Source organism: Vigna umbellata, chromosome 5, assembly GCF_029865625.1.
Source record: "Vigna umbellata cultivar VRB3 chromosome 5, Vumbellata_1.0, whole genome shotgun sequence".
Classification (NCBI taxonomy): Eukaryota; Viridiplantae; Streptophyta; class Magnoliopsida; order Fabales; family Fabaceae; genus Vigna; species Vigna umbellata.
The window spans coordinates 55052376-55124464 of record NC_142169.1 but is presented as its reverse complement, the minus strand read 5'-3'; the positions used below and the strand labels follow the sequence as shown (position 1 = coordinate 55124464).

Sequence of the window (72089 nt, the reverse complement as noted above, 5' to 3'; positions counted from 1 at the left end):
TAAAACACCCTTAACTGTAGGTTCCTCTTTAAACTCAATACTCCAAGAAATTGTATACCAATACTCCTCAATTTAGACCACCAATTGATATATTTTCCTCCCCTTTTTACCAATAACATCATCAACAATGTTTTACAATTCAACCATTTTCATTTCAGCATACATACACTTGCATAACATTCATATATTCATACAATCTCAAGGCACATCATTAATCACAAAAAATATTATTTTTATCAATTCAACACATACAAGCTATCACATAATTGCATGCACACCAAAACAACAGATTTAAAATCTTCCTAATACATATATGAAAACGAATTTGCTTCCCTTACCTTATATTGATGATACCAAACTCTAAGAAGACCCCAATTACTTCTCACACAAGAAATTTTTAGAAACACCTACGAAACACCAAATTGAAAAAGGAAAAAGTCCTTAGAACCTTAGAATTACCAAGAAGCTCAAAGAACATCACAAGACACACATGCAATGAAAACTTCCATGCATTGACGCGATTATAGAGCGGAAAGCAAAAAGGAACTGAAATTTACTTGCTCTATTCCAAAAATTGATCGGATAGAAATGTAGACCTCGTCACCGTGGTTGATTAGACACTTCCTGATTGTCAAAGAGATGACTCAGGACTTAGAACTCTTAGAAAGAAGGTAGATAACTCTAGAAAAGTATTTTCTAAAAAGATGGTACATTTTAAAATAATGAAACTCGTTTATAATAAAAATATTTATAAATAAATTATTTAATATTAAAATAATCGAGTCTCACTGTTTTTAAACTATCACCACCTTTAAAATACCAATTTATGGGGTTTTACAATAACAAAAGACATTATTATCTTAAATGGTCTCAGACACTAAATAGAATATATCTCATATTAAAAAAATAAGACCTAAATTAAATAAATAGCTTATAAAAAAATAGGAGTTATATATCTTGCGAAGTTTGTTAAGAACAATATAAATATATGAATTCTTTCGAAAATTTGTCTTTCTTTTATGGCTTCGTAATATATACATACCATAGTAAGATACTTCAACTAAAAAAACTCTTTCTTTATGGAAATTGTTTTACGTGGGATAATTTCTTGAAAATTATATAGATTTTTTATTTAATTGCTCATATATGAAAAAAAAAATGCTTTCACTTTCCAAATGACAAGTATTTAACATTGTAAACGTCTAAAGTGAAATATGCTTTAACATAAGAATCAAACACTGGTGAGAGCAGTGTAAAAGTTAATGATTTTATATATAACTAATCTGAGGTTTTTGTTTTGTTTTTTTTTCTCTTAAATTTATGTGAAGAAAATTAATATAATTATTATTATATTTATAAGTAATTTATTTATATAATTATATTTAAGTGTTATAATTATGTATAATTATAAATATAATATTTAGATAAAGGGTTTGATAATAAGATAAAATAAATTAATCATTTGTATTTTTCTTTTTTTTTATATAACAAATTAATTAAAAATAAATACTATTATTTTAATATTGATTTTTGTATGTTAAAGTAATAGATTTTAGAAAGTATAACTAGGGATGGTAATGGATCGGGTCGGACAAGGATATTGTTTATTTGTTATCTGACCTACAAAAACAAAATCTACTTGTTACTTGGCTGCTATTCGGACGAATACTTGTTTAAGAAATACTTGCAAATAATTTAAAAATATATTTTTATAAATTTTTAAAATAAAATTACAAAAATATATAAAAATATAATATAAATTAAAATTTAATTTTATTTAAATTTAACTTAATAAAACTTAAATAATTTTAATTTTAATTAAATTTAAATTAATCAAATATAAATTAAATTTTTATTTTTATTTTTTGCAGGTAACAAATATTTGTAAGTAGAAATAATATAATACTCACACCCGATTCATTTATAAACAGATAATAAAATACCTGCTACCCATAACACGTGATTATTTTACCCGTAAAGCATTATAATGAAAAATAACTTGCACATAGGAATATGATATAAGATGCAAACATATTTTATCTCTGTTAAAAAGGTTAGAGTAACATGAAATTGAAGTTAAGAAATTTAAACAAAAATATGAGTAGATATTATTATTAATGTAGACATTCAGTTTATAATAACTAATTATTGATGCATAGGTACACGTTTCTTTGTTAAATGGTAATATTAAGATTAAAAAGTAATATTTGTATGAATTTGTTTGTATTAAATTATAGAATTAATATAATAATTGATTATCTATGTGTAATAAAATAATATAATTATATAATTTTGAATCAGAATTTTGAGTTATATTAAAGTGAAATGCGTATGTTGAAATATATATGGGAATATTGTGGAATATAATCTAGTAGAAAATAAAAACAAGACGAAATTGATGTTAAAGCTCGTAAATTGAATCATATCCGGAAATAAACATACAAATATATATTAAAAGATATTGGCTTATAGAATCAGAGTAGGGAAAGGCTTTTTCCTTATTTTCTTCCTCCATTTCAATAACATTACTTCTCCTTCATTTGGCGTTTTAGTATCTCCAAAAAGCACAATGTTAACTGTTTTTCTTCTCATAGATGTAAAGGACTCTCGACCATGTTGAAAACATAAACATGAAATTTCGACTTTATTTCGTGACTCAATGAGAAACCAAAGATAATATATAACGGAAAGTGAGTAAATAATCAAACAACATTTTTATATGGTTGTTCCTTAAATTTCCATGCCTCAAACACCAATTTGGGACAATTTCTAACAAAACTGTAAAATTTTCTAAAGCATAAAAACATCACAATTGGCAAACCATATTTGAAAAAAAAAAACTTCTAATGTTCAAGAGGCATTAACTTTGAAGAAAACCAAGAGACATCAGTGATTATATTTGCACAAATTCCATGTCACCTGAAAAATGAAAAACATAAAAAGCGTAAAGGAAAAACTAATTACAATTAAACACTAGTATTGAAGGACTTTGACACTACTTCTTTTGTTATTATACTTTGGTTCTACAACTAAAACATATTTAAGTAGGTAAAAAAGGGAAAGTTTAGGCTTTGGTTTTCAATTGAGTCTGACTATTTCTTTAATTTAGGTCTTTATTTTTTTTAATATTAGATACATTTTCATTATTTAGTGTTTGAGACCGTTCAAGATAATATTATGTTTTTACTATTGTAAAACTCGGAGAAACTGATATTTTAGAAGTGACGATAGTTTAAAAATAGTGAAATATTAAATGATTTCTTTATAAATAGTTTTGTTATAGATGAGTTTCATTTTAATGTATTTGATATTATACTAATAATCTATAATTGGCATTAACTTTGAAAATAATTTCTAATGTTCAAGAGACGTTAACTTTGAAGAAAACCAAGAAACACCTTTAGACATTGATTATATTTGCACAAATTCCATGCCACCTGAAAAATGAAAACATAAAAAGCGTAAACCAAAAACTAATTACAATTAAATACTGTATAGAAACACTAGTATAGTAGGGGTTTGACATCAATTTTTTTTTTGTTATATTTTGGTTTTATAACCCAAACATATTTAGGCAAGATAAAAAAGAAGGAGTTTAGGCTTTGGTTCTCAATCGAAACCTATAATTAAGAAATAGGCTTTGGTTGGTAAGACAACCGACACATACAAGTAAAAAAATAAAATAATAGTTTTTTGTCAAATGCGAACAAGAACGAGAACAAGGGCAAGAGCAATAGCAAGAGCGAGAGCAAGAACACGAGAGAGCAAGACCAACCGCTCAAACGTGAACTAAGAACCAAGATAACAATAATAATGTGGCATCCCAAACACAACAAATCAAGACCTACACAAACCTACAATGAACACCAAAATGTAGCGACAACACCAAAAAGAGAAGAAAAACAATGTTATGAGAAGGAAGAGAAAAAAAAGAGATAAAGAGATAATCGAGAAACAAGAAGGAAGATAAATGATAATGGACATAAAACAAATCTCAACAAAGGCTATAATGAAGGAAAACATGAAATTGCAATGATGTAAGAGAAGAATGCAGTGACATTGTGCAAAAGGACCTTCGCAAAAACTCACAAATTTATTCCATGTAGATGGCACTAGTAAAAGAAAGATTTTCTAACTCTCACAATACGCTTCGGATTTGGGAAAACTGAAGCATAAGAAAACGCAGTGGCATTTTTGTAGTTTCAACGAACTTATAGGCATCAGTTCCTACTCAATCGAGGCATAAACGAGTTATGAAGTAACCGAAGCGTAAAAACCTGCTTCAGTCCACCTTCTCTTCTTGCAAAATAAACTTTTGGCCTGACATCTTTTCTAGGATGAGATATAGCCTCAGTTAGTCAGACAACTGAGGCATAAAGCCCATTATAATCCCTCTAAGCTTTGCAAATTCACTAACATGGCAAGTCTAGAGGTCGTACTGCCTCGGTTAGTTAGAGAACCAAGGAATAAAGCCCATCAGAATCCTTCTGCAACTCTGTGAATTCACTAACATGGCAGGTTTGTAGGAGATACTGTCTCGATTAGTCAAGGAACCGAGGCATAATGTCCTACCAATTCTGAAACTGGACTTTTTAATGCTTTTTGTCAACTTCTTTTGCCTCGGCTCTGCTAGAACCAAGTCTACCTGAGGCTTATAGGTTGAATATATTTTTTTCATATTTTATTTTGAATTTTTTTTAATAGTTTAGGCATCGGTTGCTTAAATAATCGAGGCACTAAGGTGTATATTGCCTTGGTTATTTGCTTAATTAAGGTAGTATCTCTTTCGTCACTTAAAATCAGAAACGTAAGAGAAATAACCCTACTTCTTCTTCTCTCTCGCATGAACATAACAACGTTTTCCTCCTACTGCAAGTTGCTCCCTGCATACTCCGGTGCGGTGCCTCAATTGTCTTGTGCAAAGGTTGTCCATGTTGCCTCACTTTCTATCGCGCGAACAACTCTCCATTTTGCTGCCTTCACTTCTCTCATGCAAATGCCCCTATTTTACTCTCCAAGTGTTGCATCCACAACTGTCACCGCTAATAAGTGTGAAAAAGAGTTGTTTTTACACTTATAATTATCTCAATCTTATAGTTATTCATGTTATTACTCAGTGAAAAGTTGTAATAGAAAGTAGATTGTTATGTAAATTATTGTATAGGAAAGGGTCTATAATTTGGAGTCTGTCAACCAATTCTCCCATAGCGCAAGCTAAAATTCGCACAGCCAGATAAAGGAAATTCGCATAGCGCATCAGTACCTGTGCACTGAGCGAATAACATCAGTTGAAGTGCAACAATTAAAGGAAATTCGCACAGCACACACACATGTGTGCTGAGCGGATTAATTAAGTTAAGTGGCTTAAAAAGACGTGACAAAAAGGAATAAATCATCTTCTGACACAATAACAGAGCGAGAAAAATACTGGAGAACTCAGGAGACGCTCAAGAGACCTTTCCAAACATCATGACTTCACTTTCTGCAAGGAATTGTTGTAAAGAGTACGTTTGACATGTCTAGGATAGGCTAAATTTTCTGTTCATTGGAATTGGTTGTATGACGACACGTTAATGTAAATTTCCTGTGCGATATATGTTTATGTTCTTGTTCTTTTCTTGACTTGCTTTTGATTATACGAAAGTATAAATCTCTTTAAAGGTTCTTTTGTACTGGGAAGTATTTTTAGAACCAGAAATGTAAGAAAAGAAACTAAAAGTAACTACGCTAGGAATAGCTTCTGTGCTTTTGGTTAATCTAAACATTTGAACTTCATGCAAAATTATTTGTTGAATTAATTAAGGAATTAATAATTTAATAGATAATTTTAGAACTTGTTTTAAGGAATTAAACCAAGATACTCTTTTGTGAATGCTTGAACAGAGAATGTATGTGTCAAGGATTTTACTGTAATGTTAGTCGAAGACCAATTCCAGTAATCTTTTATCATATTTTTCAATCTTAATTTTTTTACGTTGTTAATTTTATACTAATTTCCAAATTGAAATCACAAATGTTATCATCAGTAATTGATCTTGATAAATAATTTTTAATTGAATAACATAACTTAAATTCCCTTTGGGAGAACGATACTCTTGACTTAATTCACTATATTACTTGAACAAAGTAGTTTAAACTGATTTGAATGTTGTTTAAAGGTTGCAAAGTAGTTTAAGAGAAAAACTATTTAAAAATTCAAGACAAATTAAAGATTTTACGTTAGATAAAAATAAAGAAGATGAACCGTATATGAGTAAAATGAATCATAAATATATTATGTTAAAATAATATTTTGGTTTCTTAAATGAATTTGTTCATAACTTTAATTACCCTATCTCTATCAATAATTTAATTATTTTTATATTTCAATAATACAAATGAAAACACAAGAAAGACAAAAAAAAAATAGATTTATACATTCCTTTTATGTAGTTCATAAATATATATAAGTTTAGAAAGTGTGGAATAGTGAAGATGGAGTTTGCATTGTGACGCATTAATCAATAAAAGAAAACATCTTCATGTTTTTTATATATTTTTCATATTAAATACTATCTTATATTTATCAAAACAAATAAAATATTATCTCATTAAATTTATGTTAATATAGTAGTATATTTATTTATTTCTTATATTTATTTTAAAAACTAATAACTTATATTTATTTTAAAAACTAATAACTTATGTTTATAAAACAAATAAAAAACATGCCCTTTTGCAATTTTCTTTTCTTTTTCAAAAGTATAAAAAAATATCATTTTATAAGTTATTTTGATATAATAATAAAATAGTATAATTTAAGTTTAATTCAATTTTATACAACAGTTAAAAAAGATTAAGGTTTATTATAAATTGATTCTATTTATAACAAAATCTTCAAAGTTTGAATATTTTGAATTGTTTTTTTCTATTCTAATATTTGTTTTTTTTTTTATAATTTTAACACATAAATTTGGAGTAGAAAGAAATAATTGTTAACTAAAGAAAACTACAAGAATTGTCTCTTCTATTTTTTTTAGTGTATAGAACATTTACTTTATTATTTTTTAGGTTTAATCCTTTCGGACATCCCTATTTATGTAGGGTTGTCTCAAATAGGTCCTCGTATTTATTTTTATCTCAAGTAGGTCCCTATTTTTGTAAAATTGAGTCAATTAGAACCCTGCCATTAATTTCAATAGACGGCGTTAAATTTATTGAGTCGTGGCATGCTGACGAAGCAAATTTTAATGACATGACACTGTGTGCTGGATTTTGTAATGACGTGTCACGTGTCACGTTTGGATCCTATGACCTCTCTCACTCTCTCGGGTGCCATGGAATCAGTAACCCCTTTATTTCTCTTCTTCCTCCTCCTTCGCTCCTCCCGCGCCGGATAATTTCTTCGTCGAACTCATAGTGGCCGGATAATAACAAGGGTGTTCTGTTTTTTGGATATAGGTTCACGTATTGCCCAGAGAAGTATTTGGAAAATCAACGTTTATATTTGCGGTGGCTGCCCAAAGAAGATTATCTTGTTGTTGGCATGGTTTGTTTTTTGGAACATGGACAAGTTGGGGCTGAAAAGGCCTTCGACGGGTCCTTTGGAGCTGAAGAACACAAAGGGAAAGACCCCGGTTTTGGATCTTGGTGCCTTGACGAAGATTAGATCCGGTGATATAAAAGTGGTGCCAAGAGTTAAGAGGTTCAATAGTGGACAAGTTGAGCTTGTCAATGGTGAAAAGCTCTATGTCGATGCAGTGGTGCTGGCAACCGGTTACTATAGTAACGTGCCTTATTGGTGAGAATATGTTCTAGATCTTTTTTAAAAAAAATGTTTTTTTTTTCATCACAGAAGATTGTCAGACCAGAAAGGCTTTTGGGGTATGCTGGACTTTATGCTGTGGGGTTCATGAAGAGAAGGCTCTCTGGTGCTTCTTCTGATGCTGTGAAAATCGCTCAAGATTGAAATCCCTAAATTGGAAGATTGAAATCCCTAATTTAAGGAATTAAGGAATTCAATGGAAATCCTCTCATTCCGTCCTTGCAGTCATAACCTTGGCTGCCCCGGTTCCGTCGTCTCCCAAACACTCGACACCGTAGAGAGAAAATCATGTCGGGTTATGAAATCAAGTCAGCTCCGGTCTGAGTTTTTAGGGAAGAAGGATGATGAGGAGGAGAACGATCCGCTTTTGGAAGAAAGGTAACAGGATCCAAACGGGACACTCCACACGTCAATAAAAATTCCACCACACTATGCCACATCATTAAAAATTGCATAGTCAGCAAGTCAAGTCACACAAATTTTAACGCCGTCCACTAAATTTAACGGCAAGGTTAAAATTGAGTCAAATTTACAAAAAAAGGGACCTAGTTGAAATAAATAAAAATACGAGGACCTATTTGAGACAACCCTACACAAATAGGGATGTCCGAAAGGATTAAACCTATTTTTTACTTAGAACTTATTTTTCTTCAAAAGCAGCTCATCTAGTTGGTATAATATATATTGTACACTAGTTTGTTGAGCTCAAAAATTAAGCCAATTATAAACTCTTAGCATAATAGTTGTAACATCTCATTTTAATAGTATAAAATTACTAAAATATTATACGTTACAGAACCACTTAGATTAAAACGAACTTACTAGAAGACAATAGATCTACCTCTATAGATCCATTTACCAACTCATTTGTTTCACTCTCCCCTCTCGCTGGAATAACTGAAAATATATTGTCTCCCTAAGCTCACACCATTAAGGTGATCATTGCAAAAGAAAAAACATACACAAAGACAAACAATACAAAAGCAAGGGTAAACTAATGATACAAAACATTTTCGTAATACATCAAAAACATATTAAACATTTTACTTAATGATACATATCTCACAGCAAATCAACCAAACACTTTATGCATGACAACTGTTTGACTTGACTATCTGGATTAGTATGAATATCGTGCTATGACAGTTCGTGCACTTGTTGTGGTGGTTGGCCCACCTCAAGGTACCACACAAAATTAGTCTGTTATCACTCGCCTTAGGCCAAGGTAAAGCCCCTAAACTAGGACCTCCTACTATTCTCACAACATGCCCCACCCCTCTCTACTTGAGAATGAATGACCATTAGAATATTAGGATGAACTCCAAGATTGAACTTTCCATATTCACACTTACCATACTTGAAACCACCATTGAGAAGTTCCTCCTTGGAACTCTCTTTACCAACCTTGAAAACCATTTGAAATCATACATATGTCCATACACTTTAACATTGAATACCAAGATATAACACCACGGATCATACATCAAAGTACCATAAACAATCCAACAATGCATCACGATTCAATTAAAACATTAGCATGAAAGTAAACAAGGTGATTCAAACTTTGAAACCAGAGAGGTCTACAACCTAGTTGTGAACGTTTCTACAACCTGTGGAACTGTCTCGAGAGAAACAAATTGAAAACTAGCAAGTTTAACAACTAAGTTGTGGCTTTTTCAACAACTTGTGGATTTACTTTAGGAAGTGTGAAATTGAAAACAAAGAAAAGCATTAGCAAGTTGTGGATTTTTCCATGAGTAGTGAAACTTTTCAGAGTAGTTACTAACCTCTCATAGATACACTTCAAATCTCAAATTGAATACTTTCCTCACACATTCTAATGTTCCTTAAGGCCTCCTATGCGCTGAGTAACATTGAAAAACACTTTCCTAACTCAAATTTTCTATCTCAAGCCAACTTAACTACTTTAAACCACTCAAACTTAATTTTATACCTTTCAACACAAATTTTCTACAACTAACAGCTTGAACAAGTCTTAATAGCTTGAGCAAGTCTTAATAGACTTAACAACGTCCCTGCATCATCCAATTCAACACATACCTATTGCTTTAGAGATTCACTACTCAAAACCCCCTTAATTGTAACTAAAATCATGCAACACAACCTTACCAACTCTCTACTACATTACACACTAGGTTTACTGGTTTGACAACTCGCATAAGTCCTAAATGACTTCAAAACAGTCCTTAAACTTTTGTTTTACCCAACCAACCTTGTACTAAAAAACTCACCTATCAAAACCCCCAATTTCACTCCAAGACAATTAGTAATTGAACTCAGATTCTTTCTCTCAACTCAACATCATAACTTAACCATCTAAAGATGTAAACTAGTCATAAAACACCCTCTAACACTTACCAAACTGTAGGTTTTGCTTTAAACTCAATTTAGACCACTAATTGATATAATTTTCCTCCCCTTTTTACCAATAACATCGTCAACACAATTTTACAATTCAACCATTTTCATTTCAACATACATACACTTGCATAACATTCATATATTCATACAATCTCAAGGCACATCATTAATCACACAAAATATTATTTTTATCAATTCAACACATACAAGCTATCTCATAATCGCATGCACACCAAAACAACATATTTAAGATCTTCCTAATACATATATGAAAACGAATTAGCTTCCCTTACCTTATACCGACGATACCAAGCTCTAAGAACACCCTGATTACTTCTCGCACAAGAAATTTTTACAAACACCTACGAATCACCAAATTGAAAAAGGAAAAAGTCCTTAGGATCATAAAATTACCAAGAAGCTCAAAGAACATCACATGACACACATGCAATGGAAACTTCCATGCATTGATGCAATTATAAAGGGAAAAGCAAAAAGGAGTTGAAACTTACTTGCTTTATTGCAGAAACTGATAGATAGCAATGTAGACCTCGTCGCCGTGGTCGATTAGGCACCTCCTGATCGTCAAATAGATGACTTAGGAGTTAGAACTCTTAGAAAGAAGGTAGATAACTCTAAAAAAGTATTTTCTAGAGTGATGATACATTTTAAAATAATAAAATTAGTTTATAACAAAACTATTTATAAATAAACCATTTAATATTAAAATAATCGAGTCTCACTATTTTTAAACTATCACCACCTCCAAAATACCAGTTTATGAGATTTTACAATAATAAAGACATAATATTATCTTGAATGGTTTCAGACACAAAATAATGAGAATATATCTCATATTAAAAAAAATAAGACCTAAATTAAAGAAATAGCTGATAAAAAAATAGGAGTTATATGTCTTGCGAAGCTTGTTAAGAACAATATAAATATACGAATTCTTTCCAAAATTTGTCTTTCTTTTATGGCTTCGTAATATATACATACCATAGTAACATACTTCAACTAAAAAAACTCTTTCTTTATGGAAATTTTTTTACGTGGGATAATTTCTTGAAAATTGATATAGATTTTTTATTTAATTGCTCATATATGAAAAAAAATGCTTTCACTTTCCGAATGACAAGTATTTAACTTTGTAAACGTCTAAAGTGAAATATGCTTTACGATAAGAATCAAACACTGGTGAGAGCAGTTTAAAAGTTAATGATTTTATATACAACTAATATGAGGTTTTTGTTTTGTTTGTTTTTTTAAAATTTATGTTAAGAAAATTAATATAATTATTATTATATTTATAAGTGTCGCAACGGGAAATCGTGACGGGACAATCCAAAGAAAACGGGTTTGAAAATGAGATTTGGAGTCGCCACCATAGTTTATTATAGAAAACTACGGAAAAACCATAAAATAATAAGACACGGTCCGCGAAAACCAGATTCTAGGTTCGGGACTCGGTTACGTGTAGGGAAGGTATTAACACCCTAAATGCGCGAAAATGATGTGGTTTACAAAATGTTTAACTATCCCCTAAAATAAAACTCTAAAGAAACAAAATATATTTTTTTGATTTTTTGGGCCCGACAAGGATTGACCTTGCTCCTACGTATTCTCATTCAAAATGAGAAATCACGGTTACGTAGTTCTTCTAGAGAGATTACTTGTGGTTTGGGAATATTTTAGTATTTTTAATAAAGAAGGAAAAGATTTTCTAGCACAAGGCCTACGCGAGCGGTCGCACGTGTGCTTAAAACATTTTCAAAATATTTTTATTTGATTTTTAACTTTTGTAAAAGAAAAGGAAAAGATTTTCAGCACAAGTCCTACACGAGCGGTCGCACGTGTGCTTAAACCTTTTCAAAATATTTTTATTTGATTTTTAACTTTTGTAAAAGAAAAGGAAAAGATTTTCAGCACAAGGCCTACGCGAGCGGTCGCACGTGTGCTTAAATCTTTTCAAAATATTTTTATTTGATTTTTAATTAAAAGTATAAGAAAAGGAAAAGATTTTCAGCACAAGGCCTACGCGAGCGGTCGCACGTGTGCTTAAACCTTCTCAAAATATTTTTATTTAATTTTTAACTTTTGTAAAAGAAAAGGAAAAGATTTTCAGCACAAGGCCTACGTGAGCGGTCGCACGTGTGCTTAAACCTTTTCAAAATATTTTTATTTGATTTTTAATTAAAAGTAGATAACGATAGAAAAATAGAAAGTAGGTAAATTACTAAATAGAAATAAAGGGTAAAAATAAAGATAATATGAAAAGCTTAATGATGAAATAAAAAAAATATAGTGGTGTTTAAATAAAAGATGGGAGTGTCTAAATGAGAAAATGGGGTGTCCTAATCATTTTTTCTTTTATAAAGAGATTGGGCCTAAACCCAAGCTAAAAGGGGTGTGGAAGTGAGAACAGGGGTTGCGCGAAGTAGAAAGGAGTTTTTGTTTACTTGGGCTAGGCCCAGCACTGGCCCGAGGATGTATGGGGGTGCGCGGGTGAGAAACGGGGGGCTGCGGGAAGTAGAAAGGAGTTTTTGTTTACTTGGGCTAGGCCCAGCACTGGCTCGAGGATGTATGGGGGGTGCGCGGGTGAGAAACGGGGGGCTGCGGGAGAAAAGGTTTTTTTCTTCTTGGGCTTGACCCAGTACTGGCCCGGGGTGGCTTTTCTGACCTAGAATCTCCTAGGGCTTCAACACTTCCCTTCCATTCCTCACCCACTCAGATCCAACACTCTCCCGTAAGCTCACTCCCTCAGCTCACACACTCTCCAGAGACCCAAGGTCTCTTACTCTCTCCGTAGGCTCACCGCCGCCCCTTCCAGAGCCGGCCACCGTCGCCTCAACCAGAACACGCCTTGGCCTCGCCGGCGACAGCTCGCGCCACCACCTTCCACCAGCTTTGAAATCGCCGACGACAACAGGTACGCCCGAAACCAACGGCGGCCACGACGTCACTGCTTCCAGCCACCGCGCCACTAATCCAGCCACCACGTCCCAGCCTCCGATTCCGTCTACTCTTTCCGACGTCTCTGCGCCGCGTCTGCTTAACTGGTCGCCGCTCACCACCGTGACCCAATCACCACGCCACCACCTCTTCCGATTTGGGCGTCGGCGGCAACCCCAATCGCCACCGGAACCGTTTCCAACCGCGGCGCCATCAGCCCGGGATGCCGCCACCGATGGGCTCTCCTAGTCTCCTTTATCTATTTTCTGATTCCGTGTTTGATTGCATTAATTGGGTTTGGCTCTTGGGATGGTTGAAGTGAATATGGTTGGACCCAATATTGAGGTTTGGTCGTGTGGTATCAGGTGTTGGAGATGAAAATGAAGAAGAAAGGGATGAAAATGATGGTGTTGGTCGTGAGGTGGTATAAGGATGAAGATGGGGGTGATGAGCAGAGAGGGGTTAGTGCCGTGAAGGGATAAAGATGATGGGCTTGTCGTGAGGTGTAAGGATTAACTATTTCAGGTGAAGGTCTCTCTTGGAGATAGTTGCGGAGATGGTTACGGATGAGTAGTAACGAGGGAGCTAGTGCCCTGGGCTGTGGTCATGAGGTGTTTGATGAATGAAGAGTAAGATGACGGGTGCTCCTAGTAACCCTGGGCATGGTTTGGGTTGTTGGAAATGGATGGAGGAGGGAAGCAAGCCAGAAGTAACAGAAATATGTATCCCTTTATAATTACATATTTAGTCCAGATATGAGCAAGCAAACCATGCCAGGCGTTATCAAATCAAATGGAAGCAGATATCAACCCAATACAAGCACACAACAGCCATCAATATCCCAAACATTCATAGCATATGAGCAGTTTAAGAGTGAAGACTTACCTTTCGTGTTCTAGTTTTTCCTTGTTTCGTAAGTGTCTACGAGCTACGACCAGGAAGATGCTAACGAGAATGGATAGATGAAGAGGCTAACGAGAGTGGATAATGAGGGTCCTCCCTCTCCTTTGGCTGGCGTCTGTCTTTTTTCTGCAGGCGAAAAATGATGAATGCCCTCAGGGAGACTTGATCGAAGATGAAGGTCCCCGCAGCTGTGTGTAATCCTCCTTTTCTTTTCCTCCAAAAATCTTGGAAAATCCTCCTAACCACCTGGTCTCCCTAACCACCTGGTCTCCCTAACCACCTGGTCTCCCTCACCCCAGACACGCCTCACATACACCACCTCCCCCACGTTTTTTATTTTCTTATTATATATTTTTTTATTTCAATTTTATTTTATTTTTAATTTTATTTTTAATTTTATTTTTCAATTTTTTCAATTATTTTGATTAATTAACTCTATTAAAACAAAATGAATATAAGAAATAAAATAGAAATTGAATTAAAAGGAAATGATCTAAATACATTAAAATAGAATAAAACAAAAAGGTAAAATAAAATAAAAGGAAAATAATAAAAAAACAATAAAAACAAATTTTTACTACCCGGACAAAATTGAGTGTTGACAATAAGTAATTTATTTATATCATTATATTTAAGTGGTATACTTATGAATAATTATAAATATAATATTTAGATAAAGGGTTTGATAATATGATAAAATAAATTAATGATTTGTATTTTTCTTTTTTTATATAACAAATTAATTAAAAATAAATACTATTATTTTAATATTGATTTTTGTATGTTAAAGTAATATAGATTTTAGAAAGTATAACTAGGGATGGTAATGGATCGGGTCAGATATGGACATCGTCTACCTGTTATCCGACCAGCAAAAACAAAATCTACTTGCTACCTGTCTGTTATCCGAACGGATACTTGTTTAAAAAAATACTTGCAAATAATTAAATATATATGTTTTTATAAATTTTTAAAATAAAATTACAAAAATATATAAAAAATATAATATAAATTAAAATTTAACCTAATAAAACATAAATTAATTTTAATTTTAATTAAATTTAACTTAAAAAAATATAAATTACATTTTTATTTTTATTTTTTTGCGAGTAACATATACTTGCGAGTAACATATACTTGCGAGTAACATATACTTGCGAGTACGGATAATATAATACTCACACCCGATTCGTTTATAAGTTGGCATTAAAATACCTACTACCCGTAACACACGAGTATTTTACCCGTAAAACATTATAATGAAAAGCAACTTCCACGTACGAATATAAGATGCAAACATATTTTATCTCTATTAAAAAGGTTAGAGTAACATGAAATTGAAGTTAAAAAATTTAAACTAAAATATAAGTAGATATTATTATTAATGTAGACATTCAGTTTATAATAACTAATTATTGATGCATAGGTACATGTTTCTTTGTTTGAAATGGTAATATTAAGATTAAAAAGTAATATTTGTATATGAATTTGGTTGTATTAAATTATAGAATTAATATAATAATTGATTATTTATGTGTAATAAAATAATATAATTATATAATTTTGAATCAGAATTTTGAGTTATATTAAAGTGAAATGCGTATGTTGAAATATATATGGGAATATTGTGGAATATAATCTAGTAGAAAATAAAAACAAGACGAAATTGATGTTAAAGCTCGTAAATTGAATCATATCCGGAAATAAACATACAAATATATATTAAAAGATATTGGCTTATAGAATCAGAGTAGGGAAAAGCTTTTTCCTTTATTCTCTTCCTCCATTTCAATAACATTACTTCTCCTTCATTTGGCGTTTTAGTATCTCCCAAAAGCACAATGTTAACTGTTTTTCTTCTCATAGAGATGTAAAGGACGAAATTTCTCTCCACCATATTGGAAACATAAACATTAAATTTCGACTTTATTTCGTGACTCAATGAGAAACCAAAGATAATATATAACGGAAAGTGAGTAAATAATCAAACAACATTTTTATATGGTTGTTCCTTAAATTTCCATGCCTCAAACACCAATTTGGGACAATTTCTAACAAAACTGTAAAATTTTCTAAAGCATAAAAACATCACAATTGGCAAACCATATTTGAAAAAAAAAAACTTCTAATGTTCAAGAGGCATTAACTTTGAAGAAAACCAAGAGACACCTTTGGACAGTGATTATATTTGCACAAATTCCTGCCACCTGAAAAATAAAAAACATAAAAGGTATAAACGAAAAACTAATTACAACTAAACACTAGTATAGAAAGACTTTGACACCGATTTTTTTTTGTCATTATACTTTGGTGTTACAACTGAAGTATATTTAGGTAAGATAAAAAAGGGAGAGTTTAGGTTTTGGTTCTCAATTGAAACCTATACTTCAGAAATAGACTTTTGTTGGTAAGACAATCAAAGCTTATAACAATTAAAAATAAAAGCAATAGGTTTTTGTCAAATGTGAGCAAGAATGTAAGCAAGAATGTGAAGGAGACCAAGGACAAGAATAAGAAGACGAAAGACCAAGATCAATCGCTGAAATGTGAACTAACAACCAAGATAACAACAATAATGTGACATCTCAAACACAACCGATGAAGACCTACATGAACCTGTAATGTTGTGACACCCCAATGTGAAAAGATGACAAAGACCACCAAAATGTAGTGACAACACCAAAACGAGAAAAAAACAATGTTAGGAGAAGGAAGAAAAAAACAAGAATGAAAGGAAGAGGTAATAGAAAAACAAGAAGAAAGATAAATGATAATGAAGATAAAAACGAACATCAACAAAGGTTATAATGGAGGAAAACATGAAATTGCAATGATGGAGGAGAAGAATGCGGTGACATTATGCAAAAGGACCTTGTTGTAAAACTTACAAATGTATTCCATGTAGATGGGTATCAGCTTTGGTTTTAGGTTAAACTGAAGCCTAAACCTAAGTGCATGAGTATAGCCTTTTAAAAGGTAGTGACATTTTTTTAAAACATTTGCACAACTATAGACTTCGATTATTTAAAGAATTGGAGTTTATAGCTATGGAGGCGAACAATTGAGGTTAGGGTTTTAGGTGATTACCAATGCGTGGGGAGGCTTGTGGTGGATGCTAGGGTTCCAAGGAGTGCCAATGATAGGAGAAGCACACAGTGGAAGGCTAACGAGGACGAACTCGAGAAGAACAAAACTTCTTTGTGAGTGATATTCAGTGAAAAATTTGAGCGAGAAGTTATTTGCTAGGAAGAATGAAGAAGGAAGAAAACATGATGAATGAATGAAGTGGAAAAATCTTGAAGGTTTTAACATATTTCGAAATCTATTAACACTTCTAACAAATTTCGAAATTCATTAACATATTTATCACTTTTTTTTTCACATTTTATATTTTTAATTTTTAAAATGTTTTTTACTTGTTTTAATTCAATAAATATATTTTAAAATATCAAAAAATTAATATATATATTAAATTATATTAAAATATTAAATTAAACTAAATATTTATCAATTTTTAAATTAAAAAAATTAATATCTTAATGGATTTCAAAATCCATTTAACATATTCTTTGAAATTTTGCTTTTTAATTTAAAAATTCATAAATGTTTAATTTAATTAATATTTTAATATAATTTAACATATCTTCACATTTTAATATATTATAATATATTTCATTCAATGAACACAAGCAAAAATATATAAATAAATTAAAAAAATCTTAAATATATTGTCGGGTTTTCAAATTCTCATTTAATATATTTTTTCAAATTTACTTTTTTAATTTAAAATTTAATAAATATTTTGTTTAATTTAACATTTTAATATTTTAAAATATATTATATTAAATTAAAACAACTGAAAAACATTTAAAACTAATTAAAAATAAAAAATACAAAAAATTATAAATATGTTAACCGATTTCTAAATCTATTTATCATATTTTTAAAAAACGTTATATTAAATTTAAAATTGAAAAAATGATTAATTTAATTTTTTATTTTAATATTTTAATATTTTAACATTTTAATATTTTAACATTTTAATATTTTAATATTTTAATATTTATAAATATATTTGATTAAATTAAAACAAGTAAAAAATATTTACAAAAATAAAAAATAAAAAATGCAAAACCTAAAAATTAAAAATTAAAAAACATATTTTATTGATTTTTAAAATATGTTAATGAATTTCTAAGTCCCTTTAACATCTTTTTTAAATTTTGTTTTCTCATTTAAAATTTAATAAATATTTACTTTAATTTAATATTTTAATATAATTTAATGCATTATGATATTTTAAAATATATTATATTAAATTAAAATAAGTAAAAAATATTTTAAAAAATTAAAAACAAAAAATGCAAGAAAAAGAAAAATCAATAAAATCATAAATATGTTAATAGATTTCCAAATCCTTTTAACATTTTTTTTTAATTTTGATTTTAAATTTAAAATAGAATAAATAATTAATTTAATTTATTATTTTAATATAATTTAATATATGTTAATATTTTAATATTTTAAAATATATTCTATCAAACTAAAACAAGTAACAAATATTTAAAAAATTAAAAACAAAAATTAAAATTAATAATAAAAATAAAAAAAATACATAAATATGTTAAAAGATTTCCAAATCCATTTAACATATTTTTTCATTTTTTTAATTTAAATTTTAATAAATATTAAATTATTTTAATATATTTTAACTTTTTAGTATTACAAAATAAAATTTATTTAATTAAAATAAGTAAAAGTTTGAAACAATTAAAAAAAATTATAAATGTTTAACGAATTTCAAATTCTTCAATAAATTTTAAAATTCGTTGAGATCTTCATCGAATATTGAAATTTGTTAAGGTCTTTAACAAATTTTGAAATTCGTTGAGAAATTCAAGAAGTTTCGAAATTTGTTAAAATCTTGAGTGGATTTCAAAATTCGTTAAACGCTTCAACGAATTTCGAAAGTCGTTGAAGGCCTCAACAAATTTCTAAATTCGTCAAAGAAATTCAAAAGAGTTCAAAATTCGTTGAACTTTTAATGGAAGGATATTTTCGTCTATTGGAGGTTGATGAGTCACTATTTTGTATTATTCACTTAGTTTTCTGCATCGAATTGTGTTAGTGAATTGTGTTAAATTCTCCATTATTGTCTCATTTTCACTATTTGGACTTAATTAGACTATTAATTCTTATTTTAATTAATTTGAATTATTTGGGCCTAATTATTCCAATTACTATTTGCAAGACAATCACTGTAGAAAGGTAGAGAAGAGGGTTTGACTCTATGGCACATAACCGAACGGTCTGTAACAGTTAAGCCGAACAGTCAGTGAACGCTTATACCGAACGGTCTAGTAATGTCTTCAAACGAACAGTCTGAGGATGACAGCATCGACCGGTCTAAGAAGGACTTCACTAATCACCAGTGAACTTACCTGCAGAGCATTATTTTACCGAACGGCAAAGGATTGCATGAGAAAGCCTGAACCGAACAGTCTAAGAGCCCTCACCTAACGCCTGATCTGGAGAGCACTACTGAATCGAACGGCAGACCCCTAAAGCATCAAACGGTCAGATGAAGTGACCAGTGAAAGAAAATAGAACAATTTTGGAATCATATTTTGGGACTTCAAGAGGGTGGTCACGTCAATATTATAGTTTAATTTCGTTTTATAATGTAATTGGGTCAAACTTTATGACTTTGGGCCCATTTTTGGTCTACTTTAAGGAGAAGCCCATATAGAAGGGCATTTTTGTCTTTTGGGTCTTATAAAACCCCCTTTGGGGGCTTGGTTTTAGGTTTGTTTTCATTTTCTCTTTGCCTGTAATGAATCTTTTTACGTTTTTTAAGTGCAATTTCAATTTAGTTTCTTGCTTCTATTTAAGATTCCAATTTCGTTTCTCACTTCCATTTAAGATTCTAATTTAGTTTCTTGCCCCATTTTCACATTCCACTTTCGTTCCAATACCTTCATTCGTGTTTTTGTTTAATGTTATAGTTCATTTTCATCTTTTGATTCATGTCTGGTGTGATTTACGTTTTTGGAATGTTATGTTTGCTTTCGTGCTTGCTTACCAGTTCAATGCATTGTGATTCTATTCACGTTTGGGTTGTGTTACGAGTTGTGCATTTAGTTTCCACATCCACTTTCATTTTCTGAATTTCTGCATTTTAATACCGCTTGACTTGTTCTTGTTCATCCTTCTATTTGTGTAACACCATTCAGTCTCTAACAGGCTTCATTGTTAGAGACTGTTCGACTTTCTTTTGTATTAACTCGTTCAATTTTCCATTCTCATTTTCATTCGCTTGCTTTGTTATACCGTTCAGTCTCTAACTTCACTGTTAGAAACCACTCAACTTGTTTTTGTTCTTCTTTTGATTTCTATTACCGTTCGGCTCACTACTATTACGTTCGGTTTCTAATTCTGCTTGCTTTTCTTTTCCTATCTCATACTGTTCAGTTTTACTTACTTCATACCGTTCGGTTTTTGTTTGGTTCTTGCTTAAATATCGTTCGGCGTCTTAATCTTCTGCATTTTTCCTTTCCTCACACTGGCTTTAGAGACTGTTCAGTCTCACTGTTAGAACCGTTCGACCTTACTATTTTCCACATTTACTTCAATGCTTTCAATGTTATTTAGTTGTGTTTAATTTCGTGCTTTAAGTTAGTTCATTTGCATTCACAAAACTCTTCACCAACCCCCCTCCCCCCACTAAGTGTTTGACCTTTTGACTGAACCACATTTGGTCCTTGAGAGATGACTTATGAGTCACTTCCTAGTATTATACTGCACTTAATTGAGCATTAAATTTGTATGGGGTGCGACCTCCATCAGAGGTGCAAGAAGAAATACTTACAGCTGCAGGGAGAAACACTCGTCAGAAGGTTGCAACAACCTGCATCTCTTGGAAATTAGAACTTCCTGCACTTCCATTACTGAAACTTGAATGTTATACTCCTTCATAGCTTCAACACTTCATCAGATATCCATTGCTTAAAGCTTGCGAAGATGAAAGTTGTTTGTCCTCGTTGCATGGTTTGTCTCAAAGAATGAGAGGCAACTGGTATGAGATTTGTTGTTTTTGGCATGGTTTGTTGTTGGTTGAGTGTATTTGTGGAAAGGGATATTTGTCATGTGATTTGTTTCAAATTAAGAATACATATCGGGTTCTACATTTCAGAATAAGATTTTGGATCTAGAAGTATTCCAAATTATACATTGTGACATGTATAAATACATCATGGATTATACAATCTGATACCATTATGGATCCAATAACACGTTATGGATTCCATGATCCGTGATGCATTCAAAATAATAATAAAAAAAGATCTCACTCGGCCTTCCTTCCTCCACAAACATACCACAATAATGGAAAAGCAGACAGACAATTCTTCTTCACCTTAACGCTCTTTAGAGGCTACCACCAAATGGAGGTCCGATGCGTTCAACGTTGGAGGTAGGATGAAGCTTCCATGGAGGTGCAAATCATATCTCCTACATTAAATGGAGGTGTTAGGGGATGCACCTTCCACCACTGGAGTTGTAGAGAGGTGCAACCTTTCCTTCCAGTGATGGAGAAGAACCCTTCTGACAACAATGGAGATGAGATGTATAGAGGTACAACGAAGTTTTGATCATGAGAGGGAGAGTGGAGTTTTATTGTTTTAGGATTTATATTAGGGTTTTTATTATTTTTTTAGTCAAGTATAATTCAATCATTTTAATATGTTGGGTTGAGGAATAAATCATAGAGGTGCAGAAGAAATGGCTCGAACCTAAAAGTGTTCATTGTAAGAAATAATAAGTAATATTGTTCTCAATTTATGTTACTAATAATGATTATTCTCCTTTAATCTTTAATCTTGTTTATTTTAGATGCAAATGAGAAAGACAATATTTAGTATTTATAATGATTTTTCATAAGGATCTTGTTCTAAAGAAAAAAATGAAAAATGTTTTTGCAAAACTGAGTGTACTCTACAAAATCGCTTTCTACTCTCACGAGCTCTTTACTACTTAATATTTGTCCTTCAAGTCTCCTTTGTCTCCTTTGTCTCCTTCTGAATGATAGGGTGCCTGCATAAGATCTTTCGATGCTTAAGTTAGTACTTGGTCAGAGATTTTTGTCAAATATGAATTAATGCAAAAAGTAAAGTTAAACTATGACTAAATTAATATTTATAGGCGTACCTCGTTGACCATGTCCATTAGCACAAAGGCCCAATGACCAATTTACCTGTGAGAAACTAAACTTGTTTTTAGCTATGTTATATCACGTGAGAATGTTCCTGGTAGGCATGAGGAGATACCGGTAGGCGGTATCTTATCTTAATGATCAACGTTGTTATAACAAAGGTGCAATCTTTGATGTAGGAAATATAGTATCCGATATTTGATGTTCGATTAGGTGATCTATTCATAGAGTATCCAGTAATCATCTTATTGACTACCGGCTACCCAACACTAAGTACCTATTAAGCAATATTATGTTTTTGCTTTAAGTAACTTAATAAATACTACAATTAACAGGACCAAAAATCTTCGACCACGTACAATAAAAAAGAATATATAGAAAATTTATGGCTAAAGAAGTCATAGGACAATCATATTAATTATGATACATGAAGTTTCATTCTAGTATTGGAAAGGTCAAAGAATAATTAAAAAGAGATATTATTCCATGTGATTAATTAAGTTTTAATAACAGAGATTAGTCATCGAGAAAATGGTAGAGATTTTGGACTAATAATACAGTTAGAAATAATTGTTAATAAAATACTGTCCCTCCATTCTTATATATAAGACCCTTAACTAATTCAAATCATTTAAGAAAATTACTCGTATTAATTGAAAACAATAATAAATTGGTTATGTGTGCATTGTGGTTTCAAAATTAATCTTACCATGTTTAAAGCTAGAAAACAGTAGAGGCAGACTTTATAGTTGTTCTCATATGGAGAAGAATTCATCACATAGAAGAAGATCAAATGATGTCATAAACACACTGATATAAAAGTTTAACAAGAAAAACATTTTTCTTGACTCACAACTCGAGAAAACAAAGCTCACTGAGAAGAAGTTTCGAGGTTTCAAAGAAATGTCACAAAACTACAAAATTAACAATCCATCTTTATTTCCTGCCCATGCTGCAAATTCACATTTTCATGCAAAAACTACACATAAAAATGTTACTTTTCCCAAATCCATTCTCACAGGAAACTATGACCGTTTATGACATATTGGTGTTCCTAAATTCTATGTTTTTTTGACCAAGGTTGTTACAAAGTTGGGTTCTTCACGGTTCTTTTGCATTGCGCACGTAAACATAAGCCTATAAATACTACCACTGAATGCTGAGGTTCGTGTCATACATTGATAAAACATCATTAGCAATATGTTGTCTAAAATCACAATGGTTATCACTTTCTCTGCAATATTTATGGCATTCCTTCTGTGTTCACCATCAGTGGCTGTATCTCGGACAAGGTTACCACTACCGTCACCAATCACAGGCCCTGAGTCTCTAGCATTTGATCGAAACGGTGAAGGGCCATACGTCGGTGTTTCTGATGGAAGAATTCTCAAATACGTAGGTCCAAGGGGATTCCAGGAATATGGCTACACTTCACCAACCAGGTAAACTTCAAACATGGATCTAATTCTACTCTCTCTTAGTCTCAATGAATATTGTAACAGTAACTCTGTGACATTATCCGAAGATCATCCTATGTTTTGATGTTGGTTTGGTGGTCGAATTCAGGAACAAAACATTGTGTGATGGGCTTGCTGATTTCTCAGAAGTCCAAGCACAATGTGGAAGACCTTTAGGATTACGTTTCAACCATCAAACAAACGAACTATATGTCGCAGATGCTTATTTTGGGCTCGTGAAGATTGGACCCAATGGAGGGGCACCGATTCAATCTTTCCAAATTCTGCAACCACAAGAGAATCGTGGCAACTTTACTTTTGACTTTCTTGATGGAATTGACATAGATATGGACACTGGAATCATTTATTTAACCCAAGCTAGTGCTAACTTCCGTTTCAGGTAAATTAAGTCATGATAAATAATTTCATTCGTTTGCATTTTTAAGCGAAAGTCTCAAATTGATATTTATTTTCATGTCATAATTTAGTTTTTATTTTAAAAAATTTAATGCAATTAAGCATTTTCTATTAATAGTACATTAAAAATGTTAAAGAGATATCTTTTATTTAAATATTTTTATTTTTAAAACTATTTTAAAAAAATAAAAATTTGTCACTATTAAACTTACGTCATGTTAGGTGGTAGTAATAGTATGATATTACATTTGGATTCATTTGTGTCATTGTTATATTAGATGTCATTAGTTTAATGAAAATGAAATTTAATTTTTATATAAATGTTATATAAATATTTTATTAAAATTTATATTTTATTAAATATTTTTAAGAAGATTAAGTTTATCTATATTTAGATTTTAAAAATTTAATTTTATTTGTTTCAACTTATTATATTGCTTAAAATTATTTAAAAAAATTTATATTTGAATTTATAAAATTATTATTTTTAAATAAACTTAAATATTTGTATTGAAATTGTTGAAATTTATAAATTTTAAAAGTATATAATTATATAAATGTAGTTCATGGCGATATTTCAAAGACAGAGACTGAATTCAAAGTCGGAGAAAGCATTTAGTGTTAAAATCAACAAAGTGAAAAGCAACTTTTGACTATTCTTTCAAAAACTGAATATAATTTTCTATGCACTAATTGGTTGACATATACAGTGAGGGAAGTTTTAATTTTAAGAATGTTTATTTATTTTATATCGGTTAATAATAATATAACTCGAAGTGAGACATTACAGCATAAGTTAATTTTATCTAAAAAGAAACTTATTTTGTATAATTTATTCTTTTTCAAATAATGTTTTAGAAAAGTTTATACCATAACAATACAATCCACTTCACTTTCATCGCAGTGTACCCATGAATTTCTTATAGAACTATGATGTATTTTTATGTGAAATAAATTTTACAATGACTGAATTTGTATCTCAAATTGGATTTGTGTTGTCTGCATCGAGTATTTTAAGAAAAGAAATTAATTTCATACACTTTTGTGTAGAAATTAATTTCTACAAAATTTTTACATCCTTATTTCAGAATACCAAGTATAGAATGTGGGACGAAGAGTTAGAAATAATGTCTCAGTTTCAAAAGGTTGATAGTTTAAGTCCATTGGATGTCACATTATCTGGTCAATAATAACACAAAACAAGGTCAAGAAATGTGAAGGAAAATGATATTTCACAAGCTAAACTTTTACTGTGAAGAGTAACTTATAAATGAAATACCAAAAGACAAACCATGAACTACTTTTATTGTGCAATATGTAATAGACTTTTAAATCTCAAAATCATTCCCAAGATTCTATTATGGAATGTACAATTCAAAAATCATTTTTGAAAAAAAAAAACTTTTAAGACGACTTCCAATTATCTTTTCTTTCATTCCATATACATCTATAATGTTCTCTCAAACCTTTTGGTCAAGTCTTTTCATAACAAAGAAATAATAGGAATTTTAACATCTATGAATTGTAGAAGGAAAACATTAGTGTAAAAAGAAGTTCTCCATATTAAGTTGTTTCAGTAGGTCAATCCTACAATCTTTGTCACATGTTATTCCAAAATTTTGATTATATTATTTAAACATTATGTTTGTCTTTCAACTTATATCTTCCACTAGAATGATATGCACTCTCTACATAATTACTATGCAAGTTCATTTAACTTTGTTGTTTGTATTTCGGCATCTTGCAAGTACAAGATCAGCAACGACACCTACTTATTGTGTTTTGGTATAGAACCAAATGAAGTTCTATGAGCTATTATTGTAAACTCAACTAATGAGAAATTTTTTTAGGATAGATGGATATAAACAATAACTTTTACCTCTACATAAGATATTCTTAGTTTTATATAATTTATATTTTTTTGTTGGAAGTCCACATCGATTAGAGATAATCTCTACTCAGCAAAATGGAAGATCTGTTATTACATATTTTGGTAAATTGCAAAGATTATGACTAAAGTATAATACTATCACGAATTGTACCATGGAATGTCCTAAAGATGTTGAGAAATATAATAAAATGATTAATTCTCAACGAGTTTATGTTTTTTTGGCTGGCCTGGATACACATTTGGATGTCGTTCGTGGTCGTATCCTTGCTACCACTCCCCTTCCAAATGTTCAATCTGTTTATGCAATTGTTTGTGCCGAGGGAAACTGCCAAGAGGCTATGCTTGATAGTGAGTCTACTATGGGGACTTCTTTTATTATTAAGAAGTTTCCTAAGAAAGGAATTCACAAGTGTACCCACTGCAATGGGAATAATCATGTCATGGAGACATGTTTTAAACTCCATAGCTATCCAAATCGGCATCCAAAAGGCAAAACTACTCCCAATATCAAGGTAGAAGCTATTTTCAAGAGCCATATTTCTACTGCTGCCAGATTTGTGACCAAGTCAATTATATCTAACTATGTTCTTAATCTTTCTGTTATTACTAAAGATAGTAATTGGATAATTGATTCAGGTGCTATTGATCATATGACTTGTGATCCTCATAAATTTACTAATTTTTCTCCTAATTGTTCTAAAACTGTTATTATTAATGACAATAGGGTCTCATCTCCTATTGAAGGTGTGTGTACTATATCTCTTTCACCCTCCTTATCGATTTCTGATGTTTTATTTGTTCCTACATTGAACTGTAATGTTCTCTTTGCAAACAAGTTAACCAAATCACGTTCTTGTGTTACCTCATTTTACCCAACCCATTGTCTTTTTCAGAACATTCATTCCAAGGAGAAGCTTGCACTGGGGAGGGGGAGAGAGAATGACTATATTATCTTGAAAATGTCTCTCAACAAACCCATAAAGAAGCGTTGAATTGTCTTGCGAATGACCACATACACGATAAAAACAAAAAGGAAATTTGATTATGGTATAGACGATTGGGACATCCCTCTTTTGGTTATCTAAAAAAATTATTTCTATCATTATTTCATAAATGCAATATTTCTGATTTTCTTTATGAAACTTGTGTAATGGCAAAAAGTCATCGTGTTATATTTCCTTTAAGCAATAAAAAAATTGATTTTCCTTTCTCATTAATTCACACAGATGTTTGGGGCCCTGCCCCATAATCTACACATAATGGGAAAAAATGGTTTATCAATTTTGTTGATGATTGTACTCGGGTAACCTAAGTATATTTGCTTAAACATAAAAGTGATGTGTGTGATGTGTTTCGTTCCTTCTATCATATGATAGTTACACAATTTAACACATATATTAAAGTCATTCGATCAAACAATGGAGGAGAATATTTTAAGACTGAATTAATAGAGTTCATGAACTCTAAAGGTATCTTACATCAAACTACATGTCCTTATTCACCACAACAAAATGGAGTGGCTGAGAAAAAAATAGACATATATTAGAGATAACAAGATCACTTTTGATAAATGGTAATGTCCCATCTCATTTATGGAGTGAGGCTATGAGCTCTGTCTTTTATTTAATTAATCGAACCCCTTCCAGTATGCTTAACTTTTGAAGGCCTTTCGATGTGTGGCCTGATCATTGTATCCTTCCTTCCATAGTTTATTTACCACCTCATGTTTTTGAATGTGTTATATATGTTCACTAACACCCATATCAAGGTATAAAGCTTGAAGAACGAGCTATCAAATGTGTTTTTGTTGGGTATGGATCAACTAAAAAAGGTTATCGTGCTTACCATCCACCATCAAACAAAATTTTATATCTCTATGATGTGTCATTTAATGAGTATAAATATTTTATGTTGATTCTCCACTTTAGGGAGATAATGAAAGTGAAGTGCATAATCATAATGTTAGTATGTTTGATATCTCAGCTATAAAATTATATTGTGAAGATAAATTATCGTGTGAGGATCATTCTGTAGGAACTAAGTCAATCCTAACTATGGACATTTCTTTTTCGAATAATAGTGTCTTTTGATCATAACCAATTGGCTCAATCTTTTCCACAAATTTGGCTTGACTCTTTAGAGGTACCTTCTGATCCTATCCCTAATAATACTAATTTGGGTGAAAAATGTTTTCCTACATCCATGTAGAAAAGCATTTTTCACATCAAATTGTAGAAGAGGCAGGTTAGAGTCTATCCTAGCAAGATTTGTATGGACATATTGTTCCACCTGCTATTGAGCTATCCATTAATGTCTAGTCTCACGCTCGAGATGTATATACCTCGGTGTGAGGGAGTGTGTTGGAAGTTCCACATTGATTAGAGATAATGCCAAATTATAGTATAAAAGTATGTGCAAACCTCACCTTACAAGTTAGTTTTGTGGGGTTGAGTTAAGCTTAAAGTCCACTTAACATTTTTGACTGAATGTTAATGCTACATTTAAACATACTTAAACACTTAGGCTTTGTTCACTTGAATGGATTGGGAGGAGAGTGATTGAATGAATTTGAAGGTAAATTTTTTCGTTGTTTATTTGAGTGGATTTGGAGGTAAGTAATAGTGGATTTGAAAGTAAAGTTTGTGAGAATCAGTGTAGGCTTTGATTGATGTGACAAATTAAAAAAAATTACTTTCAAATCCATTCTCACACACCTCCAAATCCACTCAATTAAACAACAACAAAATTTACCTTCAAATCCTCTCAAATTCATTCAATCACTCTCCCCTAAATTCATTCAATTGAACAAAGTGTTAGAGATTGTGAACTTAAAGTCTAACTCAATCTTATAAAATTGTTTTGTAAGAAGATGTTTGCACACACTTATATATTGTAAATTTACTTTATTGAGAAACACGCTTGAAGTCTCAAATAAATTTAACAAAATTTTATTAGAATAATTAAATTCAGGCATTTATAAAGTTATAATACTAAATTGGATCAAAGTTTCATAGATAAATTAATTCTAAATTTTACTAAAAATTAAGAAATTAAAAACATATTTAACACAATTTAAATTGCTGATAGTAGGAAATTAAATTATTGGAAAATAAAAGTGTGGAAAAATTAAAGACTAGAGAGAGGGAAAATCTATTATGTTTCTATCTTTTACAAAGGAAAAATTACTGATCCTATACAAAAAGTTTTATTTCCATTTAATTTTTATTTACTAGAGAGATATTTATTTTTCTTGACTTCTTGTCCTTCAACCTTTTAGCCATTGGTCCAGAGGTTGGATGGTTTTCCATCATTTGTGATAGTGAATCAAACACGTGTAGGAATGTTTTTACATATTTTATTCTCTATTATTCAAATTGAAAATCACTTAATTTTCTAATATATTCTCAACAAATTTCTCATAATTTATCTTAGAAAAAAAAAACCTTCAATATTGACTTTAATTACTACCTACGCCTATAATTTTTAAAATGACCACTCTTCTTTTCATGTTACATTTCAATGCTAACTTTTGGATTACCAATTTTGCGAATATTTTGGAACAAGGTTTTTGAAACAAACTTCCTTGAATAAGCTTTCCAAAACATATGATGCTTTATGGGTTATCCAATCTAGAACATGTTTCTAGAACCATCAATCTGGAACACTACATACATATCCTGCTAAAGGAAGGTGGCTAGCTTATCACTTTTTATATTCTCTTTTAATTTATAAAATTATTTTTTTTTTAAGAAATTATTTAATAACGAGTGTTTCTAATTTTTTTCAGTCTAATTATCAATTTTTTGTCATTATTAAGTATAATTAGTAATTGAAACTTAATTCATAAATTTAAATTATAGTTCCTTTAAATATTATAATAAAAAAATTAATATTTTCAAATATTTTTCATTTTAATTTTTAATTTAAAATAAAGTGGGCTGATAATAACTACTAGCAAATTGAAAATATCAACATGGCAGGATTAAAAAATAAGTTTTTGCTTTGTGCTCTCCAATATTACTAAATGCACCTCCATATTAAAAGAAAATTATTTTTCTTCACTGTACTCACAGTTGTTTTCGACACTGTTGTCGCAATCATCATAACCACTGCAGAAGAAGAGAGAGAATGTATCGCAAAAAACAAAACTCTTTCCAGAACATGTTTCAAAAAAGTTATTGGAAAACTTGTACCGGAAATTCTACTTCATAAAGCATGTTTCATAATTTATTTCACGCATTTAAAAAATTCAGTTACAAAAATCTTATTCCTGAATTCTAGTTCTAGAAATCATATTCCAGGTATTTTAAAAGCCATGTTCTGGATATTTTCGGTAGCAGATAATATGGAAGTTACTTTGAGAAGAATAAAATAGTCATGGGCTGGAAAATAATTATGGCGTGTACAAAGTGAAAGCTTTCAAATACCATGTTAGCCCGGGTTTTCGAGTGGGGCTACCGGACCTAAGGTTATTTCTTGCGGCACCACCATATTATCTTTCAGAACTCCCATAATCCATTCTTAATGACTTCAACACCTTTGATTTAAAAATTTTCGAAAATCCTAATTGAAAGTGACCTAACTCTATGTTTCTAAACTTAGCTGCCGCACCTCCATAAACTTATGCACCTCCAAACCCATAACTTGTGCACCTTCATTCGTAATAGCTATCATCTTGTAGAAATTAGAACTCCCAACACCTTCATTACTGAAACTTGAATGTTCTGCACCTTCATAGCTTCAGTACTCCACTGCACATCTATTGCTCAAAGTTTGTGGAAAAGAAAGTGGTTCATCCTTGTTGCATGGTGTGTCTCGAAGAGTGAGAGACAATTGGTATGAGTATTTGGTTGATGGGATATTGAACCCCATAGTTTAGTCAATGAAAACAATTTGACTATGATAAATTATAGATAGAGAGAAATGAGTTAAATCGAAAGATGTTCTTGATGTGTTCCAGAATAGGAAGTGGTATAGAATGTCCTTAATACAAGGTCTCTATGTGTTGAGAAGGAATACTCTTCAGACTATGTGAGATAGTAATAGTAGGTTTGAGTACTATACTCTCTATCTCTAGTCTTTGTTTAAGAAGAGGAAAGTTGTTGGCCTTTAAGGGGAACATGTCCTTAACTGTGTATGTAAGACTACTGAACCGCCTTGTAGTATTGTTAGTTTATGTGATTGGAAATAGTCTGTGTGACAATGATTCGTTTGTGTGACAATAGACCCATACGAGGAGTCTGTGCGACTTTAGTTTATGTGACAAGAGATCAATGAGATGAGTATATGTGTTATTAGTCTGTGTGACCTTAGACCTTTTTAAGTGACATCTGTGTGACATGAGACTGGGTGTTATGTGATCACTAAGATGAATATGATATGAGTGAGTTATTGTTATATTGTTTTGATGATGTTATTATTACTACATTTGATACATTAGCTCACCCATGCTTTTTTTGTGTTTGTTGCGATGATCGTATGACGTGTGTGTTGTACAAGTGTAGATATGAATGCTAAAGTTGATGTATTGGAGTATATGATGCGAGAAGAGATATGCTCTTGGGAGCTTAAAGTTTAATTTAAGTTTTATGAAAGACTTTTTATTTATAAGTTGTAATTTGATGCTTTAATCTATTTGGATATATGGATATTTTAGTTTTTATTTGTAATGAAATTAATTTCTTTTAGAGTTTTTAACTTTGTCTTTACGAAATTTTCGACTTTGATGCACTTAAGTGACTTTAGGAATTTGGACGTTACATGAATCCTATCATGAAGGACGTCGAAAACCTACTCAATGAATGAGATTCACTCCTTGTTAATCCTATCGAAGGATGTCGAACCCACACCTTATTACATGATAACTCACCCCATGCAAATCTTGTTGAGAAAGCTTGCAAAGTCACATTCATCACAATACTCTCAAAACATTGTAGACTCTTTATAGGATTTCACCTACTCGAGTTTGGGGGTCAATGTACTACTCTTTTTTTCTGCCCAACTTCTCAACCTTGCCTTTTTGACAACCCTTCTCGCCCTTGCCTTCTCGATCTTGCCTTTCTGAAAAAACTTCTTGGCCTTGTCTTCTTGGTACAATTTTGCAATTGTGCCTTCTTGGCACAACTTCTCGACTTTGCCTTCTCGGCACAACTTCTCGACCTTGACTTCCTGATCTTGAATTCTCAGTCTTGCCTTCTCGACCTTGCATTCTCAGCCTTACCTTCTCAACCTTTTCCTCTTATCCTTCTCTTCTTGGCCTTGCCTTCTCGGCCTTGCTTTCTCGCTTCCTCGATCGTCTCTATAAGACCCTTGAAAAATAGTTATATTTAAGAAAATAGATAAACTTTTTATAGTATAGAAAAATATGTATAATGCTACAGTTAAATACATATGATGCTATAGTAAATACATACAATGCTACAGTACGTGATGCTACAGTAATATACTCTCATGAAAAACGTGTTGCTAAAGTACTGTTACAATAAAAATGTAGTACAACTATAGTACTGCTACATTGAAATTGTAGTACAACTACAATATTGTTATAGTAATGTTACAGTAACCCTAACTTCAACTATAAATACGGGTAAGAAAAATAAGTTTTTCATCATCGAAGTGAAAGTTGTGAAAGCTTCTGCAATGGGTGTTTAGATTGAGTTGTAGAGAGAATTGTTTGTAGAAATGGGTTGTCCTTGTGAATGTAGAGGGTTTTGAAGGGTAGAGAAGGGATGTGCTGCTGAAATTTCGTAGAGAAAAGATCAAAGTAGTTCATCAAGAGGTAAGAGGAGCTGACCTTTCTTTATTTTTATTTTGTAATAGGCATTGATGGTATAATATTGTTGTGGTGTAAGGGGGACTATATTTGCTCTTGATTTTATGTGAACATTGTTAATGAAAATTTTCTGTGATCTTGTATTGAATATGTGAATGTGAAAATGCTAATATTGTAAGTAGGTGCTAATCTTCTATTGATTATTCTATGTTCTTTGTTCGAAATATATGATGAGTGAAACTGTTGGGTTATGAAAATCGAATTGCTGGATCAATGTCTTGAGATGATGATAATGTGAAATTGTTAAACTAGTTGGGGGAACACTTTGACTAAGGAAAGACAAGGTGTTTAAGTTGTCCATTGAGATGTACCTCTCTTTTCTAGAAGTCTACTAAGCAAGCTTTCACTTATTTCATTTCAGAAACCTCTTCAAAAATGCAAAACAATTTTTATAAAAATAATCAACAATGTGATTTTTAAATGAATTATGATTACTATCCACAACAACCACATGATTCTGAACCATGAATAAATTTATGCTAACCATGAATATGTGTTTGAGTACTTCAAAAATGGGGGTTTCATCTGTCTGTTATTTTTTTAAAACTGTGGTTTTGGTTGAAATTTTGGATTTGAAAACCCTATGAAATTATATTTAGATTGAAAGAGAGTGTGTTTATGAAGAGAATCCATGAATGATTTATGGAAAATTTCCTTGACCAGATAAACTACTTATTTTTTTTTGTTTGTTTTGAAGTTGTGTTTTTTGGACCTTAATATTTCAAAGTTATGAGATTTGATTTCTAGAAATGAATTTAAGAAAATCAGTGTTTGAGATTTCGAATTTCAGTGACTGTTTCCTATCATTATGATCCGTTTGATGATTTTGAATGTGTGAAAAGATTGGAAATGAGGTTATCAATTATTCTGGGATATTTTATCTTGTCAATATTGTCAGAGCGTCACAGCGGAATGGTTAACACATTTAACAAACCACGAGGGGGTGAATTGGTTTCTTACGTAAATATAAATTCCTTAAAACAATTTAAACAAGTTAAAAGAGTAAGAATGAGAGAAAATTGCACAAGTAATTTTTATCCTGGTTCGTATCATAGAGATCCTACATCCAGTTGTTAATCTCAACCGAGAATTAACGCTTCACTAGCACAAACCAACAAACTATTACAATCACAAAGAAAATAAACAAGTTGAAGGTTAAAACACCTCTCTTGTTACCCTAAGAGATGAAACTCACTTCCTTTGTAACCCACAAGGATGAACACCTCCTCCGAATGCTTCACGAAGGATGAACACCTCCTTTGAATCTTCACAAAGGATGACATGCTTCCAACTCAGCAACAACAACAACACTCAATCACACTTCCAGTGAAAGTTCTCACTCTATGCCAACATATCAAGTTCTCAAAGCAACAACACAAGGGTTCTGCAAACCCTATAACACTTCTCATTGCACACTGTAGATAATAATTTCGAAAATACACTTTACTTTGGATGTTTCATATTTTGTATTTTTAATTTTAGAATGAGAGTCTCAATCTAATTTATAGAGATCTCATTCAAGGGTACTTCCAAAATTATGTTGTCAACTAATTAACGTGTGATATTCAATTATCCACTTATGGTAATTGATTATGCATTTAATGGATGCACAACGATAAAAAACTTGCTTAAAAATTCTCATAATTTCTCATGATAATCAATTATGGAAGTCATAATTGATTACTCATAATCGATTATTATAATTTGATAATCGATTATCTTGAGTATAAAATGAGGTTTTCTTATTCAAAATAAATTTTAACGCAACCTAAGACAAAAAATACATAGAATCAAAGATAAACCACATCCTATACATAAATATACTAAATTACAAAAGCTTTAACATAAAACAAGTCTTCATGAAGATCTTCTTGCAATAAGGGCACTTGAGATTTGATTTTGAGACATCATCAAAGCTTCTTCTCTTCAGCGTTATGCTAACAAATATGTGTATGATTGATTTATTAAGGTAATCTGCATGTTTAGGTGTTGGAAATATATTACTATCGAATTGTGAATAATGAATAGTTAAGTTTCATTGATGAGATGACATGATTCGTTAGCATGTATGAATATGTAATGATGAATGAATATGTGAAATTATTAGTGATGAAATGATGTACAAGTCTTTATTATCGTAACTTCTAATCCGGAAATTCTATATTTGGCTTCTACCATAATGCTTTGGGCATAAGTAGAGTGACTCAAGAGGCTTATGAAAGTAGGCAAAGAGCAGTATGACCATAAGACTTTGGACATAAGCAAAGTACTCGTAAGTCTTATGGAAGCAGGGGAAATGGATCTGTCCATAAGATTTTGGACGTAAGCATAATATACTTGTAAGACTTATGGAAGCAGGTAGAGAGCAGTCTAGCCATAAGGCTTTTAGTGTAAGCATAATATACATGTAACTTATGGAAGCAAGCAAGACGACTCTAAGAGGGGTCAGAGTGGTAGAGAAAGTTATGGGGGAATAAAAGACATAATAAAGTGAATTGATGACATTAAAATAATTGTCTATTTAATTTTAATAATGTGTGTTTGAATTATATAAGGTGAGTGTGTTTAATGAGTGTACCTTATGGTTAAATCACTCTTGCTTTTTTGTGTTTGTGCGATGATCGTATAACTCGTAATGTTATAATAGAGCATATGATTTTAGAGACGAAGATGATTGTTTTTTTTTTTTGTAAAAATTTATGGTTTGAATAATTTGAAGATGTATTATTAAGTTATTTGTCGGAACTTATAATTGGTTTGTAATGTTTATTCGAAACTAATCATTTTAAGAATCTTATGTAACTCCCGAAAAGGACGTTACATTCTCAACCTTTCTACACTCTCAGTCCCCTCAGCCAAGAAATCAACCTGCACTTAACATAACTAAATGGAAATTAAACACAAATCAAAGTCGAGTACTTAACATAACTAAGTGGAGATTAAACACAAATCAAAGTTGAATACTTAACATAACTAAATGGAGATTAAACACAAATCAAAGACGGGTTAAGTTGTGATTGGATTCTCTTTAATCACTTGAAGGAAAAAAGACAATAAGAAATGCTCTAAATTGATAAACACCAAGATAAAAGGGAGAAAATTTTCGAAACTATATTTATATCTTCGAGAACAAACTATGAAAAAAAAAATACTAATTTGATCCTAAAAAAATCTTTATAGGTATCTACATTACCCGAGACTAACACTTCCCAAAGCCGACAAACAAAACTAAATCTAAAGATTGAAGAAGAAATCACATTTTATTGATTTTGTGAGTTTCATCCGTTGTAAGAATACGATAATTTTGTTCTTATTTAAGAATGAAAAGCTACATTTTTAACATGTTCTTTTCTTTATAAAGAAAATGATAATTTCTAGAGTAATTTTGAATATATGTCCCAAAAACATATATAGAAATTTGATTAATAAGGAAACCTTGAAATATATGGTATAGGTTTTAAGCAAAAAATTACTACGTTAGCCAAAACAAAAGCAAAGAATTACTACGTTAGCCAAAACAAAAGCAAAGAATTCGTGAAAGTTGATGCTGAGGAAAGAATTTAGAAAACTTGCAGAATCTAATTTAGAGGAAAACGAAATGAAAAAAACAGAACCTTTCAATATTCTAATTGGAGATCTATAAAACCTTCATTTTCTCCATCAATATGACCCCTTTTTCATCTTTTAATAAGGATGTTTATGTTCAAAGAAAAAGTTATTATTTACTCTTTGTGTATATACCACAAATCCGAATGATGGATTAAACGAAGTTAATGGAAGTTGTACTAAAATATTTATTATTTAAATTTGAAAAGTAATAACTTAGTGGATGAAATGAAAAAATATAATTGGTATAATACCTACTTTGTCTCAATTTTATTGAGAAAATTCGAAATGGTCCCAATTTTTTGTTGTTGTTTAATGTAGTCCTAAAAAATGTAATTTGTGTTCTTTTTTATCCTTTTAGCAAACATCGTCTAAATTGTTAACGGTGAGATGTCTAGATGTCAGTTGGTTTATTATTTTTCAAATTGTAATTAGGATTTATTGAAATTAGGGTTAAACTTGGATTAAAATCTGTGTCACATAATTGTCTCTACCACGTCAGCATCTTCTTCTACTTATCACCAACCAAACCCTAACCCTCTCTTTTCATCGTCACCCACCACCTTGCGTTGGCCACCATCAACGCCGCTCAGGCCACCGTGACGAAACAGTTTCTCCACCATCCTCCATGTCGTCGACCACCATCAACTCCTCGTTCAACCACCACCAAGCACCACCAAGAAGCTTCGTGCAATCTTCTTCTTCGTGAAGGAAACCACCGTGAAGTCTGAACACTCAAATCAACGAGCAATCCAAATCGTGAAACCTACAAGGTGAATTCCAGATCATCAGATCATCTCCACCTTCGCGTATTTCTCCTTCGTGCACGAAAAGAGTCCAAATCGCAAAATCCAGTTCTCGTCGCCATGGATATTCATCATCATCATCCTCTATCAAGCACAATAGCCGCACCATGAAAAACCTGCACCCAAAAAACCTAAAACACTGCAGAAACCCTAGAATCGCAACAATAGAAGTTCATCTTCCTCCTTGCGCAACCTACAAAAGAAAACCTGATTGCGAATTCTCCATCCTGAGCCTATCTCCTCATTCTTCACGCGAACCTGCAAAGCAAAAACCAAACCAGCCAAAATTGAGAAACAGAACAGAATGACACCCCTTCATCGTCTCTAATTGCGCCAACGTCCCTAATGTCAATAAATCCTAATTACAATTTGAAAAATAATAAATCCAACTGACAACGCTAAAGGACTCCATGTAAGCCAATTTCACTATGTAATTGCACATCTGGACATCTCACCGTTAACGATTTAGACGGTGTTTGCTAAAATAACCAAATTGAAAACAACTTACATTTTTTAGAACTACATTAAACAGTAAAAAAAAATTGGAACCATTTCAAATTTTTCCAACCAAAATTGAGACCAAAATAGGTATTATACCTATATAATTATAGATAAATTTTTGTAATATTATTAAAGATAGGATATAAAGAACTAACACATTATCCCATTTTTATTTTTAAAATTAAAAATTAAAATAAATTAATATAAACAAGTTAATACACAAACCAAAGAACTCGCTTCTAAAAGTAGTATTTCAGGCTTTCTGGATGGAAGATGTTATAATATTGCTATGATAGTCTGGGTCCCATGCGCAGGCAGCATATAACATAATGGTGAGAACTTGCAGTCGCTCTCTCTATATATATGTAGATTTAATTTTCAATCAAATAGTGAGTTTTTAAAAAAAATAATAATAATTCAATTAAAAATATAATATTTATACTAGAGAAAAGGAAAGGCTTATTGTATTGAGTGCTTCTAGACTTTTTGGCTTGCATCCAAATGATAATATTTATACTAGTGGCACCTCCTTAACCAATGGTTAGGATCTTGCCACCACAACATTCATTTAAGAGATATAATTTATTATTTAGAACTTTATAAAACATTTCTATAATTCTAAACTTATCTAGATACATCTTATGGATAAGCATCTCTAGATATTTTTGCTAATATTGGGCTTTTATCTTCTAGGCCCAACATACAAAATCAATTATATTCTAACACTATTTTACCTTGTAAGAATGCAATAATTTTATTTTTTTTTTATAATGAAAAACTGCAGTTTTGGCATGTTCTTTTCTTAATAAAGAAAATGATAATTTCTAGAGTAATTTTGAATTTATGTTCCAAAAATATATACAGAAATTTGATTAATAAGGGAAACCTTGAAATATATATGGTATAGGTTTTAAGCAAAGAATTACTACGTTAGCCAAAACAAAAGCAAAGAATTACTACGTTCGTCAAAACAAAAGCAAAGAATTACTACGTTAGTCAAAACAAAAGCAAAGAATTCGTGAAAGTTGATGCTGAGTAAAGAATTTAGAAAACTTACAGAATCTATTTTGGAGGAAAACGAAACGAAAAGAACAGAACCTTTCAATATTCTAATTGGAGATTTATAAAACCTTCAATTTCTTCCACAATTCCAATATCAGCGCAATTCCAATTTCAGCATAATACAACCTAAATACAGTCTCAAGCAGGTACTATTTAATATTTCACATATTTTTTTCCTCTTATTACCACTCATTCAAAATATTTAAACTGAATCATTCAAATTCATACAGAATCGAAATAAGAATAATTAAATTAGAAGGGATCGAATTGATACTAACTTTATTTTCTTTTAGTTATTAAGTTAAAATTATTAATTGGGTGAGTTAGTTGAAATTTTATTTAGCTTCTTTATCTCACTGATCATGTGCTAGTCGTATCAGGATTATGATTTGTTTAGATTATTTAAAAGGATTTTCAGAAGACAAAAATAAAGTATTTTTTTATAAGTTATAAAAAGAAATTTATGCATAAAAGTATTATTTCAGGTTGCTGACATTTTCCCTACAACCACATATGGAACGGGAACTGTTTTATTGGGTGACACTGGTGAGAACTTTCAATTATTAAAAATTTAATGAATTACTTTACCTTTTCAAAGACAAATTTTTAAATATTTCATTGTTATGTTAATTTTAGTATATTAACCTCTCTCTTCCTCTTTCTATTTCTCACACACTCACTCTCTTTATGTATCTCTTTCAAAATAATCAATGACCTATTAAGAATATATATATATATATATATATATATATATATATATATATATATATATATATATATATTAGATGATATCATATTTTTGTCTATACATTTTTAATCATGTTTATTATTTATACCTTATATTTTCCTATCATCAATTGAAAGTAAGAGTTAATATTAGAAAATATGTTTTTTTTTTCTTTTGATGTGTTTTCATCTTTAATTTTATTATTATTAACTAGCGTAAACACATATATTATCACATCTGTATATGCATTTTTTTGTAAATATCTATAAATTATTTAAATTTTAAAAGTAGATATAAATAAAATTATTTAAATTTTAAAAGGATAAAATTAGAAAAAAAAGTATTATAAGTAATATTGTGTAAATTTTTGTTTGTTATGAATAATTATTTAAATTTAAGAAAATAGTTACTAAAATAATAAAAGAGTATATAATTCTTTTATAATGAGAAATTATTTGAATTCAAAAATATAGTTATTAAAATAATAAAAATGAAAAATATAGTTACAAAAATATTTATTATTTAAATTTGAAAGGTAATAATTTAGAGGATAAAATTGAAAAATAAAAATACCAAAAAGGTGTATATATAATTGTAGATAATTTTCTATAATATTATTAAAGATAGGATATAACGAATTAACACACTATCCCATTTTTATTTTTAGAATTAAAAAATTAAAAAAATATATAAACAAGTTAATACACAAACCAAAGAACTCACTTCTTAAAAAATTATTTCAGAGGCGAGAGGATCTAAGATTGCTACGACAAAAGTTTGGGTTCAAACTGCATGAAGCAGTACAGATAAGGGTGAGAACTTGTAGTCTCTCTCTATGTAGATTTAATTTTCAATCAAATAATGAATTTAAAAGAAATAATAATATTTCAATTAAAAACTACTTATAAAAATGCATTTGGAAAAGAAGAAGTTCTCAACAATTTGTAATAAAATATCTACTAATTATCAATGTGTTTTTTATTTTTGATTTGAGGTAATGCTTTGGAAATACTTATTATATATTTACATGTTTTTATTCCTTTTTTGTTTTTTATTCTTTTTTGTTTACATATACTTGGATGGTACAGATTTTACGTATGAAACTTATTCGTGCTAAAGAAGAGACGATTGAAATAGAATATCCAGAAGCAAACCAATTACACTTTGAAAGCTTACCGAGTTTAAGGAAATATTCTTCTGGAGATATGATTGAGTGGCCATCATTAAAGAAAGTGACTGTGAACCATTGTCCCAACATAATAAAGTTTGGTTTGGGAAGAACAAAATCAGTAATCTTGGAAAACCAAGCGTCTCTGGCAGATATTTTTGAATCATCGGTTAGTTATTTCTGCAAGTTCTCATGATAGATGAAAGATTTAAGTTTAATTACTCTTTTGTAAAATTATTTTAAATGCAAAATAGTAACAAGAGAAGAAATTATGTTTTACAGGATGATGAGTTTTCAACGATTGTTGAATATGAGATTGGTGACACTGAGAAATTACACAAAAGAATACATAACCTTGGACCTTCACATTTCACTAACATTGTAGTGTTTCGAGCAAAAAACTGTGATGAAAAGTTGACTGAATTTATATATATTTTGATGAAGAGGTCAAAAAAGCTTCAAGTTATTGAAATTCAGTGTTGTAAAATATCACAATGTCTATTTGAAATTTTGGAACCTCCTTCTCTGGGTGAAGAGTTTAAGTATTTGAGAATAAAGGAATTAAAGGTAATCCAAGTATATGGGATGGTGTCATTATGCCCTACGATTGGTGCAGAACATTTTGACTTCAAAAGTCTGGAAATTGTACACCTCAAAAGTTGTCCCTCTATACAGGATCTATTCTATCTATCATCCTTTTCCACAGGGCTTTCCGAACTAAAGGAATTAAAGTTAGAGGCATGTGAGCATTTAGAGAAAGTAGTAGATAACCACTTCGAATATTCTGTGTCCTTCCCAAGATTAAGTAAAGTGGAGCTAAAGTCTCTCTCAAAATTCAGGAGGTTTTCCAAAAATTCGGGAGATTTTTCAAGCTTGAAAACTTTGATAATAGAAGAATGTCCTTGTTTAGAAGAGTTCACTGTAAACCAAGCAATTTTAGTAGGTTTCTTAGGTCCAACGAATAACACTTTATCTGAGTTGGATGAATTGAGATTAGATGGTTGTGACGTGTTGCTCTATGTAGCCTCCTTTGAGACACCGCCCGAGAAGATGAAATTGAAGAAAGTCTTTGTTAGTAATTGTTATGCATTGAAAATGGTAATGCTGGTGAAGGAAATACCTAACTCTATAGAGCTCCTCCACGAATTAGATGAATTGATTTTGATTAATCTTCCTGATTTAACTCACATCATCGACAAAGAATGTGTTAGGTTATATCAAAATCTACGTACCCTACAAGTAGAAAGATGTGGGTTTCTTCATTGGTTGCCAATTCCTGTAACTTTAACAAATATGAAAATTTTGGATTGTGATTCCTTGCATAAGACCGTGGTCATCAGAAAAGAAAAGGAAGAAAAAGAAAAAGTCATTTTTTCTCAATTAAAGGAGGTTATTCTTCAAAATCTAAGAAATTTATATACTGCATTTCCTTTTGGGTCAGAATTTCCATCCTTGGAAATACTGAAAATAACAAATTGTCCTTCTCTAATGACATTTATTGAAGAACGCAATGATTTGAAAGAGCATAAAGAACAAGCTATTTCAACATGTTTCTTTCCAAATTCGGTACGTTTCAATTTTAAATTACATATGTATAATATTTATTATCATGCTGTGCATGCAAATTAAAATTTTCTAGTTTTTATATTTCTACTCATGTTTATTATTATTATTATTATTATTATTATATATAATCAGGATAAATAGTTAGCTTAATAAAATAAATATTGTTATATTTTATATTTTAGTACAACAAAAAAAATAATAGAATTTTTTAATTTTGTTAGTTTTGTATGGTCTTTGATATTAATAGATGAGGTGCATATATTTCATATTTATTAATTGTCATGTGTTTTTATCAGAAAACATTAACATTGATATATACGTAATAAAAACTGTGAATTTAAAATACATTTGCGTAGAGTTGAGATAATAGCAAGATTAATTGTATTAAGGTTAATTTTTTTTATATATTTACTAAAGATTACTAAAGATTATTAATTTTTTTGATAAACAAAACTAACAAAATAATTTTTTTTTAAAAAGATTTTTATTCTTTTTTACTAAAAATGAGATGTGTTACTATTTTTTTATACTAAACTCATTATTTATCCTATAATTTATTTACTTTTTGTATTGAAAATGGAATGAAAGTACAAAATGTATTAACTTGTAGGTAGTCATGGTTTTTAGTTTTGTTTTACTTTGATTTGTTGTTTCCTATTTTTGAAATTTAAAACTGTTATTTATTTTTTTACAGTTGTCATTGGAAAAGTTGAAGGTGCTTTATATAATAGATCAACATATTAAAGAGCTTTGGCACTATAGTTTGTCTTCTGAATCATTTTGTCAGATAGAAAATTTGACAATAAGCAACAATAATAAATTGTTAAGTGTCATCTCTTCTAGACTGATCATAAGATTCAACAACATGAAAGATTTGACTTTAGACAAATGTGAATCATTGATTACAATATTCATTCTTGAAGATGATCATTCTATGCAAGAAATGTTTCCTCAACTGAGGAAAATGTCATTGAGTAACCTAAATAATTTGAAATTTATATGGAACAAAGAACCTAATGTTCCATTCTTCTCAAATTTGGTGTCACTTTTCATTGTCCATTGTGATAGCATTGAAAGTTTATTTTCACTTTCTTCCTCCAAATATCTTAAGAAACTCAAATTACTGAGGCTGCATAGTTGTAAAGAACTAAAGCAAGTGATATCGAGTGATGAAGATGAAAATGTATCTACCAATTTTCCTCAAATGAAATGTCTAGTATTGAAGAATCTTCCAAAGTTGGTGAATTTCAGTCATTATCATGGAACTCTTGATTGGCCTAGTTTACAAACTTTAAGGGTTAGCAATGTTCCAAGTATGAAAATATTTTCAAGAGGCAACATCAACACACCACTGTTGAGATCAATAGATATAACATTTATTAAGAAGCTTTGGTTTGAAAATCTAAACGAGACTATATCATTTATTTACAAGAATCCAGGTATGCAATTTTAAATTCATAAAAGTTAAATAATTATAATAGAATAATATACAACATGTTTATAATATATATATATATATATATATATATATATATATATATATATATATATATTCTTTATTTTGGAAAAGATGTTTCTTAAAAAACATTTATTTTCATATTTTAGGTTATTTCTCTTCGTTACATTACATATCAAATTCTTTGCTTATGTTTATTTGTTTTGTATTCCTAAAATTTTCCTTTCTTTTTAAAATTAGCTTCTCGGAGGTCTTGTTCCAAAATTTTCTCATACATTACTGTATTTATTTGCATGTGTTGATTAAGAATTAATTAAAGTGACTCAAATAAAAAAAGAGGAACAACTTCTACAACAAGACAACAATGGATAAAAGAATGAACATTAATCTCTTGAGGTAATGTCCACTCTTATTAGTTATATAGATCATGCTTTTAAAATAAGTTATGTTATATATTCAACATTCATATCAAATGATAAAGAAACATAATTTAATTTGTGATTTTTATGATTTTTAAGTGTATTCTTTGTAATATAGAAAGAGTTTACTTTTATTATATATATATATATATATATATATATATATATATATATATATATAAGAATCTATAAAATGATGTTTTATAATTGATAGTATATTTAAATTAGTGAGACTTAATTATTTTAATAATAAAAGGCTTAAGTATAAATAAACAAGTTTTATTATTTTAAAACACGTCATATATTTAGAAATCACATTTTTAGAGTTCTTTATTTTCTCTCTAAGTTTTCTCATTCTTGGGTTATCTTTTTGAAGAATCAAGACATAGGATTACTCTTTGTGGCGACCTCTTCAAGATTAAGCGATGAATTTATCAATTTGAGTAAGTTAGTTTTTTGTCTCTTTTCTAAGTTCAATCGGTTCTTCTTTTGTATATGGGTCTATCTAGTCTACATGTATTTTTAGAGTCATTTCTCTATTGATCAATTGTTCTAATGGCATACCATGATCAATTTGAACTGTTTAAGTTGTTACAAAGCTTAAGTAAGCTAATTACAACTATTATAAATTCTAAACTAGTTCAAATTGACTGAATGTGTAATTGCATATGTGATTGCATGAGAAATTGTTAATTTTAATGAACATGTGCAGTTGAACTAGAGAATACATAATCTTAAGTTTACATATTTTAGGTTATATGATCAATTTTAGGAATTTGATGAATAGTATAATGAATGTGATGGCTTAAACTGGCTTTCATTGAAAGACATCAAATTTGTATGTTTGTACTATGATTGAAGTATTAGATTGGAACTTGATAGGTCTAAATCTGCATATTTTTAAAATTTCGTTTTTTGCAATTATACAAATTCATTGGGTTAACGGTTGCTTCGGTGGGTGACACCAAAGTTAGAGAGCCTACTGACTTTGTGGTCGCTGGACAATAATATTTTCACTGAGCAACTCTAAAGTTAGAGAGTTCACTGACTTCTCATTGAACGCCTTTGGACTTCATTAGGTGAATTTTGGCATATAAATTTCTACGAGCTCCAATGGTGCTCTCATTAGGCGCGTACTAAGCTTGTCGAGAGATTTATTAAGAGAATTATCCTAGTGCTACTATCGTTGGACAAGTTTTCCAGTCGCTAACCGAGTGGATGATCTTGCTGAGCAAGACTAAAAGAGTGATTCAATCATTTCCATGATAAATTGTTTGTGTGGATTTGAGTCATATGAGAAGTATTGGCCGTATATATAAGTGTATGGATGATAATATGTATGGTTGGAATATGTTGAGATATGAACTATAAGTATGATAGGATTTTCAAGGGAAAATATTTATGAAGTATGTTTCTAGGAAGTGCATTATTAAAGTAGGGACTAAGAGAGAAAGTTATCATAACACTCTACTAGTCATTTAAACTCATATAGATGAGAATGAACTAGGGGTTCAAAGAGGTTCTGGTGAAAAGTTCTTTTTGAAGTTTTAGTGACTTGTACAGAACTTATCTTGTGGGTTAATGTTATACATCACAAGTGTTAAACTTCCTTGTAGTCCAACATGAATGTGTTTTATTCGAATAATTGAGTCTAGAATAATATCTTTTGATGTGATTGGTGTTCTAAGATTGTGTTATTGACTTGGCTTATCAATCTTACTTGTTTAATGATTATATGATAAATTCTTTTGTGCATTAGTTTATCCATATTTTTGCTTATGTTTTTTTGTGTTGTTTCTCTTCTTTTTCAATCATCACCTTTATGGTGTGAGCAGATGAGGAATTAGGAATCGAACTACCTATGGAGGGAGACAATGTTGCAACTGTGTAGTTTAAGATTTCAATTCTTCTATTTAGAACTCTTGAAAAACTCAATTTATGTTTTAATCATAGTTTCTTAACATTGTAGATAAATCCTAAATTTGTTTCAGATGTTTAAAATAATTGTAATAGTATTATGGATTTTCTGAATTATATTCCTTTGCTTGATTAATTATGTGTTGTTTCACTTAATGACTTATATTATTATTTGGCATGTTATATACATGGCATTATATAGTTTTTTTTTTCAATAATTTAAACTGATTTGAATGTTGTTTAAAGGTTGCAAAGTAGTTTAAGAGAAAAACTATTTAAAAATTCAAGACAAATTAAAGATTTTACGTTAGATAAAAACAAAGAAGATGAACCATATATGAGTAAAATTAATCATAAATATATTATGTTAAAATAATATTTTGGTTTCTTAAATGAATTTGTTCATAACTTTAATTACCCTATCTCTATCAATAATTTAATTATTTTTATATTTCAATACTACAAATGAAAACACAAGAAAGACAAAAAAAAACAGATTTATACATTCCTTTTATGTAATTCATAAATATATATAATTTTAGAAAGTGTGGAATAGTGAAGATGGAGTTTGCATTGTGACGCATTAATCAATAAAAGAAAACATCTTCATGTTTTTTTATATATTTTTCATATTAAATACTATCTTATATTTATCAAAACAAATTAAATATTATCTCATTAAATTTATGTTAATATAGTAGTATATTTATTTATTTATTATATTTATTATATTTATTTTAAAAACTAATAACTTATATTTATTTTAAAAGCTAATAACTTATGTTTATAAAACAAATAATAAACATGCCCTTTTACAAATTTTTCTTTTACAATTTTGGTTTAATATCCTATTTTGTTTCCAGTTTCGTTCGAAAATGTCAAATTAGTTCATCCTTTAAAAAGTGCGTCAATTACGTCCTTACTTAATAAAATTTATATCAATGAAATCCCTTCCGTTAAATTCGGCGTTAATTATTTTTTTCTCTCTTTTACTTTTTCTACTTTTTGTGATTTAAGCATAATAACTTAAAAAATATGTGTTATAGATAAAATTAAATAATTATCATTTTATCTTGATGATAAATATGATATAAATTTAAATATAAATAATGAATATTATATTAAAATGAAATTGAAATTTTTATTTAAAATTGCAAAGTATTATTATTATTATTATTTTTATATTAATTTTATTATATTCTTATTTTATATTCACAACAAAAGCAAAACAGCAAAACAACAAAAGCAAAACAACATTGATAACTGCAATCAAAATTCAAATTAATAGTAGAACTTGAACATGCACATTCACAAGGGGACGATAACTCCCTTTAATTAAGCCTTATAATACATAAGCATTGCACATCCAAAGGGCACCCCTTCCCTCCATTCAGTTCAGTCTCATACAAACTTGCATAGGCATGCATGATTAATAAGCTCCCTGTGTAGCCTTCTGAATTTTACCCTCTCCTTCACATCCCTAGCCTTATCAGTAAGATACCCTTTTGCATAGTCAAGGGTGTTAGAACCTGCAGGCTGGTTCCCAGATACGTAGTTGTAAATCCAAGACAAAACAACAATGGCAGCCACACCACAGCTGCCAGAGAACAAAAATCCGGAAGTAACTAGAAACAACACAAAAGCTGCTGGGACAAGGATGGGGCTGAAGATCACAAGAAGAGGAGTTGCAACTATCAACCCTATGACAGTATCTGCGAATAGTAACAGCAGTTATGAACTTGATGGTGAATGTGCATGTTCAAGCTCATGGTGCAGTCTCTGGTATTGTGACCTGATAATGCCATTGCTGGTTTGACCTGGAGGTGTGGCTTCATGGTGTTGTCCATCGCTATCGTGGAGCACTACAAATGAAGATGGGTTCTAGGAGGATGATGATTATTTAATTTTATCTATAAAACATATTTTTTAAGTTATTATGCTTAAATCACTAACTTTTGTTATATTATTAAATCACTAACAAAATTGGTAGAAGAGAGAGAAGAAGAATAGTAGAAGAGAGAAAAAAAGCTGCTGCCTTGCACAGAAAAAATAGAAAAAGTCGAAAAAGTATAAGAGAGAGAAAAATAATTAATCTCGTTTGTACGGATTTAACGGAAGAGATTTCATTGATATAAATTTTATTAACTAAGGGCGTAATTGACGCGTTTGTTAAAGGATGAACTAATTTGACATTTTCGAGTGAAACTGAAGACAAAATAGGATATTAAACCAAAAAAATATCATTTTATAAGTTATTTTGATATAATAATAAAATGGTATAATTTAAGTTCAATTCAATTTTATACAACAGTTAAAAAAGATTAAGGTTTATTATAAATTGATTTTATTTATAACAAAATCTTCAAAATTTGAATAGTTTGAATTGTTTTTTTTCTATTCTAATATTTGTTTTTTTTTTTTATAATTTTAACACATAAATTTGGAGTAGAAAGAAATAATTGTTAACTAAAGAAAACTACAAGAATTGTATCTTCTATTTTTTTTAGTGTATAGAATATTTACTTTATTATTTTTTACTTAGAACTTATTTTTCTTCAAAAGCAGCTCATCTAGTTGGTATAATATATCTTGTACACTAGTTCGTTGAGCTAAAAAATTAAGCCAATTATAAACTCTTAACATAATAGTTGTAACATCTCATTTTAATGGTATAAAATTACTAAAATATTACGTTACAGAACCACTTAGATTAAAACGAACTTACTAGAAGACAATAGATTTACCTCTATAGATCCATTCACCAACTCATTTGTTTCACCCTCCCCTCTCGCTGGAATAACTGAAAATATATTGTTTTCCTAAGCTCACACCATTAAGGTGATCATGCAAAAGAAAAAACATACACAAAGACAAACAATACAAAAGCAACGGTAAGCTACTGATACAAAACATTTTCGTAATACATCAAAAACATATTAAACATTTTACTTAATGATACATATCTCACACCAAATCAACCAAACACTTTATGCATGACAACCGTTTGACTTGACTATCTGGATTAGTATGAATATCGTGTTATGCCAGTTCGTGCACTTGTTGTGGTGGTTGGCCCACCTCAAGTTACCACACAAGATTAGTCTGTTATCATTCGCCTTAGGCCAAGGTAAAGCCCTTAAACTAGGACCTCTACTATTCTCACGACATGCCCCACCCCTCTCTACTTGAGAATGAGTGACCATTAGAATATTAGGATGAACTCCAAGACTGAACTTTCCATATTCATACTTACAATACTTGAAACCACCATTGAGAAGTTACTCCTTGGAACTCTCTTTACCAACCTTGAAAACCATTTGAAATCATACATATGTCCATACACTTTAACATTGAATACCAAGATATAACACCACTGATCATACATCAAAGTACCATAAACAATCCAACAATGCATCACGATTCAATTAAAACATAAGCATGAAAGTAAACAAGGTGATTCAAACTTTGAAACCATAGAGGTCCACAACCTAGTTGTGAACGTTTCTACAACTTGTGGATTTGTCTCGAGAGAAACAAATTGAAAACCAGCAAGTTTAACAACTAAATCGTGGCTTTTTCAACAACTTGTGGATTTACTTTAGGAAGTGTGAAATTGAAAATAGAGAAGAGAATTAGCAAGTTGTGGATTTTTCCATGAGTAGTGAAATTTTTCAGAGTAGTTACTAACCTCTCATAGATACACTTCAAATCTCAAATTGAATACTTTCCTCACACATTCTAATGTTCCTTAAGGCCTCCTATGCGTTGAGCAACATTGAAAAACACTTTCCTAACTCAAATTTTCTATCTCAAGCCAACTTAACTACTTTAAACCACTCAAACTTAATTTTATACCTTTCAACACAAATTTTCTACAGCTAACAGCTTGAATAAGTCTTAATAGCTTGAGCATGTCTTAATAGACTTAACAACGTCCCTACATCATGCAATTCAACACATACCAACTCCTTTAGAGATTCACTACTCAAAACCCCCTTAATTGTACCTAAAATCATGCAACACAACCTTACCAACTCTCTACTACATTACACACCAGGTTTACTGGTTTGACAACTCGCACAAGTCCTAAATGAATTCAAAACAGTCCCTAAACTTTTGTTTTACCCAACCGACCTTGTAGTAAAAAACTCACCTATCAAAACCCCAATTTCACTCCAAGACATTAGTAACTGAACTCAAATTCTTTCTCTCAACTCAACATCATAACTTAACCATCTAAAGATGTAAACCAGTCATAAAACACCCCCTAACACTTACCAAACTGTAGGTTCTGCTTTAAACTCAATACTCCAAGAAATTATATACCAATACTCCTCAATTTAGACCATTAATTGATATATTTTCCTCCCCTTTTTACCAATAACATCATCAACACAATTTTACAATTTAACCATTTTCATTTCAGCATACATACACTTGCATAACATTCATATATTCATACAATCTCAAGGCACATCATTAATCACACAAAATATTATTTTTATCAATTCAACACATACAAGCTATCTCATAATCGCATGCACACCAAAACAACATATTTAAGATCTTCCTAATACATATATGAAAACGAATTAACTTCCCTTACCTTATACTGACGGTACCAAGCTCTAAGAACACCCTGATTACTTCTCGCAAAAGAAATTTTTTACAAACACTTACGAATCACTAAATTGAAAAAGGAAAAAGTCCTTAGGACCTTAAAATTACCAAGAAGCTCAAAGAACATCACAAGACACACATGCAATGAAAACTTCCATGCATTGACGCGATTATAGAGTGGAAAGCAAAAAGGAACTGAAATTCACTTGCTCTATTGACGCGATTATTTCTCTAAGTACAGACTTCTAATTAATGATCCGAACGGTCAAAGTGCAGAAATAGGTCTTATGATTAATATATTAAAATTTTAGCTAAATCCAACAGTTAAAATAATTAAAAGAAAAGTTTTACCACAGTAATTCGAAAATAAGACAATTATAATCATGAAAACTAAATTTATACAAGTGAATAGATAACTACCATTACCAAAATTTTCACATGTTCACAACTCATATTCATAATCATAACATGTATAAAAATCATGTATAAGAAGTATTAGCTCCCCTACCTCTATTCTAGACGTAATCTCGTGCTTAGAAGTTCCCCGAAAACTTACAGAATTTTCCCTTTGCAACTAGAATTTCCTCCAACTCTCTTCTCTCAAAATTTTTCTAAATTTTTGGTGCAAGTTTTAGCCTTCCCCATGTTTGCTATTTATAGTCCAAAAATTTTGCTATTCATCATTTTTTTTAATATTATTTATTATTTTAATTTCACCACTTACATAATGGATTTACCACTTACATAATGGATTCACCACTTACATAATGGATTTATAATGGAGTCATAATGGATTCCTTAATTATGACTTCAATTATGAACTTTTTCTCCATTATCAATATTTTAAATTTTATTTTATTTTTTTTTCTATTTACAAAAAGGTAGAAAATAGTTTGAACCTAACACCAAAGTTTTCTACCAATTAAGCTACCAAAATTTCTTATTAAATTTCCACATTTTATAAACTTATTATAATTTCCATTCACAAAGAAATTTATTACTACTAGAAATAAAATGGTTACTATTAAGGTAATTATTTTTCAAGGGTCTTACATGTAACATCCCAAATTCTCACACTTGAAAATTCACAATTCCTATATATAAACATTACATTTACGGTAACATCCCGTAATCTCACCCTTTAAAATTTTCTAGCTGATATAAGTCTATACATGTTAAAAAAAAAAATCCTAATTATAACTTGAGTTCTTCTACTTCTCCCTTCCTTGGCACTGAGTGAGACGATATTCCTTCATCTGCTCCCGTATAACGAATTATACGATCATCGCACATACCCAAACACAAACAAGTAAGGTGAGCTAACATGCAACCAATCATTTATGAAACATGCATGCAAACCTCATATAATAATTATGTCAGACATACTCATACCATCATACAATAATCACATTATACATACTCATCCATTACTTTGATTCACATGTTCATAACTCATATTCATAATTACTGATACAGAATATAGAACATCAGGTAAGCTGTTTCATTTTTATTTTATATTATTATATAGAGATATTACTAAGCACAATATCATCATGCTTTAATCCCTCTGTTTCTTAAAATGACATTTTAAACGTCACCAACAAAACAGGGGTCTCTATAAGTTCTATTCTATACTTTCCATCTAGATGTCCTCAGGTTGGCTGCCTCTTATTAGTGTTCATTAAGTCACATGTTACAAATTAGAAACATAGATTCTGAATGGCAAATAATAAAAGTTCGTTGTTAAAAAGTGAGATTGTTACTTGTATACAGGGGAAAATATGAGCTATTAGAAGCAGGGTAAGAAATGCCAATTTTAGGAAAAAATCGTAATGAGTTGGCAGTCACGAAATTTAGATAAGAGCTTTTATTAAAGGATTCTCAAGTGTTTTTATTTTTTATAATATTTAATATGTTCCTATTTAATATTTATGTCATTAAAAAATAATTTGTTATATTTATTTTCAATATAATAAATATTTATATTTTAACTTGCAATAACGAATATAAAAAAAACTGCTTAATAATCCATGATTAATTATTCGTTAAAAAGTTCATTCTTTTAGCTCTTTGTATTTGATTTGATATTTATTTTTGTCTTTTTCTTTTCTTTGGCGGATTCTCCATATCTCCTTTCATTTAGATTTTTATTAATTATAATATTTCATAATTTTGCCCCGGAATAAAAATTCAAACTGACCGTACAAAGGTCTGTACTTGGGACATTTTTTACTAAGTTTTCATTCATTAATTATAATATTATGTAATTATACTAAGTTTACTAAGTTTTCATTAATTATAAAATACATCCTACAGAAAATCATATAAAAGTTTTGTTTTGAATAATTGAATGGATTAGATTAGAATAATAGAATATTGATGTCTCCGATTATAACTTATGCTGTAGCAACCTTTCAATTATATGATAGCGTGGTGAGGAAGCAAAGAATTACTACGTTAGCCAAAACAAAAGCAAAGAATTACTATGTTAGCCAAAACAAAAGCAAAGAATTACTACGTTAGTCAAAACAAAAGCAGAGAATTCGTACAAGTTGATGCTGAGGAAAGAATTTAGAAAACTTTCAGAATATATTTTGGAGGAAAACGAAACGAAAAGAACAGAACCTTTTCATATTCTAATTGGAGATTTATAAAACCTTCAATTTCTTCCACAATTCCAATATCAGCCCAATTCCAATTTCAGCATAATACAACCTAAACAGTCTCAAGCAGGTACTATTTAATATTATCAATCGGATGAGTTAGTTGAAATTTTATTTAGCTTCTTTATCTCACTGATCATATGCTGTTACACGTATTAGGATTATGATTTGTTTAGATTATTTAAAAGGATTTTAGAAGATAAAAAAAGTATTTTTTTTATAAGTTATATAAGAAATTTATGCATAAAAGTATTATTTCAGGTTGCTGACATTTTCCCTACTACCACATGCATCAACTTCTGCGATATCTGCGAGATGACTCGGTAGCCATGATAACTTTTAATTATTAAAAGAAAAATATTATTTGACATATTTAAATTTTTTACGTTCATTTAATACATATTTTAAAATATAAAAATTTTTACTTTTATAATTATTTTATTCTTTATACATAATGAATATAAAGGTGTGTTATGGTATTATTATTTTAAAAATTTAATGAATTACTTTACTTTTTCAAAAACAAATTTTTAAATACTTCATTGTTATAGTATATTAACCTCTCTCTCCCTTCTCACACACTCACTCTCTTTATGTATGTCTTTAAAATTTATTTGTATACTTCTTTTAGTCTATTCATTTGAAAAAAATAAAACACATAATCATTGACCTATAAATTATATATAAATTTTAGATGATATCATATTTTTGTCTATACTTTTTTAATCATGTTTATTATTTATACCTTATATTTTCCTATTATCAATTAAAAGTAAGAGTTAATATTAGAAAATATGTTTTCTTTTCTTTTGATGTGTTTTCATCTTTAATTTTATTATTATTAACTAGCGTAAACACATATATTATCATATCTGTATATGCATTTTTTGTAAATATCTATAAATTATTTAAATTTTAAAAGTAGATATAAATAAAATTATTTAAATTTTAAAAGGATAAAATTAGAAAAAAAAAGTATTATAAGTAATATTGTGTAAATTTTTGTTTGTTATGAATAATTATTTAAATTTAAGAAAATAGTTACTAAAATAATAAAACAGTATATAATTCTTTTATAATGAGAAATTATTTGAATTCAAAAATATAGTTATTAAAATAATAAAAGTGAAAAATATAGTTACAAAAATATTTATTATTTAAATTTGAAAGGTAATAATTTAGAGGATAAAATTGAAAAATAAAAATACCAAAAAGGTGTATATATAATTGTAGATAATTTTTTGTAATATTATTAAAGATAGGATATAACGAATTAACAAACTATCCCAATTTTATTTTTAAAATTAAAAAATTAAAAAAATATATAAACAAGTTAATACACAAACCAAAGAACTCGCTTCTAAAAGAAGTATTTCAGGAACAACAACGAAAGTTTGGGTTCAATATGCATGAAGCAGGACAAATAATGGTGAGAACTTGCAGTCTCTCTCTATATGTAGATATAATTTTCAATCAAATAATGAATTTAAAAGAAATAATAATATTTCAATTAAAAATTACTTATAAAAATGCATTTGGAAAAGAAGAAGTTCTCAACAATTTGTAATAAAATATCTACTAATTATCAATGTGTTTTTTATTTTTATTTGAGGTAATGCTTTTGAAATACTTATTATATATTTACATGTTTTTATTCCTTTTTTTTTGTTTTTTATTCTTTTTTTGTTTACATATACTTGGATGGTACAGACGTTACATAGAAAGCTTCTTTTTGCTAAAGAAGAGACGATTGTAATAGAATATCCAGAAGCAAACCAATTACACTTTGAAAGCTTACCGAGTTTAAGGAAATATTCTTCTGGAGATATCATTGACTGGCCATCATTAAAGAAAGTGACTGTGAACCATTGTCCCAACATAATAAAGTTTGGTTTGGGAAGAACAAAATCAGTAATCTTTGAAAACCAAGCGTCTCTGGCAGATATTTTTGAATCATGGGTTAGTTATTTCTGCAATTTCTCATAATAAATGAAAGATTTAAGTTTGATTACTCTTTTGTAAAATTATTTTAAATGCAAAATAGTAACAAGAGAAGAAATGATGTTTTACAGAATGATTGGTTTTCAAGGATTGTTGAATATGAGATTGGTGACACTGAGGAATTACACAAAAGAATACATAACCTTCGACCTTCACATTTCACTAACATTGTAGTGTTTCGAGCAAAAAACTGTGATGAAAACTTGACTGAATTTATAAATATTTTGATGAAGAGGTCAAAAAAGCTTCAAGTTATTGAAATTCAGTGTTGTAAAACATCACGATATCTATTTGAAATTTTGGATCCTACTGTTGTGGATAAAGAGTTTACGTGTTTGAGAGGAATAAAGGAATTAAAGGTAATCCAAGTATATGAGATGGTGTCATTATGCCATTCGTATGATGCAGAATATTTTGACTTGAAAAGTCTGCAAATTGTACACCTCAAAAGTTGTCCCTCTATAAAGGTTCTATTCTATCCATCATCCTTTTCCACAGGGCTTTCCGAACTAAAGGAATTAAAGTTAGAGGCATGTGAGGATTTAGAGCAAGTAGTACGTGACAACTTCAAATATTCTTTGTCCTTCCCAAGATTAAGTAAAGTGGAGCTAAAGTCTCTCTCAAAATTCAGAAGGTTTACCAAATTTGGGACAGATTTTTCAAGTTTGAAAACTTTGATAATAGAAGAATGTCCTTGTTTAGAAGAGTTTACAGTAAACCAAGCAATTTTAGTAGATTTCTTAGATCCAACGAATAACACTCTACGTGAGTTTGATGAATTGAGATTAGATGGTTGTAACTTGTTGCTCTATGTAGCCTCCTTTGAGACACCGCCCGAGAAGATGAAATTGAAGAAAGTCTTTGTGAGTAATTGCTATGCATTGAAAATGGTAATACTGGTGAAGGAAATACCTAACTCTATAGAGCTCCTCCACGAATTAGATGAATTGATTTTGATTAATCTTCCTAATTTAACTCACATCATCGACAAAGAATGTGTTAGGTTATATCAAAATCTACGTACCCTACAAGTAGAAAGATGTGGGTTTCTTCATTGGTTGCCAATTCCTCTAACTTTAACAAATATGAAAATTTTGGATTGTGATTCCTTGCATAAGACCGTGGTCATCAGAAAAGAAAAGGAAGAAAAAGAAAAAGTCATTTTTTCTCAATTCACTAGTAAAAAATCGGGTTTTTACAGCGCACATTATGCCACGGTTCAACGAAAACCCCAGAGAACCGCGGCATATACCCCCTGTAACTTCTGAAATTCTCTGAAAGGCAGTTGGGGAGACAGTTGTGCTGAACACGTTTCAGGGGTATATGCCGCGGTTCCCCAGGGAACCGCGGCATATTTGCCTATATGAAATTAATTTAATATTTATTTGAAATATTTCGAGGTATATGCCGCGGTTGCCCGCTGAACCGCGGCATATAGTTTGAAAATAATTTCAAAAATGCCATTTCTGATAATTTTTTAAATTAGTATATGCCGCGGTTGGGGGTTAAACCGCGGCATATAACCCTTTTATACCGCGGTTAAGTAGTGAACCGCGGTAGATTCCCCTGTTCAGAGTTAAAAAACAAAACTTGGAACAGTGCATCGTCTTCCTCGCGCGTTCTCGTTTCTTCTTCCTCCGAACCACCCTTCATCTCAGATTTTGCATTTTGAACCGTTTAAACTCAAAATTGTTCGGTCATTATTCGTTTTTGACGATAAAAACGAGTTTTAGCCGATCAAAATCGTGATTTCCTTGCGTTTTTCACCCTCTCCGCCGCCGCCGCCGTTGTGTTGCGTTTTTCACCCTCTCCGCCGCCGTTCCTCTTCCAGGTATTTATGTCCATTTGCATTTTTAACGTGATTTTTTCATTAATTTTTGCATAATGCTATAGTTTTGGTAATGTATGAAGTTTCTATAGTTTTGGTAATGTATTATGGTATAATTTTTGCTTTAATTTTGATAGTGCATGAAATTGTTATAGTTTATTAATTGTTTGATTGTATGATTGAATTGATTGTATGTTGAATATATTGTATAATTGTATGATTGTAATTTTGTAGAATATTTACGTATGGATCGAAATTGGATTAATTTACCACGCATTAGTGTTGAGTACGAGAGAGGGGTAGAGGAATTTATACAATTTGCGCAACGTAATGAGGGGAGAACTGATAATGAAGTGAAATTTAGATGTCCTTGTGTGAACTGTTTGAATGGGAGAAAGTTGAACGCAACTCAAATTAGAGAACATCTTATATGTGATGGTTTTCTAAGATGCTATACAACATGGATCTGGCACGGCGAAGAAATGGATTTTCCCACTGACTCTCAAAGTGTAAATGTTACTGATTCCACCATGGAAGAAGATCGACCGGATGAAGACAAATTGGAGGACATGATCCGCGATGTTGGAGCAGAAAATTTTGCCAAAGCTCATGTGTATGAGACGATGTCGACTGATGCAGAAACACCTTTGTATGTCGGTTCAACTAAGTTCACACGTTTGTCAGCGGTGTTAAGGCTCATGAATTTGAAGGCGAGCAATGGATGGACTGATAAGAGTTTTACAGAACTGTTGACGTTGTTGAATGAAATGTTGCCAGATGGAAATACACTGCCCACTCGTAATTATGATGCAAAGAAAATTCTTTGTCCAATGGGTATGGAGTATAAAAGGATACATGCTTGTCCTAATGACTGCATTTTGTATAGGAAAGAGTTTGAATTTTTGACAAAGTGTCCAAAATGTGGCTTATCACGATACAAGTCAAAAAACAATACTGAAGATAATGGTCAGATAGAAAAAAATGGATCTGCTTTGAAAGTAGTTTGGTACCTTCCAATAGTGCCCAGACTGAAGCGTTTGTTTGCGAATCCCAAAGATGCTAAAAACCTTAGATGGCATGCAGATGAGAGAAAAATTGACGGGCTGCTTCGTCATCCAGCTGATTCAAAGCAATGGAAAAATATTGATCGACAATTCCCCGAATTTGGTAAAGAGTGTAGAAATCTTAGGCTTGGTTTAGCCACTGATGGAATGAACCCATTTGGTAATCTGAGTACCAATCACAGTTGTTGGCCAGTTATATTGATAATTTACAACTTATCTCCTGCATTGTGCATGAAGAGGAAGTACATGATGTTGTCTATGATGATATCTGGTCCAAAGCAGCCTGGAAATGACATAGATGTTTATCTAAGCCCACTAGTTGAAGACTTGAAGGTTTTGTGGGTTGACGGGGTTGAAATATTTGATGCATTCGCTTCAGAGACTTTTATGATGCGTGCAATGTTATTTTGCACCATTAATGACTTTCCTGCTTATGGTAATTTGTCAGGATACAGTGTCAAGGGTCATAAAGCGTGTCCTATATGTGAAGAAAACACTGCAGCTCATCAATTGAAACATGGAAGAAAGACGGTGTATCTGCGTCATCGGAGATTTCTAAAACGTAATCATCCATATCGAAGGTTAAAAAAAGCATTCAATGGAGATCAAGAGAGGGACGAAGCACCAAATCCACTTATTGGCCTTGAAGTTCTTCAAAAAGTTAATAAAATACATCATGTATTTGGGAAAACATCGAAGAAGTCATCTGTAACGACCCCTTGGAAGAAGACAACTATGCTTTGTGGTTCTGCTCATTGCACAGGCCTCCTCCCACACAACTCAGACAAGCAATTGATTGGTAAGAACCTCAATGTTTGGACTTTCTTTGTTATATAACTGAATGCTAAAACATTTTTTTATATACAGTTCTATTCCAGCAAGTATGATGATGGACGGGAGATCAATTGCTAAGAGTAGAAAGATTGCTTGGATTTCTCTCAAGGTTTGACATATGCTAAAGTCATACTTTGTTATAATTGTTTTATAACAAATGTTATTCACTAACTATTATCAACTGTGATGATATATTGTAGTGTAACAGACAAAATGGGTCATATGAGTGTGGATACTATGTAATGTATTGGATGACCCATATTGTTCGTTCTCACATCACAAGAAGCTGGGAAACGGTAATATTTAACTTTAACAAATTTTGATTTTTTAACAAATGTTGAATTCATATACACTAATTAAAATGAATTGTCTTTTGCAGAGATTCAAGACTACTACACCAGTTCCTGAGAAGTCCCTACTATTCATTAGGAACGCTGCTGCGAAGTATATAGTTAGATTATACAATAGCTCTTAGATTTAGATTTAAACAATGCATTTGATTAGCTTTTGATTTCTTAGACTCTCTACTTTATTTGATGTTGAAATACATTTGAACATGTGTTTGTTATGTTGAAATTGCATTTCTGTAAATGTTTTTATATGCAGGTCTGTTTTTGTGGTAGTGGATATCACAAAAACAGACCTGCAATTTTAAAAAACTGCAGGGGAATATGCCGCGGTTCTAACCACAACCGCGGCATATTCCCCCTATATGCCGCGGTTCTAACCACAACCGCGGCATATAGTGCTTCGTTTTTTTTTTAAAAACGAGACATATGGCCGCGGTTTTGACACTAACCGCGGCATATTTGTCGGCCTATATGCCGCGGTTCAACCGCGAACCGCGGCATATAGTGCATTTTTTAATTATTTTTTTTGAATTTTTTTTTAAAAAAAATGACTTTAGGCAGCGGTTCCCTAGACAACCGCGGCATATTGCGCAGACTATATACCGCGGTTATGACCGCGGCATAAAGTGTCTGACTTACTACCGCGGCTGAATATGCCGCGGTTCAAGAACCGCGACGTATAGTGAAAATCAACCGCGGTAAAAGCCCCTCGCTGCACTAGTGATTAAAGGAGGTTATTCTTCAAAATCTAAGAAATTTATATACTGCATTTCCTTTTGGGTCAGAATTTCCATCCTTGGAAATACTGAAAATAACAAATTGTCCTTCTCTAATGACATTTGTTGAAGAACGCAATGATTTGAAAGAGCATAAAGAACAAGCTATTTCAACATGTTTCTTTCCAAATTCGGTACGTTTCAATTTTAAATTACATATGTATAATATTTATTATCATGGTTGCATGCAAATTAAAATTTTCTAGTTTTTATATTTCTACTCATGTTTATTATTATTATTATTATTATTATTATTATATATAAATCAGGATAAATAGTTAGCTTAATAAAATAAATATTGTTATATTTTATTTTTAGTACAACAAAATAAAATAATAGAATTTTTTAATTTTGTTAGTTTTGTATGGTCTTTGATATTAACAGATGAGGTGCAGATATTTGATATTTATTAATTGTCATGTGTTTTTATCAGGAAACATTAACATTGACATATATGAAATAAAAACTGTGAATTTAAAATACCTTTGCGTAGAGTTGAGATAATAGCAAGATTAATTGTATTAAGGTTAATTATTTTTATATATTTACTAAATTATTAATTTTTTGGATAAACAAAACTAACAAAATAATTTTTTTAAAAAAAGATTTTTATTTATTTTTTACTAAAAATGAGATGTGATAATATTTTTTTATACTAAACTCATTATTTATCCTATAATTTATTTACTTTTTGTATTGAAAATGGAATGAAAGTACAAAATGTATTAACTTGTAGGTAGTCATGGTTTTTAGTTTTGTTTTACTTTGATTTTATGTTTCCTATTTTTGAAATTTAAAACTATTATTTATTTTTTTACAGTTGTCATTGGAAAAGTTGAAGGTGCTTTATATAATAGATCAACATATTAAAGATCTTTGGCACTATAGTTTGTCTTCTGAATCATTTTGTCAGATAGAAAATTTGACTTTAAGCAACAATAATAAATTGTTAAGTGTCATCTCTTCTAGACTGATCACAAGATTCAACAACATGAAAGATTTGACTTTAGACAAATGTGAATCATTGATTACAATATTCATTCTTGAAGATGATCATCCTATGCAAGAAATGTTTCCTAATCTGAGGAAAATATCATTGAGTAACCTAAATAATTTGAAATTTATATGGAACAAAGAACCTAATGTTCCATTCTTCTCAAATTTGGTGTCACTTTTCATTGTCCATTGTGATAGCATTGAAAGTTTATTTTCACTTTCTTGCTCCAAATATCTTAAGAAACTCAAATTACTGAGGCTGTATAGTTGTAAAGAACTAAAGCAAGTGATCTCGAGTGATGAAGATGAAAATGTATCTACCATTTTTCCCCAAATGAAATGTCTAGTATTGAAGAATCTTCCAAAGTTGGCGAATTTCGGTCATTATCATGGAACTCTTGATTGGCCTAGTTTACAAACTTTAAGGGTTAGCAATGTTCCAAGTATGAAAATATTTTCAAGAGGCAACATCAACACACCACTGTTGAGATCAATAGATATAACATTTATTAAGAAGCTTTGGTTTGAAAATCTAAACGAGACTATATCATTTATTTACAAGAATCCAGGTATGCAATTTTAAATTCATAAAAATTAAATAATTATAATAGAATAATATACAACATGTTTATATATACATACATATATATATATATATATATATATATATATATATATATATATTCTTTATTTTGGAAAAGATGTTTCTTAAAAAACATTTATTTTCATATTTTAGATTATTTCTCTTCGTTACATTACATATCAAATTCTTTGCTTATGTTTATTTGTTTTGTATTCCTAAAATTTTCCTTTCTTTTTAAAATTAGCTTCTGGGAGGTCTTGTTCCAAAATTTTCTCATACATTACTGTATTTATTTGCATGTGTTGATTAAGAATTAATTAAAGTGACTCAAATAAAAAAAGAGGAACAACTTCTACAACAAGACAACAATGGATAAAAGAATGAACATTAATCTCTTGAGGTAATGCCCACTCTTATCAGTTATATAGTTATAAAGATCATGCTTTTAAAATAAGTTATGTTATATATTCAACATTCATATCAAATGATAAAGAAACATAATTTAATTTGTGATTTTTATGATTTTTAATGTATTCTTTGTAATATAGAAAGAGTTTTCTTTTATATATATATATATATATATAAAAGAATCTATAAAATGATGTTTTATAATTGATAGTATATTTAAAATAGTGAGACTTAATTATTTTAATAATAAAAGGCTTAAGTATAAGAAAACAAGTTTTATTATTTTAAAACACGTCATATATTTAGAAATCACATTTTTAGAGTTCTTTATTTTCTCTTTAAGTTTTCTCACTCTTGGGTTATCTTTTTGAAGAATCGAGACATAGGATTACTCTTTGTGGCGACCTCTTCAAGATTAAGCGATGAATTTATCAATTTAAGTAAGTTAGTTTTTTGCCTCTTTTCTAAGTTCAATCAGTTCTTCTTTTGCATATGGGTCTATCTAGTCTACATGTATTTTTAGAGTCATTTCTCTATTGATCAATTGTTCTAATGGCATACCATGATCAATTTGAACTGTTTAAGTTGTTACAAAGCTTAAGTAAGCTAATTACAACTATTATAAATCCTAAACTAGTTCAAATTGACTGAATGTGTAATTGCATATGTGATTGCATGAGAAATTGTTAATTTTAATGAACATGTGCAGTTGAACTAGAGAATACAGAATCTGAAGTTTACATATTTTAGGTTATATGACCAATTTTAGGAATTTGATGAATAGTATAATGAATGTGATGGCTTGAACTGGCTTTCACGGAAAGACATCAAATTTGTATGTTTGTACTATGATTGAAGTATTAGATTGAAACTTGATAGGTCTAAATTTGCATAATTGCAAAATTTCATTTTTTGCAATTATACAAATTCATTGCGTTAACGGTTGCGTCGCTAGGTGACACCAAAGTTAGAGAGCCTACTGACTTTGTGGTCGCTAGACAATAATCTTTTCACTGAGCAACTCTAAAGTTATCATTGAACGCTTTTGGACTTCATTAGGTGAATTTTGGCATATAAATTTCTGGGAGCTTCAATGGTGCTCTCATTAGGCGCGTACTAAGCTTGTCGAGAGATTTATTAAGAGAATTATCCTAGTGTTACTATCGTTGGACAAGTTTTCCAGTCGCTAATCGAGTGGATGATCTTGCTGAGCAAGACTAAAAGAGTGATTCAATTAATGCCATGATAAATTGTTTTAGTGGATTGCAGTCATATGAGAAGTATTGGCCGTATATATAAGTGTATGGATGATAATATGTATGGTTGGAATATGTTTAGATATGAACTATAAGTATGATAGGATTTTAAAGGGAAAATATTTATGAAGTATGTTTCTAGGAAGTGCATTATTAAAGTAGGGACTAAGAGAGAAAGTTATCCTAACACTCTACTAGTCATTTAAACTCATATAGATGAGAATGAACTAGGGGTTCAAAGAGGTTCTGGTGAAAAGTTCTTTTTGAAGTTTTAGTGACTTGTATAGAATTTATCTTGTGGGTTAATGTTATACATAACAAGTGTTAAACTTCCTTGTAGTCCAACATGAATGTGTTTTATTCGAATAATTGAGTCTAGAATAATATCTTTTGATGTAATTGGTGTTCTAAGATTGTGTTATTGACTTGGCTTATCAATCTTACTTGTTTAATGATTATATGATAAATTCTTTTGTGCATTAGTTTATCCATATTTTTGCTTATGTTTTTTTGTGTTGTTTCTCTTCTTTTTCAATCATCACCTTTATGGTGTGAGCAGATGAGGAATTAGGAATCAAACTACCTATGGAGGGAGACGATGGTGGAACTGTGTAGTTTAAGATTTCAGTTCTTCAATTTAGAACTGTTGAAAAACTCAATTTATGTTTTAATCATAGTTTCTTAACATTGTAGATAAATCCTAAATTCGTTTCCGATGTTTAAAATAATTGTAAATAGTATTATGGGTTTTCTGAATTATATTCCTTTGCTTGATTAATTATGTGTTGTTTCAATTAATGATTTATATTATTATTTGGCATGTTATATGCGTGACATTATATAGTCTTTTTTTTCAATAATTTAAACTGATTTGAATGTTGTTTAAAGGTTGCAAAGTAGTTTAAGAGAAAAACTATTTAAAAATTCAAGACAAAATAAAGATTTTACGTTAGATAAAAATAAAGAAGATGAACCATATATGAGTAAAATGAATCATAAATATATTATGTTAAAATAATATTTTGGTTTCTTAAATCAATTTGTTGATAACTTTAATTATCCTATCTAACAGTAATTTAATTATTTTGGTTTCTTAAATCAATTTCTTAAATCAATTTAATTATTTTTATATTTCAATAATACAAATGAAAACACAAGAAAGACAAAAAAACAGATTTATACATTCCTTTTATGTAATTCATAAATATATATAATTTTAGAAAGTGTGGAATAGTGAAGATGGAGTTTGCATTGTGACGCATTAATCAATAAAAGAAAACATCTTCATGTTTTTTTATATATTTTTCATGTTAAATACTATCTTATATTTATCAAAACAAATAAAATATTATCTCATTAAATTTATGTTAATATAGTAGTATATTTATTTATTTCTTATATTTATTTTAAAAACTAATAACTTATGTTTATAAAACAAATAAAAAACATGCCCTTTTACAATTTTTTTTTTTCTTTTTCAAAAGTATAAAAAAAAATATCATTTTATAAGTTATTTTGATATAATAATAAAATAGTATAATTTAAGTTTAATTCAATTTTATACAACAGATAAAAAAGATTAAGGTTTATTATAAATTGATTCTATTTATAACAAAATCTTCAAAGTTTGAATAGTTTGAATTGTTTTTTTCTATTCTAATATTTGTTTTTTTTTATAATTTTCACACATAAATTTGGAGTAGAAAGAAATAATTGTTAACTAAAGAAAACTAGAAGAATAGTCTCTTCTATTTTTTTAGTGTATAGAACATTTACTTTATTATTTTTTACTTTAGAACTTATTTTTCTTCAAAAGCACTCATCTAGTTGGTATAATATATATTGTACATTAGTTTGTTGAGCTCAAAAATTAAACCAATTATAAACTCTTAGCATAATAGTTGTAATATCTCATTTTAATGGTATAAAATTATTAAAATATTACGTTACATAACCACTTAGATTAAAATGAACTTACAAGAAGACAATAGATCTACTTCTATAGATCCATCTACCAACTCATTTGTTTCACCCTCCCCTCTCGCTAGAATAACTGAAAATATATTGTCTCCTAAGCTTATACCATTAAGGTGATCATTGCAAAAGAAAAAACATACACAAAGACAAACAATACAAAAGCAAGGGTAAGCTAGTGATACAAACATTTTCGTAATACATCAAAAACATATTAAACATTTTACTTAATGATACATATCTCACACCAAATCAACCAAACACTTTATGCATGACAACCGTTTGACTTGACTATTTGGATTAGTATGAATATCGTGCTATGACAGTTCGTGCCACTAGTGCAATAAGCACATATCGCCTCGGTCATTTTCAATTATAGACACCGGTTCTAGGACCGGTACATATTCCAACGAGGTAATAAGAATGGATTTTTTGACTCGGTTCTGAACCGAATCAAAAGGTTTCAGATTCTGACTCGGTTCACAAACAACCGAGGCAGTAAAGTTGTTTAATTTTTTTATTCTGAACCGAGATCAGTGTTGTTACGTTTGTTTGTTCTTTGTATGGTTAAACTTCTTCCTCTTTTCTCCTATTTTCTGCAATTTTTTTCATCCAAACATGAAGAACAGGAAGCAGAGAGAGCAATTTTTTTCATTCAAACATGAAGAACAGGAAGCACAGAGAGCAGACGGAGATCCAAACACCAAAATCAGATATCCAAACCAAAATCAGAGATCCAAACCAAACAAAAAATCAAAGATCCATTATCCACCTGCAAAGAAACAGAAACAAAAACCAAAAATCAAAAAGCAAAAAACGCAGTTCCTCCATTGCAGCCGCCGTCGCGGGCTCCAGCCGCACCTTCGCGGGCTCTCGCCGCGCCGTCGCGGGCTCTCGCCGCACCGTCGCGAGCTCCCTCGCCGTGCCGCGCCTTCGAGATCTCTCTCGCCTTGCCGCGCCGTCGAGATCTCTCTCGCCTCGTCGCGCAGTCGGAGCTCTCGCCTCGCCGCACCGTCGCGAGCCGTGTCGTCTGGCCGCACCGTCGCGAGATCTGTCCTCGTCGAACCGTCTCGTGTCATCACCGTCACCGCCTCGTCTCGTCAGATCTGGTATCGTCTCGCCTCGCCGCACTGTCGCCGCACCGTCGCCGCACTGTCACCGCACCGTCCCCGCACTGTCGCCGCACTGGAGAATGGGAGGTGTTGCAAGAGAGGAGGGAGAGGAGGGAGGGGTTGCAGGAGAGGAGGGAGGGGATGAGGGAAAGTGAAAAGGTGAAATGAAAAGTGGGAAATTGAAAACTGAAAAGGTGAAATGAAAAGTGGGAAATGAAGGGTCTCTGCCTGAAAACTGAAAAGGTGAACACGTTACGCCTCGGTTCTTTTATTAACCGAGGCCGTAACTGGAAAACGTGCATCCTTGTGCCTCGGTCCTACATTAACCCGAAGCAGTATCAGATCTTTATGCCTCGGTCCTTCATTAACTGGTGTTGTAAATTTTTTATGCCTCGGTTGTTTGTATAACCGAAGCATATAACTTCATTTTAATTTCTAAACTGCCACCGCGTCTTTAATGCTTCGGTTTTTACAAAACCGGGGCATATATCACGAGTTAAAAATGGATTTTTCTACTAGTGTGCACTTGTTGTGGTGAAACAGTTGGGCCACCTCAAGCCACTACACAAGGTTAGTCTATTATCACTTGCGTTAGGCCAAGGTAAAGACCCTAAACTAGGACCTCCTACTATTCTCACAACATGTGCAACCCCTCTCTACTTGAGAATGAGTGACCATTGGAATGTTAGGTTGAACTCCAAGACTGAACTTCCCATATTCATACTTACAATACTTGAAACCACCATTGAGAAGTTCCTCCTTGGAACTCTCTTTACCAACCTTGAAAACCATTTGAAATCATACATATGTCCATACACTTTAACATTGAATACCAAGATATAACACCACTGATCATACATCGAAGTACCATAAACATAAGCATGGAAGTAAACAAGGTGATTCAAACTTTGAAACCAGAGAGGTCCACAACCTAGTTGTGAACGTTTCTACAACCTGTGGATTTGTCTCGAGAGAAACAAATTGAAAACCAGCAAATTTAACAACTGAGTTGTCGCTTTTTCAACAACTTGTGGATTTACTTTAGGAAGTGTGAAATTGAAAAGAGATAAGAGCATTAGCAAGTTGTAGATTTTTCCATGAGTAGTGGAATTTTTCAGAGTAGTTACTAACCTCTCATAGATACACTTCAAATCTCAAATTGGACACTTTCGTCACACATTCTAATGTTCCTTAAGGCCTCCTATGCGCTGAGCAACACTGAAAAACACTTTCCTAACTCAATTTTTATATCTCAAGCTAACTTAACTACTTTAAACCACTCAAACTGAATTTTATACCTTTCAACACAAATTTTCTACAACTAACAGCTTGAACAAGTCTTAATAGTTTGAGCAAGTCTTAATAGACTTAACAACAGTCCTTACATCATCCAATTCAACACATACCTACTCCTTTAGAGATTCACTACTCAAAACTCCCTTAATTGTACCTAAAATCATGCAACACAACCTTACCAACTCTCTACTTCAAAACAGTTCCTAAAATTAGGTTTTACCCAACCAACCTTGTACTAAAAAAGTCACCTATCAAAACTCCAAATTTCACTCCAAGACAATTAGTAATTGAACTCAGATTCTTTCTCTCAACTTAACATCATAACTTAACCATCTAAAGATGTAAACCAACCATAAAACACCCTTAACTGTAGGTTCCTCTTTAAACTCAATACTCCAAGAAATTGTATACCAATACTCCTCAATTTAGACCACCAATTGATATATTTTCCTCCCCTTTTTACCAATAACATCATCAACAATGTTTTACAATTCAACCATTTTCATTTCAGCATACATACACTTGCATAACATTCATATAGTCATACAATCTCGAGGCACATAATTAATCACACAAAATATTATTTTTATCAATTCAACACATACAAGCTATCACATAATCGCATGCACACCAAAACAACAGATTTAAAATCTTCCTAATACATATGAAAACAAATTTGCTTCCGTTACCTTATATTGATGATACCAAACTCTAAGAAGACCCCAATTACTTCTCACACAAGAAATTTTTAGAAACACCTACAAAACACCAAATTGAAAAAGGAAAGAGTCCTTAGAACCTTAGAATTACCAAGAAGCTCAAAGAACATCACAAGACACACATGCAATGAAAACTTCCATGCATTGACGCAATTATAGAGTGGAAAGGAAAAAGGAACTGAAATTTGCTTGCTCTATTGCAAAAATTGATCGGATAGAAATGTAGACCTCGTCACCGTGGTTGATTAGACATCTCCTGATTGTCAAAAAGATTACTCGGGAGTTAGAACTCTTAGAAAGAAGGTAGATAACTCTAGAAAAGTATTTTCTAGAAATATGGTACATTTTAAAATAATGAAACTCGTTTATAACAAAACTATTTATAAATAAATCATTTAATATTAAAATAATCTGGTCTCATTATTTTTAAACTATCACCACCTTTTAAAATACCAATTTATGGGGTTTTACAATAACAAAAGACATTATTATCTTAAATGGCCTCAGAGACTAAATAGAATATATCTCATATTAAAAAAAAATAAGACCTAAATTAAATAAATAGCTTATAAAAAATAGGAGTTATATATCTTGCGAAGTTTGTTAAGAACAATATAAATATATGAATTCTTTCGAAAATTTGTCTTTCTTTTATGGATTCGTAATATATACATACCATAGTAAGATACTTCAACTAAAAAAACTCTTTCTTTATGGAAATTGTTTTACGTGGGATAATTTCTTGAAACTTATATAGATTTTTTATTTAATTGCTCATATATGAAAAAAAATGCTTTCACTTTCCAAATGACAAGTATTTAACATTGTAAACGTCTAAAGTGAAATATGCTTAAACATAAGAATCAAACACTGGTGAGAGCAGTGTAAAAGTTAATGATTTTATATATAACTAATATGAGGTTTTTGTTTTGTTTTTTTTTTCTCTTAAGTTTATGTGAAGAAAATTAATATAATTATTATTATATTTATAAGTAATTTATTTATATAATTATATTTAAGTGTTATAATTATGTATAACTATAAATATAATATTTAGATAAAGGGTTTGATAATAAGATAAAATAAATTAATCATTTGTATTTTTCTTTTTTTTATATAACAAATTAATTAAAAATAAATACTATTATTTTAATATTGATTTTTGTATGTTAAAGTAATAGATTTTAGAAAGTATAACTAGGGATAGTAATGAATCGGGTCGGACATGGATAGTGCCTACTTGTTATCGTATCCTCAAAAACAAAATTTACTTGTTACCTGTCTGCTATTCGGACGGATACTTGTTTAAAAAATACTCGCAAATAATTAAAAAATATATTTTTATAAACTTTTAAAATAAAATTACAAAAATATATAAAAAATAGAATATAAATTAAAATTTAATTTTATTTAAATTTAACTTAATAAAACATAAATTAATTTTAATTTTAATTAAATTTAAATTAATCAAATATAAATTAAATTTTTATTTTTATTTTTTTGCAGGTAACAAATACTTGCAAGTGCGAATAATATAATACTCACACCCGATTCATTTATAAGCGGATAATAAAATACCTGCTACCCATAATACGTATTTTACCTGGAAAACATTATAATGAAAAACAACTTGCACATAGGAATATAATATAAGATGCAAACATATTTTATCTCTATTAAAAAGTTAGAGTAACATGAAATTGAAGTTAAGAAATTTAAACAAAAATATAAGTAGATATTAATTAATGTAGACATTCAGTTTATAATAACTAATTATTGATGCATAGGTACATGTTTCTTTGTTTGAAATTGTAATATTAAGATTAAAAAGTAATATTTGTATATGAATTTGGTTGTATTAAATTATAGAATTAATATAATAATTGATTATTTATGTGTAATAAAATAATATAATTATATAATTTTTGAATCAGAATTTTGAGTTATATTAGAGTGAAATGCGTATGTTGAAATAATATATTGGAATATTGTGGAATATAATCTAGTACAAAATAAAAACAAGACGAAATTGATGTTAAAGCTTGTAAATTGAATCATATCCGGAAATAAACATACAAATATATATTAAAAGATATTGGCTTATAGAATTAGAGTCGGGAAAGGCTTTTTCCTTATTTTCTTCCTCCATTTCAATAACATTACTTCTCCTTCATTTGACGTTTTAGTATCTCCAAAAAGCACAATGTTAACTGTTTTTCTTCTCATAGAGATGTTAAGGACGAAATTTCTCTCCACCATATTGGAAACATAAACATTAAATTTCGACTTTATTTCGTGACTCAATGAGAAACCAAAGATAATATATAACGGAAAGTGAGTAAATAATCAAACAACATTTTTATATGGTTGTTCCTTAATTTTCCTTGCCTCAAACACCAATTTGGGACAATTTCTAACAAAACGGAAAAATTTCTAAAGCATAAAAACATCACAATTGGCAAACCATATTTGAAAAAAAAAAAAAACTTCTAATGTTCAAGAGACATTAACTTTGAAGAAAACCAAGAGACACCAGTGATTATATTTGCACAAATTCCATTTCACCTGAAAAATGAAAAACATAAAAAGCGTAAAAGAAAAACTAATTACAATTAAACACTTTTGGTTCTACAGCTAAAGCATATTTAAGTAGGTAAAAAAGGGAAAGTTTAGGCTTTGGTTTTCAATTGAGTCTGACTATTTCTTTAATTTAGGTCTTTATTTTTTTAATATTAGATACGTTTTCATTATTTAGTGTTTGAGACCGTTCAAGATAATATTATGATTTTACTATTGTAAAACTCAAGGAACCGATATTTTAGAAGTGACGATACACTACAAAAAATTTTAATTTTTCTGGGGGTTAATTTTTTTGTTTCCGGCGGTTTTAACCCCTGGAAAATGCATTACCCGCGGTTTAAAAAACCCCTAGGAAAAGCTACGTCGCTAAGTAATTACCGGCGGTTTTTTGAAAAACCGCCGGTATTAGCAGGGGTTTTACAGAAACCGCCGGTATTAGTGGGGGTTTTACAGAAACCGCCGGTATTAGTGGGGGTTTTACAGAAACCGCCGGTATTAGCAGGGGTTTTACAGAAACCGCCGGTATTAACGGGGGTTTTACAGAAACCGTCGGTATTAACGGGGATTTTACAAAAATCGCCGATACTTACAAGGGTTTTTAGTTTTTGATGGTGATAAAATTCAAATTAATTTTTTAACCACACCCGTAATGAAATATGTACTAAAACTTAATATTATATATAAAATAAATTACAATGTTCAATATATTAATATAATTCATACATTTAATTGTTTATGAAAATTAAAAAGAAAGAAAATGTTCAATACTAAATTAAAATAGAAAGATGTTTATTAACAATGTTGATTTTGATGCATAAAGTTCATAGTAGACCCAACGATCATGTTGTTCCAATGACCCTCTGCAATGAACTTCTCCAACTTGTCCTCGACTTCTCCACCGCTCAAGCCAACTTAGGGATTCTAGATTTGTCAAGATGTAGAGATAAGCAA

At 30.3% G+C, this 72089-nt stretch overlaps 5 protein-coding genes and 1 long non-coding RNA gene across 8 annotated transcripts in view; 4 read left to right on the top strand and 2 right to left on the bottom strand.

Moving 5' to 3' along the window:
• Nucleotides 1-23441: 23441 nt before the first annotated feature.
• On the top strand, nt 23442-24155 carry LOC124828855 (protein STRICTOSIDINE SYNTHASE-LIKE 12-like). The gene is made up of 2 exons (XM_047302241.2): nt 23442-23695; nt 23820-24155. The coding sequence occupies exons 1-2, from the start codon at nt 23454-23456 to the stop codon at nt 24112-24114; spliced, it is 537 nt and encodes a 178-aa protein (XP_047158197.1). The 5' UTR covers nt 23442-23453; the 3' UTR covers nt 24115-24155.
• A 16476-nt stretch (nt 24156-40631) lies between these two features.
• Nucleotides 40632-46208, top strand: LOC148198654 (uncharacterized). The gene is made up of 6 exons (XM_088091630.1): nt 40632-40889; nt 41003-42286; nt 42981-43725; nt 44050-44138; nt 44538-44604; nt 45997-46208. The coding sequence occupies exons 1-4, from the start codon at nt 40632-40634 to the stop codon at nt 44112-44114; spliced, it is 2352 nt and encodes a 783-aa protein (XP_087947756.1). The 3' UTR covers nt 44115-44138; nt 44538-44604; nt 45997-46208.
• Nucleotides 46209-47479: 1271 nt separating this feature from the next.
• Nucleotides 47480-47925, bottom strand: LOC148198653 (oleosin Ara h 15.0101-like). The gene is made up of 2 exons (XM_088115887.1): nt 47871-47925; nt 47480-47790 (listed from the first exon to the last, which is right to left on the bottom strand). Exons 1-2 carry the CDS (start codon nt 47923-47925, stop codon nt 47480-47482), a joined length of 366 nt encoding a protein of 121 aa, XP_087972013.1.
• A 6495-nt stretch (nt 47926-54420) lies between these two features.
• On the top strand, nt 54421-64229 carry LOC148198651 (uncharacterized). The gene is made up of 8 exons (XM_088091937.1): nt 54421-54790; nt 55072-55320; nt 55434-56533; nt 60162-60348; nt 61035-61779; nt 62105-62193; nt 62575-62641; nt 64017-64229. The coding sequence occupies exons 1-6, from the start codon at nt 54767-54769 to the stop codon at nt 62167-62169; spliced, it is 2370 nt and encodes a 789-aa protein (XP_087948063.1). The 5' UTR covers nt 54421-54766; the 3' UTR covers nt 62170-62193; nt 62575-62641; nt 64017-64229.
• On the top strand, nt 56684-59643 carry LOC148198652 (uncharacterized). The gene is made up of 4 exons (XM_088114983.1): nt 56684-59053; nt 59122-59197; nt 59289-59384; nt 59468-59643. The coding sequence occupies exons 1-2, from the start codon at nt 57436-57438 to the stop codon at nt 59139-59141; spliced, it is 1638 nt and encodes a 545-aa protein (XP_087971109.1). The 5' UTR covers nt 56684-57435; the 3' UTR covers nt 59142-59197; nt 59289-59384; nt 59468-59643.
• A 7565-nt stretch (nt 64230-71794) lies between the features above and the next one.
• The window catches only part of LOC124844980 (uncharacterized), a 2819-nt gene continuing 2524 nt past the window's right edge, over nt 71795-72089 (bottom strand). For all 3 annotated transcript variants that reach the window (XR_015779841.1, XR_015779840.1, XR_015779839.1), the window contains one exon: nt 71795-72059. This is a non-coding gene — a long non-coding RNA (uncharacterized LOC124844980). The remainder of the gene's footprint in view (nt 72060-72089) is intronic.

Excerpts from the sequence above, each read along its gene's own strand:
- LOC124828855 (XM_047302241.2), top strand. The coding sequence starts at position 23,454 with ATGTTGTCTAAAATCACAATGGTTATCACTTTCTCTGCAATATTTATG. Across the intron at positions 23,696-23,819 it reads GGCTACACTTCACCAACCAG|GAACAAAACATTGTGTGATG; the intron begins GTAAACTTCAAA and ends GGTCGAATTCAG.
- LOC148198654 (XM_088091630.1), top strand. The coding sequence starts at position 40,632 with ATGGTACAGATTTTACGTATGAAACTTATTCGTGCTAAAGAAGAGACG. Across the intron at positions 40,890-41,002 it reads CAGATATTTTTGAATCATCG|GATGATGAGTTTTCAACGAT; the intron begins GTTAGTTATTTC and ends TATGTTTTACAG. Across the intron at positions 43,726-44,049 it reads ATTTATTTACAAGAATCCAG|AATTAATTAAAGTGACTCAA; the intron begins GTATGCAATTTT and ends GTGTTGATTAAG.
- LOC148198653 (XM_088115887.1), bottom strand. The coding sequence starts at position 47,925 with ATGGACAACACCATGAAGCCACACCTCCAGGTCAAACCAGCAATGGCA. Across the intron at positions 47,791-47,870 it reads ACCAGCAATGGCATTATCAG|ATACTGTCATAGGGTTGATA; the intron begins GTCACAATACCA and ends TACTATTCGCAG.
- LOC148198651 (XM_088091937.1), top strand. The coding sequence starts at position 54,767 with ATGCATGAAGCAGGACAAATAATG. Across the intron at positions 56,534-60,161 it reads GAAAAAGTCATTTTTTCTCA|ATTAAAGGAGGTTATTCTTC; the intron begins ATTCACTAGTAA and ends GCTGCACTAGTG. Across the intron at positions 61,780-62,104 it reads ATTTATTTACAAGAATCCAG|AATTAATTAAAGTGACTCAA; the intron begins GTATGCAATTTT and ends GTGTTGATTAAG.
- LOC148198652 (XM_088114983.1), top strand. The coding sequence starts at position 57,436 with ATGGATCGAAATTGGATTAATTTACCACGCATTAGTGTTGAGTACGAG. Across the intron at positions 59,054-59,121 it reads CTCAGACAAGCAATTGATTG|TTCTATTCCAGCAAGTATGA; the intron begins GTAAGAACCTCA and ends TTTTATATACAG.